Source organism: Salvelinus namaycush, chromosome 5 (genome assembly GCF_016432855.1).
Source record: "Salvelinus namaycush isolate Seneca chromosome 5, SaNama_1.0, whole genome shotgun sequence".
Taxonomy (NCBI): Eukaryota; Metazoa; Chordata; class Actinopteri; order Salmoniformes; family Salmonidae; genus Salvelinus; species Salvelinus namaycush.
The window spans coordinates 3,319,492-3,391,580 of record NC_052311.1 but is presented as its reverse complement, the minus strand read 5'-3'; positions in this window follow the sequence as shown (position 1 = coordinate 3,391,580).

The following is a 72,089-nucleotide window of genomic DNA, read 5'->3' as shown; positions in this document are numbered from 1 at the left end:
CAGCTCACGACTACTACTACATCCTGTCTCCCTCCCACAACAAGCTGGTCCACAGCTCACGACTACTACTACATCCTGTCTCCCTCCCACAACAAGCTGGTCCACAGCTCACGACTACTACTACATCCTGTCTCCCTCCCACAACAAGCTGGTCCACAGCTCACGACTACTACTACATCCTGTCTCCCTCCCACAACAAGCTGGTCCACAGCTCACGACTACTACTACATCCTGTCTCCCGACCCACAACAAGCTGGTCCACAGCTCACGACTACTACTACATCCTGTTTCCCGACCCACAACAAGCTGGTCCACAGCTTGTTGTGGACCAGCTTGATTTGTTTTGATTTGTTCCAATGTTGCAGAGCCGGTGAAGCTCCTAGCACCTCCTCACAACTGGACTCACCAAGTTCAACGACAAGCCAGAGAACTACTGGACTTGGAAGTAAGTATTCTCTACTGCCGTTGAAGGGCCAGAATCCACTGAGCATGTGAGAAGTGTAACTTTACAAACAAATGTACAATGTTCAATCACTCTATTACAGGCAAGGCCATTAAGATTAAGGGCATCATTAAATGTTCCACAAAAAAATTGATATACCCGATCAAGTGTATTTGTGGTCTACGCTATGTAGGAAAAGCAAAACGAGATCTGAAAACAAGGATAGCAGAACACAGGAGTAATATCAGGACCCTTGACCAGTGAAAGCTGTGGCTGTGCATTTCATGGAGGCTCTTCACAGCATTAGCTCTTTGAGATACAGTGGCTTGCTAAAGTATTCACCCCCTTGGCATTTTTCCTATTTTGTTGCCTTACAACCTGGAATTAAAATAGATTTTTGGGGGGGCTAGTATCATTTGATTTACACAACATGCCAACCACTTTGAAGATGCAAAATATTTTTTATTGTGAAACAAACAAGAAATAAGACAGAAAAATAGAAAACTTGAGCGTGCATAACTATTCATCCCCCCCAAAGTCAAAACTTTGTAGAGCCACCTTTTGCAGCAATTACAGCTGCAAGTCTCTTGGGGTATGTCTCTATAAGCTTGGCACATCTAGCCACTGGGATTGTTGCCCATTCTTCAAGGCAAAACTGCTCCAGCTCCTTCAAGTTGGATGGGTTCTGCTGGTGTACAGCATTCTTTAAGTCATACCACAGATTCTGTGGCCATTCCTAGGCCATTCCAAGACATTTAAATGTTTCCCATAAACATCTTGAGTGTTGCTTTAGCAGTAAGATTTGGATCATTGTCCTGCTGGAAGGTGAACCTCCATCCCGGTCTAATCTCTGGAAGCCTGAAACAGGTTTCCCTCAATTTTCCTTTATTTAGCGCCATCCATCATTCCTTCAATTCTGACCAGTTTCCCAGTCCCTGTTGATGAAAAACATCCCCACAGCATGATGCTGCTACCACCATGCTTCACTGTGGGGATGGTGTTCTCGGGGTGAAGCGGGGTGCTGGGTTTGCGCCAGACATAGTGTTTATCTTGATGGCCAAAAAGCTCAATTTTAGTCTCATCTGACCAGAGTACCTTCTTCCATATGTTTGGGGAGTCTCCCACATGCCTTTTGGTGAACAATTTAAGCAATGGCTTTTTTCTGGTCACTCTTCTGTAAAGCCCAGCTCTGTGGAGTGTACGGCTTACAGTGGTCCTATGGACAGATACTCCAATCTCCGCTGTGGAGCTTTGTAGCTCCTTCAGGGTTATCTTTGATCTCTTTGTTGCCTCTCTGATTAATGCCCACCTTGCCTGGTCCGTCAGTTTTGGTGGGCGGCCCTCTCTTGGCAGGTTTGTTGTGATGCCATATTCTTTCCAATTTTTAATAATGGATTTAATGGTGCTCTGTGGGGTGTTTAAAGTTTCTGATGTTTTTATATAACCCAACCCTGATCTGTACTTCTCCACAACTTTGCACCTGATCTGTTTGGAGAGCTCCTTGGTCTTCATGGTGCCGCTTGCTTGGTGGTGCTCCTTGCTTAGTGGTGTTGCAGACTCTGAGGCCTTTCAGAACAGGTGTAGATTATGTGACAGATCATGTGACACTTAGATTGGAAACAGGTGAACTTTCACTAATTATGTGACTTCTGAAGGTGATTGGTTGCACCAAATCTTATTTAGGGGCTTCATAGCAAAGGTGTGATTTACATATGCACCCTCCACTTTTCCGTTTAAAAAAATATATATACATTTTTTGAAACAAGTAAAAAAAAAAAAATCTTTTCACTTCACAATTTGGACTATTTTGTGTATGTGCATTACATGAAATCCAAATAAAAATCAATTTAAATTACAGGTTGTAATGCAACAAAGTACGAAAAACGCCAAGGGGGATGAATACTTTTGCAAGGCACTGTACATTGGCATTGAATACGTTAAGACTCCTAGGAGGGGTGGATATACTGATAATCTATTATTGAGAAGAGAATTGTATTCGATTCACTGTTTTGTGTACCATGTCTCTTAGAGGTCTGAACCATTTCTTACATGATTATGTTATTTGATTTGTGTTGCCTTCCAGGTCTCCTACTTGGTCATTTTGTAAATTTATTTTAAAAAAATTGGAACTACTACATGTGCCCATCTCATTGATATCACATTTTTAAAGGTACACAAATCGTTTTTGCACCCACCATTCGTCATGTCCGCAATGGTCATGTGAGGTGAAATGTGTATATTTTGTCATTAAAGCGGTGAATTGGGAGCTTTAACGGTGTGCGGCCCTTGTTCTTAACTAGTCTTCAACAGAGAAACCATACACTAGACTTGGAGTCTTATCGACGATCAACAGCCTGTTCGACCCACTGGATGATTGCAGCACGTAGCACCAGCGGTGGACTAGCCATCAGTAACCGTTGGGCTGTGCTGTTAACCGTGTATGAGGCCATCCACATTGAGTCAATGCTTCATGAATTCTTCATAAATGCTCTGCGGCGGTTCTTTTCTATCAGAGGACCAGCCAAACAAATCAAGTCTGACTGTGGCACAAACTTCATCAGAGGTTGCAGAGAGTTGAAGATGGAGGCCGTTCAGAGAGAGAAGAAGGTCCAGCAGTAAAGGATGTACCTGGGTCTTCAACCCACCGCACTGGTCTCATATAGGACGCCGCTGCAACAGAATGATCGGTCATCAAGAGTCGCATCATGGATTCCATACTGCTGATGGTGAGTCCATCCAAGCTTACGGAGTCCTGACTACATTCTTGGCAGAAGTCACAGCCATTGCGAATGTTTATCCAGAGGTTCCTGTTTCCACAGATCCACAGACTTCCCCCTCATCTCGACACTAGCGACACTCCTCTCCCAAAAGGTTGCTGCAGGTGAATTCAATGAGAAAGATCTCTTCAGCCGGCGTTGGAGGTAAGTTCAAAGCCTTGCCAACACCTTCCGGCACCGCTGGAAGAAATACTATCTTCCTACCCTGCAGAGCCGTAGGAAGTGGAAGAAAGAGTAGCCCGAGCTTCAGGAGGGAGACATTGTGACGCTGTGAGACAGTCAAGTGAAAAGAAAGGACCGGCCCATGGGCATCGTCAAGAAGACATTTCCTTGCCGAGATGGGAAAGTAAGAAAGGTTGAAGTCAAGACAGCAAGAGAGGGTCATGCAAGACCTTTCTGCACTCAGTTTCAGAGATTGTACTACTCCTCTCTCCAAAGACTGATAAGTAACTTTAAATTCTAGTGTTAATTTTGGCATCCTTACAGATACTAGGCTGGGAGTGTTCTGGCCCATGTAATTGGTTTGAATTCATTATAAGGTAAAATCCATGTTTGGTCACTAGATTCCCTGATAATGTCTGTTTGCTTAAGTTTCTATATCCTGTAAAAGAAGAATCATTCTTAGCATTACAAATGGTGAAAGTCACTGTGGAGCTGCATATATTATGAAACTCCACCATTCAATTTGTAGAAGAATTGTCTGTAGGTGAAACAATAATAACATAATTACCAATACAATTCTTGATGATATTTTGTACGGATGATTGTTTAAGTGATAGACTTACGTATTGTCTCGATAGCTGCATGGTTAGAAATATCTGCTCTATGCAATTTATAATATTTTTTTTTGCATACGGCAGGATATTTTCATGATGATATTATAACGTACGTAAAAAATACATGCTGTGATGTTAGTGAGAATTGAGCTTTTTATTCAAAATACTTTAACTTCTGCTTGTTTTTCTTTCTTCTATGTCAGTTTTACTCCGTTTCTAATACCGTACCTGTGACCTGGTGGTAATAAATCATTATTCAGTAATACAGTTGCTGGAAAGAGTTTATCTACCAGCTAAGCTTAAGAAAGGGGACTCTTTCTGCAAGGGCAGAATATCAATGCTTCCTTTGTGTTTTTTTACAAAGCTCTACTACTAAACAAGCTTCTGATTTCCCTAACTTCCCTCTTAAAATACAAAAACATGAGATAATCAAACCCGTCCACAAGGTTGTGTGACTCTTGATGTTCCTCGGGTCTCCACCCGAACTAGTGAAATCTCATTGCTGGTACCAACTACACAGTACATTACATTCCGGATGTTCTGGTGTCGATCGGGCAATTTAAAATATTGATATTTGTTTATGTTGTCTAATGAAATTGCATATGCAGGGCTCCCTTGTGAAAGAGACCCTGGTCTCAGTGGTGACTCCCTGCTTAAATAAGGTACAATAAACATAAATACATTTATGCATTGTTTAAAGTATTTATGGTAAGCAAATGGGCTGCTTGTTCCAGTGGTGATGCGTAGAGTTGTAGTTACATGTTAAGAGATATCTATCCATTATTTGCAATGCTATAAAGTGAGTAAAAATATGTAATTTATTGTACAGATCAATAAAAACAAAGAAGTCTGTAAATGTTCCTACTTTACTGCATGTCCCTCAGTTGTATATAATTGGTGTTAGTGCCTTGAAAATCACTCATTACAACGATATACAAGGACCTCGAGCATTCCCTTCAGTAGCAAACTGTTATCGGGGGAGAGATGTACAGTATATTAAATTATTAACTAATCACACCCTTTTATTATGTCATACATTTGAGAATTTCATTGATAATTTGGTTTGTCTAAATGCAAAGTGTCCCTTGGTGTTAGTCTTTTTAAATCAGGGGAAATAATATTGTGAGCAACAGTATTATTCATATCACTTCTGTAAAATACTTTTAAAGGGCTAATGACCTTAGATTTGAGCATGTGTGAGATCTATTCTAGAAAATCCTCAATGACCTACAATGTCTCATTCACGTTAGCATCGTTGATGTTACTACTCCTACTTGTGAGAATGTTATACTAAAGGTAAAACGTATTTAAAGTCATTAAGCTGCCATATTAGTTAATTTGGAATGGGAAGATGTACCTAAATACATTTAAATACAACTTATTTTTTCCCCCTAAAAGTTTCCCCCCCCTCTAAAAATCCCCCCCCAAAAGGGTTAGATCAGTCAGTGTAAGTAAAAGTGACACTTTAAAGTTACACATCAGTCAATGTTAGAAAAAAAACTGTCAAAGCTTTGAGTTGTGATCCTGGCAGGGGACCGACAGAGATCAAGAGGCAAGCCTGTGTTACTGTGTTGCTCAAGGGGGGCGGGCTGGGTTGCTCAAGAGGGGCGGGCTGGGTTGCTCAAGAGGGGCGGGCTGTGTTGCTCAAGGGGGGCGGGCTGTGTTGCTCAAGGGGGGCGGGCTGTGTTGCTCAAGGGGGGCGGGCTGTGTTGCTCAAGGGGGGCGGGCTGTGTTGCTCAAGGGGGGCGGGCTGGGTTGCTCAACGGGGGTGGGCTGGGGGTACATTTCGCCCGGGTAACGCGGCTGATTGTTCAATCCCGTCACACATTCCACTTAGAGATGCAGCAGGCAGGCAGCAGGCAGGCAGGTAATCATGTGCATGTGGAGAGAGGTACAGAGATTGATGGCTCGGCTTTGCACTTTCCCTGGGCTAGCTGAGGCCCTCTCTGGACCATATCCACTTGACAGAGAGGAAGCTGAAACTGAGGACCTCTCTGAGCCGTATCAAATTGTATTCGTCACTCGCTTCGTAAACAGCAAGTGTAGACTAACAGTGAAATTTTCAGCCAGGCCACCTCCTTCCTCCTTAATCCTCTGCTTCCGGCCCTCTCTTCTCCCTCTCTGCGGACGACGTTGTCAACCACTTTGAAAAGAAGGTTGACGACATCCGCTCCTCAATCACTCAGACTATTGAGTCTACTGGTCTCACTCACACAGAATCTACCCTACGCCTTGACCTATTTTTCCCCTCTTTCCAGATTAAATCCTGTGACTAGTGAGGTCTGGTCGCCTGACAACTTGCCCGCTCGACCCCCATCCCCTTCTCCAGTCCATCTCTGGGACGTTCTCCCATTCCCATTCCATCAACTCATCTCTGACCACTGGCTGCGTCCCCTCTGACTTCAAAATGGCCTGAGTTGCTCCGCTCCTCAGGAAACCAGGAAACCAACACTCGACTCATCTGACATCAAGAACTACAGACCTACGTCTCTTCTTTCGTTTCCTTCCATCCCGCTTTGGAAAATGTGACCTGTATATACAACATAAATATACCCATTTTACCCGAAAAGATACATATTAAAATACAAAAATACAGTCATGGGAAGCACAAGTAAAACATCATAAATCACACAGAAAAACTGTTACATTCGTCCACAAATAAGTCCCCAATCAATACATCAAGATTAAATATATTTTGAATTTTGTTCCAGGAATACAGTGCATTAAAAATAAAAGCAGATTTTCCTAGCTCTGTGGAGACTCTAGGAGCCTCAAGAGTTAACCAATCCTGGGTTAGGCAACTCAGGTGTCTATACTTCAACAGCAAAATTATATAAGACAGAAGTTTAGGAAGTAGGGCCTTGTAAACAAAAAGGGAGTAATGTAGAAATCTACAGGTCTTCAGCGATGTCCAGCCAACCTTTTGATACAGGATGCAGTGATGAGTATCACAACTGTCACCAGTAACAAAACAAAGGGCATTATGGGAGATGGCATCTAAAGGTTTAAGAGTAGTTTCTGCTGCACTTTGATAAATAATATCACCATAATCATGAACAGATTAAAAGGTTGACTGAATAATCTGCTTTTGCTTAGAGAAAGGCACGATCTGTTTCAGTAGAAAAAGCTAACTCCAAATCTTTTTAAACATCAAATCCATATCAATCCAAATGCCAAAATATTTATAGGCGGGAACATGTTTGATTGGAGAACCATTTAATGAGTGAACATGTAGTTCATCTGAAACATTCTTAACGAGAGTTTGAAAACAAAATGTATTTCGTTTTCACTGTATTAAGCACAAGTTTTCAAATCAGAAAAAGGATTCCTGCATAGCTATAAAATCTGACAGTAGTTTTGACAGCCAGATCAACAGTCTGGGCAATAGCATACATAATATTATAATCTGCATCTACAGTTGAAGTTGGAAGTTTACATACAATACATACAGTTTTTCACAATTCCTGACATTTAATCCTAGTAAAAATTCCCTGTATTAGGTCAGTTAGGATCACCACTTTATTTTAATTATGTGAAATGTCAGAATAATAGTAGAGAGAATTATTTATTTCAGCTTTTATTTCTTTCATCACATTCCCAGGGGGTCAGAAGTTTACATACACTCAATTAGTATTTGGTAGCATTGCCTTTAAATTGTTTAACTTGGGTCAAACGTGTCGGGTAGCCTTCCACAAGCTTCCCACAATAAGTTGGGTGAATTTTGGCCCATTCCTCCTGACAGAGCTGGTGTAACTGAGTCAGGTTTGTAGGCCTCCGTGCTCGCACACGCTTTTTCAGTTCTGCCCACAAATGTTCTATAGGATTGAGGTCAGGGCTTTTTGATGGCCACTCCAATACCTTGCCTTTGTTGTCCTTAAGCCATTTTGCCACAACTTTGGAAATATGTTTGGGGTCATTGTCCATTTGGAAGACCCATTTGCGACCAAACTTTGATTTCCTGACTGATGTCTTGAGATGTTTCTTCAATATATCCACATAATTTTGCTTCCTTTCTCTTTTTCCTTTCTGCGTGGTCCCATGGTGTTTATACTTGCATACTATTGTTTATACAGATGAACGTGGTACATTCAGGCATTTAGAAATTGCTCCCAAGGATGAACCAGACTTGTGGAGGTCTACAATGTTTTTACTGAGGTCTTCGGTGAGTTATTTAGATTTTCCCATGGTCAAGCAAAGAGGCACTGAGTTTGAAGGTAGGCCTTGAAATACATCCACAGGTACACCTCCAATTGACTCAAAATGTGTCAATTAGCCTATCAGAAGCTTCTAAAGCCATGACATAATTTTCTGCAATTTTCCAAGCTGTTTAAAGGCACAGTCAACTTAGTGTTTGTAAACTTCTGATCAACTGCAATTGTGGATTGAATTGATACATAGAATTATACATGAAATAATCTGTCTGTTAAAAAATTGTCGGAAAAATGTATTGTGTCATGCACAAAGTAGATGTCCTAACCGACTTGCCAAAACTATAGTTTGTTAACAAGAAATTTGTGGAGTGGTTGAAAAACGAGTTTTAATGACTCCAACCTAAGTGTATGTAAATTTCCAACTTCAACTGTATGTTAAGGCCTAAACCCTGAATGGTTTTCATTAAAAAATATATTTTTCAGATTTAAAAAAATAGTAAAGTTGTGCATTTCTCAGGGATTCAATAATCTTAGCTCGACAAGGAAGCCTTGAAATGGGGCTATAACGATTAAGATCCCTCTATCCTCGTCCTTATGGAGAGGCAGCATAAGAGATGATTTACACACTTTTTGGAATATTTCCTGATAACAATGTTTAATATAAAAATGCGGGTTATTGAGCCAACAATGATGGGCACTGCATACTTAAGCAGACCGGGATCCAATTGGTCGGTCCCTTTGGATTTCTTGTTGTCTATTGCTAGGACAGCATCCAGGACTTATTTGTCTGTAAATAGACTAAAAGAAAAGCACTGACTGTCATTTCTCTGATCATTCAGCAAGTTTCCCCTATCAGCATCCAGCCAAATATATCAGACCTCAGGAAAAGACCCAGATGCAGACAGTTCGAACAAGTTTTTTTTTTTCACGAAACAGGGGGCAGGCGGACGACAGGTCAAGGGCAGGCAGAGGTCAGTAATCCAGGGCAGTGTCAGACAGGTACAGAACGGCAGGCAGGCTCAGGGCAGGCAAAGTGGTCAAAACCGGGACCACAAGGGCTAGAGAGAAACAGGTGTACGGGAAAAACACGCTGGTAGGCTTGACGAGACAAGACAAACTGCCAACAGACAAAAAACACAGGTATAAATGCAGAGGGGATAATGGGGAAAATGAGCGACACCTGGAGTGGGGTGGAGACGAGCACAAGACGTGAAACAGATCAGGATGTGACACAATATAATTGTGAATAGGCTTAGAAGTTATTTCAAAGAGATGTGGTGATTAAATTAAGGCATGTTTTTCCCGTAATGAGGCCATTGTCTGAATTAATTTGTTGTGGCAGAGAGGAGGAAGGAGAACCTTTCAGGGATTTGACAGTTTTCCAAAATTTCGCCGTGTTCCCATTACAATCCGAAGGAGCGCTTACATAATAATCAGATTTAGCCTTTCTGATTTGTCTTACATAAAATTCTTCAGTTGCTTAAAAGCTTGCCAGTCCGGGCTAAGCCTGTGTTCCTGGTCTTGACCCAAGCATCATATATTTAATAAATGACTTCTGATAATTCCAGGGTATCACAGGCATTTGATATACCTTCAGCTCTACAATTTTTTGAAGGGAGCATCCACAATATTATTGAGGACATCTGCCAAAAGGCTGACAGCTAAATCGGGTTCAAGGATAGCTGAAAAACAACGAAGGTTACTAAAATAAACATGTAAAAAAAAGCCTGTTCGCTGAAGTTTCTCTTTATGACGTCACAAGGCTTAGATTTTTGCATTCTCACATCTCTAACACAAACAACTGGGCAATGGACACTAATGTATTAGGCGAAGACACCAGTAGATCCATATTTTTCTGGTGTATTTGTTAAGACAAGATAAATCAGAGTTGACTTTGAAGGATATTTAGGGTTGGGCCGTGTAGGCTTAGTCACCTGCTGGGTTAGGTTTAGATCATTACACACCTTTTAGATTGTCTGAAGCCTGCATTTCCAAATCATAGTTTAGGTGACCCAGGATTATTGATTGTGAGCAGCCATTGTTGCAACGGTAATTGATAAGGTGGAGTCCACCTTTGTACAATAATTTTCTTAGCAGCTGTAGTTCCTGCAAACCACACTCTCAAGTAAAGAGATTATATCCTTGACTTTCCCCCAGAATTCAACCACCCCCGGGCATTTCCACAGCACATGCTGAAAAGTACCAAGGTCCCCTGTGGTGCAGAACACACGTAATGGCGATGGACTAATACCCATGTGACGTCTTTTTTTAAATTCTTAAATTCCTGAATTGGTGATTGGGGTTCCTAGATGATCCCACACATATTTTTCCATACTGTCTCCCAATTTATTTGTCTGTCAGCAATTGTCAAATAATTTTCCCATACAGTGGATATGGTTCATGTTTTTTGTGGTGCTATAATTAATGCACTGTAGATATCAGAAACAACTCCTTTTTGAGGTGCGTCTGTCAGTTAGAAGTTTGACCAATGGGTGTACTGCTAATTCTGCTCCCCAGGGGCACCCCGTAGGCTGGATGATCCTGGGACATTAAAAACACCGGCGGATTTCATAGTAACGGAGGAATCCATTAACATTGAATATGTCTTTGAAAGTATAAATACCCTTCTTAGACCAAGAATCTGATATAAATTGTTTCCTACATGCTAAGAATTCTTTATTACGCCAAATTGGACAGTATGAATGCCATTTCAGATTAGATCTCATCTGGCATAGCCCAGATCTTGACGTAATTCCGTTTAGGAATTAAGGTCCTCATGTTCAGATGCATCAAACCAAGTCCGTTACGATTTTTAAAGTGACATGGAATCTCGAACTTAAACAACCCATGTTCAATAGGCGGTTTCAGGCCCTGTCTGATGGTTGATATTTACATACAGTAGTTGGTATTGCAATAAGATTGCATAGAACTGCACCATTTGGTCTATCCTTATTTGTAAAAGTGGAAGTAGAAGAAATTTGAATTACTTTTCCAAGGTTAGCACCATAGGGCCTGAGGCCACAGCCGATGTCAACATGGGGAACTCTCAGAGTATCGTGAAACAGCCCAAGCCCTGTACGTGATTTGAAAACTGAGGGGGTATTCAAGTCTATAGAATTCACATTTGAACTTAAAGTACTGGGTGGAGCAGACCACAGTGGGCTTCTCTTTTGATCCAAGAAGAGCAGATCTAAGAGTGGAGTTCAAGTGAATGGGTAGATTACAACTGACAACACCACTGGCACTATAAATCAAATCAAATTGTATTGGTCACACACACATATTTAGCAGATGTTATTGCGGGTGTAGCGAAAGGCTTGTAAATATACTTGGAAGCGGTGGATGGTGTGCACACCTCCTGAGTTGGACTAGATGTCTACACCGAATACTTCTTCTCCGCCAGCTGTGTTTTGGAGCAGACTATGGAATACGTTAATTTGCCTTGTGGGGCAATATAGAAACCTGTAGGACGATAATGCTTACAAAAGGATGGGAGGTATTACCTAAGAGTGGCTTGTTATGTCTCTGAGGCAATATCTGAGTCACTGTAATGTCTTAGAGTGGGACCTATCCAGGATACACTGTAATGTTTTTGAGTGGGACCTATCCAGGATACACTATAATGTCTTGGAGTGGGAACTATCCAGGATACACTGTAATGTCTTGGAGTGGGACCTATCCAGGATACACTGTAATGTCTTGGAGTGGGACCTATCCAGGATACACTGTAATGTCTTGGAGTGGGTCCTATCCAGGATACACTGTAATGTCTTAGAGTGGGACCTATCCAGGATACACTGTAATGTCTTCGAGTGGGACCTATCCAGGTTACACTGTAATGTCTTAGAGTGGGTCCTATCCAGGATACACTGTAATGTCTTAGAGTGGGACCTATCCAGGATACACTGTAATGTCTTAGAGTGGGACCTATCCAGGATACACTGTAATGTCTTGGAGTGGGACCTATCCAGGATACACTGTAATGTCTTAGAGTGGGACCTATCCAGGATACACTGTAATGTCTTGGAGTGGGACCTATCCAGGATACACTGTAATGTCTTCGAGTGGGACCTATCCAGGATACACTGTAATGTCTTCGAGTGGGACCTATCCAGGATACATTGTAATGTTTCAATTTGATTAATCTTGATGTCCAGCTCAGAAATGTATTCCTCAATAAGCTGACAGTTTCCACATTGGAAATTTTGCCGGTCAATATTGTTCCTGAAATGTGTCAAATAGGTGAAGCTCCTACATGGAATGAAACAATCACGTAGTCTCTGAAGGTGTTAGCCGCCAATCTGGAAAAGTCTGTTTCCCCGTATAGTGGAAAGTGGTATACGCCAATTAGGAAAAAGTCAGGTAAAATCCACACAAATAAAATAGGTTGGTGAGGAATCAGCTAAAAGTCAATCAATCCATACAGTATGATAGTCAGTTAGATTAGAACACCACATAGGCAGCAAGCCAGAACCCGGCGACAGACTAGAACCCAGCCAGCACTAGAACCGACGATAAACACAACCAAGGCACAAAACTCGCCGGCATAACAACAGCAAAGAATGAACGGTAACTAACTCAATGCGATTAAATGCTGGGGCCTATCAAAACAGCAATGCAACGGTGGTCATGTTACCAGTATGATAGCCAGGAGAGAAGAAATTTGGAGAGGGATGTAGTTTCCAGAACAGGCCGGTGGAAGCTGGGAGGGAGGCACTACACTGGGATGTGGAAACAGGCCACTAGGGGCAACAGAGAGCAATGTTACCTTCAAGTAGGTTTCAGTTTTGCTAGGGAGTTGTAGACGGGGGTGGCGGATTTGTGTAAGCGTCTGCGTCTGATTCCAAAGGTTGCAAGTTCAAGTCCAGTGATATAAATATTTTTGTTTTAAGCCTATCCCAAACCCTTAACCCTTACCATAATGCCTAACGTTAAGATTTCAGAGTTAATACCTAAAAATGTAACTTAAAACACTTCAAAATTTGACGTTTGAGAAACATGGATCAACATCTAATTCTGACGTGAGAGCTAGTTAGAAATGCTTACCTATCGGTCCTTTCCCAACAATCCAGAGTTAAAGATAAGATCAAAATATATAGAAATAGAAATAGTGACATGAGAAATAAATACACAGTGAATAATTAACCCTTATTTTACAAGGTCAATTGACTGAGAACACATTCTCATTTACGGCAAAACAACCTGGGGAATAGTTACACGGGAGAGGAGGGGGATGAATGAGCCAATTGGAAGCTGGGGATGATTAGGTGGCCATGATGGTATGAGGGCCAGATTGGGAATTTAGCCGGGGGGTGGGGGACAAGAGAGAAGAGAGTTAGTGCAAAAAAAAGGGTAAATGTAGGTAGCCATTTGATTAGCAATTTAGCTGTCTTGTTTATCAGTCTTATGGCTTGCGGGTAGAAGCTGTTCAGGGTCGTGTTGGTTCCAGACTTGGTGCGCTGGTACCCCTTGCCGTGGAGTAGCAGAGGGAACAGTCTATCAATCAGTCTATCAATCAATCAAACAAATTTATGAAGCCCTTTTTACATCAGCTGATGTCACAAAGTGCTCAATGTTATTAAAACAAAGGAGCTGATTGTGGACTTCTAGAGGAACCAGGCTGGACATGCCCACCATCCTCATCAACGGGGCCGCTGTGGAGACAGTCAATAACTTAAAATGTATAGGCGTACACATCTCAGAGAAGCTGAAATGGTCTAACCACATGGACACCGTAATGAAGAAAGACACGACAGCGACTCTTCAACGTCAGGATGCTGAAGAAATTCATCCTGTCCCTGAGGACCCTTACAGTGTTCTACAGGAGCACCATCGAGAGCACACTGTCTGGAAATCGAATTAGCATAACAAATCGAATTAGCATAATTAAAAATTCCCCCACAAAATCCATCAGTTTGTTTGCATTGGACGGGTCTCAATCCACCACATCAACTGCGTCTCAATCTACCACATCCATCTGCGTCTCAATCTACTACATCCATCTGCGTCTCAATCTACTACATCCATCTGCGTCTCAATCTACTACATCCATCTGCGTCTCAATCTACTACATCCATCTGCGTCTCAATCTACTACATCCATCTGCGTCTCAATCTACCACATCCATCTGCGTCTCAATCTACTACATCCATCTGCGTCTCAATCTACTACATCCATCTGCGTCTCAATCTACCACATCCATCTGCGTCTCAATCTACTACATCCATCTGCGTCTCAATCTACCACATCCATCTGCGTCTCAATCTACTACATCCATCTGCGTCTCAATCTACCACATCCATCTGCGTCTCAATCTACTACATCCATCTGCGTCTCAATCTACTACATCCATCTGCGTCTCAATCTACCACATCCATCTGCGTCTCAATCTACTACATCCATCTGCGTCTCAATCTACTACATCCATCTGCGTCTCAATCTACCACATCCATCTGCGTCTCAATCTACTACATCCATCTGCGTCTCAATCTACCACATCCATCTGCGTCTCAATCTACCACATCCATCTGCGTCTCAATCTACCACATCCATCTGCATCTCAATCTACTACATCCATCTGCGTCTCAATCTACCACATCCATCTGCGTCTCAATCTACTACATCCATCTGCGTCTCAATCTACTACATCCATCTGCGTCTCAATCTACTACATCCATCTGCGTCTCAATCTACTACATCCATCTGCGTCTCAATCTACCACATCCATCTGCGTCTCACTTTCGAATCTGTGGTGAAAGGTGACAGAGCTAGAGCGGGCATTTGTCAATTTTATGCATTGCAGATGTTTTTTTTCTTCTGATAAATATGAAGTTACTATTTTAGATTAATATTACGTATTAAATATTAATGATCATTGCAAAGCTAATGTATGGGATTGCAATTCCATGTGAGGAAGCTCAAAAAAGATAACTCCAAATATGTAAATTTTGTTAAATACATACAATCACACAAAGAAAAATGCCAAAAGACCTGCTAGAGTGGCAGCACTTGACTCTCCACTTAGATTTCCTTCCATCCCTCCAGAATTCACTTCTTTCATAGCGGGTGTACCAGTGCATAAAGTCTTCCCTGGCGCAGGCCTGACAACCTCACATGCCAAAAATCCATCTCCCAATGCAATTTAGCACAGAGGGAACTGGGAAGATGGGAAAATTATACAGGACTTCAGTCTGAGATTTAAGGTAGTGGCGGAGACCCTGCAGACGCATTTGAAATGATGACAGGTTGCAGGAATCTGACAAGTCAAAGTTAGTCAGTCCAAAATACAATTTCTGTCACTTCTGAGAACCTGGATGACAAAAGGGAGGTATTGAAACTCTGACGACTGTCCTCCTCTTTGTTGCTATCGGTTGAATATAACTAAGTTTGAAACCATCCATTCTGAAGTGTCATCTCATTTCCTCCCTCAATCAAGGGAAATGTCACTTACAGTAGTGACAAGTAGAGTCAATTGTTGTGTACGTGTACTGGGGGGTAGGATCAGGTGGAATGGAAGGCGTTGTGTACGTGTACTGGGGGGTAGGATCAGGTGGAATGGAAGGCGTTGTGTATGTGAACTGGGGGGTAGGATCAGGTGGAATGGAAGGCATTGTGTATGTGAACTGGGGGGTAGGATCAGGTGGAATGGAAGGCGTTGTGTACGTGAACTGGGGGGTAGGATCAGGTGGAATGGAAGGCGTTGTGTATGTGAACTGGGGGGTAGGATCAGGTGGAATGGAAGGCGTTGTGTGTGTGTACTGGGGGGTAGGATCAGGTGGAATGGAAGGCGTTGTGTGTGTGAACTGGGGGGTAGGATCAGGTGGAATGGAAGGTGTTGTGTACGTGAACTGGGGGGTAGGATCAGGTGGAATGGAAGGCGTTGTGTATGTGAACTGGGGGGTAGGATCAGGTGGAATGGAAGGCGTTGTGTATGTGAACTGGGGGGTAGGATCAGGTGGAATGGAAGGCGTTGTGTGTGTGAACTGGGGGGTAGGATCAGGTGGAATGGAAGGCGTTGTGTACGTGAACTGGGGGGTAGGATCAGGTGGAATGGAAGGTGTTGTGTATGTAAACTGGGGGGTAGGATCAGGTGGAATGGAAGGCGTTGTGTACGTGAACTGGGGGGTAGGATCAGGTGGAATGGAAGGCGTTGTGTACGTGAACTGGGGGGTAGGATCAGGTGGAATGGAAGGTGTTGTGTATGTGAACTGGGGGGTAGGATCAGGTGGAATGGAAGGCGTTGTGTATGTGAACTGGGGGGTAGGATCAGGTGGAATGGAAGTCGTTGTGTATGTGTACTGGGGGGTAGGATCAGGTGGAAGGGAAGGCGTTGTGTATGTGTACTGGGGGGTAGGATCAGGTGGAATGGAAGGCGTTGTGTATGTGTACTGGGGGGTAGGATCAGGTGGAATGGAAGGCGTTGTGTATGTGTACTGGGGGGTAGGATCAGGTGGAATGGAAGGCGTTGTGTGTGTGTACTGGGGGGTAGGATCAGGTGGAATGGAAGGCGTTGTGTATGTGAACTGGGGGGTAGGATCAGGTGGAATGGAAGGCGTTGTGTACGTGAACTGGGGGGTAGGATCAGGTGGAATGGAAGGAGTTGTGTATGTGAACTGGGGGGTAGGATCAGGTGGAATGGAAGGCGTTGTGTGTGTGAACTGGGGGGTAGGATCAGGTGGAATGGAAGGTGTTGTGTATGTGAACTGGGGGCTAGGATCAGGTGGAATGGAAGGCGTTGTGTGTGTGAACTGGGGGGTAGGATCAGGTGGAATGGAAGGTGTTGCGTATGTGAACTGGGGGGTAGGATCAGGTGGAATGGAAGGCGTTGTGTATGTGTACTGGGGGGTAGGATCAGGTGGAATGGAAGGCGTTGTGTATGTGAACTGGGGGGTAGGATCAGGTGGAATGGAAGGCGTTGTGTGTGTGAACTGGGGGGTAGGATCAGGTGGAATGGAAGGTGTTGTGTATGTGAACTGGGGGGTAGGATCAGGTGGAATGGAAGGCGTTGTGTATGTGCCTTCAGAAGGTATTCACAACCCTTGACTTTTTCCAAATCTTGTGTTACAGCCTGATTTTTTAAAATAGAATAAATTGAGATTTTGTTTCACTGGCCTACACACAATACCCCATAATGTCGAAGTGGAATTATGTTTCTAGAAATAATAGTGTTTAACATGATTTGTTAATGACTACCTCATCTCTGTACATATACAATTTCAAACTCAAATTAAATCACAATGGCCAGGGAGGTTTTCCAATACCTCCAAAAAAGGGCACCTATTGGTAGACATTGATTATCCCTTTGAGCACAGTGGAGTTATTAATGCAACTATAGATGGGGTATCAATACACAAAATCTGATTAAAACACAACAACAGCTTGACAACAGTGGCCAACTACTGTAGCTAAATAGCCAGCAAGCTAGCTAGCAAAGCTAAATGGATTGTAAACAGGTTAGCATAAATCTAGCCAAACAAATAACTGTTTCTCTAAATAGTCTAGCTGGCTAACATTTATGAAGCCAACAAACACGTTCCTCAAGTGCTAGGAACGTATTTCCTCCAACATTTTAATGAAAAAAGATGCCTCTCACTCCCAAAACACACGTTTTCTGCAGACTTGTGGGCAGAGTGCTGATGACATCGCCCACTGTATTCACTAGCCTTATGACATCCAGACTGAGGAGAAATTCACACACAATGCCTCCCTGACCACTTCCTGACCACTTTTTGATCCACTTCCTGATGTGGTCAGACAGATCTTAACACAATCAGACCACAATGCAATTTTTGTGCATCTAGACCGGTCTTTTAAACGTGGTCTTTGTATTCTGATACCAGAAGTTGAATTAAAGTGTCAAGTGTAGACACAATCTTAGAGATTTACCCAGAAAGACTCACAGCTGTAATTGCTGTCGAAAGTGATTCTAACATGTTATTGACTCAGGGGGTGTGAATACTTATGGAAATGAGATATTTCTGTATTTAATATTCAATAAATGTGAAAAATTTTGAAAAATGTGAAGACAAAAACAACAATTGAATACATTTTGAATTTAAGCTGTAACACAACAAAATGTGGAAGAATAATGAATAATTTCTGAAGGCACTGTATAGTTGTATTTGGACAAAGATGTTTTAAGTTAATGTTTGCGGCTGAGTTTGGAAACAAACTCTTTATTGAAAGAGTACATTACATTTCTATATGTAACTGTTATAATTAATTGGCAAGTACATTGTACTGCAGGCACAATTCAACCTCTGCCTAACAATGTACAAAGATCTCTAAAAAGACCACAAAAATGTCCTCACAGGAACCTCCATCCTAACCCTAAAGAGATCTCATCTCAACACGTATTTTATCTCCAAATGAGTGTTCGAAAATGCCACTGACTGTCTAGAATCCTCAAACTCAACTCTGGACCGCAAAGGCAGTTCCTCTGCTTGTTTTCATTGTTCCACTCTAATCAGGGACTGATTTAGACCTGGTACACCAAGTGAGGGAAATTAATGATCAGGTAGAACAGACAACCAGCAGCCTACGGACTTCGTAAGAGTTGAATACCCCTGGTCTAGAATACACTTCTCCAGCGTGCCAGTGGCCATCAAAGGTGAGCATTTGCAAACTGAAGTCGGGTTACGATGCCGAACTGCAGTAAGGTCAAGACCCTAGTGAGGATGAGAAGGACGCTGATGTGTTTCTCTGAGATGGTTTCTGACAGTTTGTGCAGAACTTCTTCAGTTGTGCAAACCCAGTTTTGTCATCTGTCCAGGTGGCTGGTCTCTGACGATCCCGCAGGTGAAAAAGCCGGATGTGGAGGTCCTGGGCTGGCGTGGTTACACATGATCTGCGGTTGTGAGGCCGGTTGGACAAACTGCCAAATTCTCTAAAACTGCTTATGGTAGAACAATTAACATTAAATTCTCTGGCAACAGCTCTGGTTGACATTCCTGTAGTCAGCATGCCATTTGTACCCTCCCTCAAAACTTGAGACATCTGTGGAACTGGGGCAGAGTCGCCTTCTATTGTTCCCAGCACAAGGTTCACCTGTGTAATGATCATGCTGATTAATCAGCTTATTGATATGCCACACCTGTCAGGTGAATGGATTATTTTAGCAAAAGGAGAAATGCTTACTAACAGGGATGTCAATAAATGTGTACACAACATTTGAGAGAATAAGCTTTTTTTGGTTTTGGAAAATTTCAGGGATCTTTTATTTCAGCTCATGAAACATGGGACCAACACTTCACCATGTTGCGTTTATATTTTTGCTTAGTGTACATTAGTGAAACAATGAATGACTCTCGATTATTCACGCTCAGCATGGCGATTGCTGAATGCAAGATACATATTTGAGCCCAGGGGATAGTGGTGGCAGCATCTGTGATAAGCAGCAGCGTAACGTGTTTAAAGTGCTCCTGTCCCTTTGAGGAAGTGATGACCTGACTGTCAGACGGTAACAATGCCAACGGCTTGATTGACAGGCGTGTGTTAAACTCCATATTTAAACCCATTAGCACATTTAGGCTGTGCTGCTTTGAGGACCCTCACTCTATATTAACTTTAGATATTTTGACTTGTCTTTGCGCTTGTCCGTCGGCAGAGAAACTTGTTTTGGTGACGGTAGATTACACTTTTCCTGATCAACTATCCTGATTTTCAGATAAAGAGTACACAAACATATAGAATAGCCTAACAGTCTTTGATCTAGCCAGTCATAATAATGAAAAATAGGCACATTTAAATCATCATACTTTTAACAAACAACATGACCGCTGTGGACAAGATCACACTGCATTCATCATTCTGAAGTATGTTTCTACTCAACGTCAGTTTGCTTGAGCCAAATTGCAGCCCAACTATCAGCCAAAACCACAAACTCTGTCTGGCCCAATTTGGATATGAGTCAGATGTCAGCACAACCTCTTCCATCACACTGGCTGTAATTCCTTACTCTATCATAACAACCACAGAGAGTCCAAGATCAGTCAAGTCCAACCGCTAAGTCGGGTACAACAAGGCAAATTGGTGCTGTGACGTCGTCGTCGCTAAATAATATTAAACAGCTTTTTAATAGATGTCATAATATCCAAATAAATGCCTATTAATAGATTATTGGACAACTGGCTCCAGTCGGGACAGTGAGAAATATAGTTAACGTTGGACTCTGTCATAGCCTACAAATATGACACAGAGGTTTACCTGACCAGGTCAAGAGAGCGGGAAAAACTCCAGGCCTCAGAAAAGACACAAACACATTTGGCCACGTCACTTTTGAACCTGTGATGCCACCTCCACTTTTACTCCGTACTTGTACTATTGCTCTATTTGAATACCCATTATGACCTCATCTTCCCATGGTTTTATTCAAGAATCCTGTGTATAATTGTTTCTTTTACATTGTGACTGTCACCGTAATATATTTGTATCTATGTGATTGACGTATGGTTATGTAATCGTCGGTGGCATTCTAAAGAGGGCTTGTGGCAGTGTCTGAGATTCACTCTTTATTCCTAACCAACAGCGACAGCACATGGCTTGAATCTGTCTCTACTTGACATTTGATACAATTAATCACAACTGACAAAAAAGACTGGGTTCATTTTGAGCAAAATTATGAAATATTTGAATCACCTGTATCTGTAGATAAGTGGCTATTTCATTCATCAATTGTGCTGAGTAACGGGAACTAAAGTCACATTGATGAGAGTGTTTTGCTAGAGATATGGACAACCTTTTCAGAATCTAGAACTTTTGGGCTATAGAGGACGCACTCAATTGTGTACTTTCAGAAATGATCACATTGCAATTACAACCCTTTTTACCTAATTCAATGCTAAAAGCAATAACCTTTAAATAATATTCAGAGTTATTGAAACACACATTGGAACAGTCCTCAGCCCCAAGAGAGGCATTGTGACAGAGGTGAAATACAACACAAGTGTTGACTATCATCCTGAGAAGTGTACATACACAATTTAGTGAAATGAATGACAGGAAAAATGCCCTTTGGGCCTAATGAGACTTTGACAATTAAATTCCAGTCTGACATACTAAGCCAGAGCAGGTTATAAATAATTAATCTAAACAAGTACGCAGGGCTGTCAAGAGAATGTCATGTCTCATTTGGTTGCACAGATCGATCCAGCAGTGACTGGTGGTGCTGCAAAATTCAGTTTTAAATTATCCTCTTTCCTGTCTTAAGTCTTCTCTGTAAATATCCTCTTTCCTATCCTGTCTTCTTTCTGAATATCCTCTTTCCTGTCCTAAGTCTTCTCTGTAAATATCCTCTTTCCTATCCTGTCTTCTTTCTGAATATCCTCTTTCCTGTCCTAAGTCTTCTCTGTAAATATCCTCTTTCCTCTCCTGTCTTCCCTCTGAATATCTTCTTTCCTATCCTGTCTTCCCTCTGAATATCTTCTTTCCTATCCTGTCTTCCCTCTGAATATCCCCTTCCCTATCCTGTCTTCTCTCTGAATATCCTCTTTCCTATCCTGTCTTCTCTCTGAATATCTTCTTTCCTATCCTGTCTTCCCTCTGAATATCCCCTTCCCTATCCTGTCTTCTCTCTAAATATCCTCTTTCCTATCCTGTCTTCTCTCTGAATATCCTCTTTCCTATCTTAAGTCCTATATCTAAATGTAATTTTTCCTAACATAGGTCTTCTCTCTAAATATCATCTTTCCTATCCTGTCTTCTCTCTGAATATCCTCTTTCCTATCTTAAGTCCTATATCTAAATGTAATTTTTCCTAACATAGGTCTTCTCTCTAAATATCATCTTTCCTATCCTGTCTTCTCTCTGAATATCCTCTTTCCTATCTTAAGTCCTATCTCTAAATGTAATTTTTCCTAACATAGGTCTTCTCTCTAAATATCCTCTTTCCTATCCTAAGTCTTCTCTCTACATACTATTTCTTTCTCGATGTACGAAGGAAAGTGTTATTCCCTCTGTCAGCAAAGGTCTTACACTTTTCTTCAGTTTCTTCAGTTCACGGAATGAACCTTTTCTTCAGAATCTTTGAGCTCATCTTAAGTATTCCTGTTGAATTATTTAAGTATGCTCTTTTCGGTTTTGGAGTCTCTGAAAGCATTTGAGGACAAGGGAGCATTTTCAATACAATCCTCCACATATGTAGTGTAGTCATTTATATCTTAGCTGGTGCTCTGGAAATCAAATCCCAGCTTTATTTGAGTGATTTGATTTAGGGCTCAATTCAATCCATAGCGCTGAATTTTTGCGGTACAGCGCGCTAGAAATTTAAAGGCAATGTTTCCTCGTTAGCGCAGACTGCATTCACGGTAAACACTGCATATGTTGGCTTAATCGGAAATTAACTTTATACTTAACTTTATAATCACACTATAATGCTGAACTTCCTTGATATGGTCCATTGAGAGCATCCTGACTGGTTGCATCACTGCCTGGTACGGCAACTGCTCTGCCCCCGACTGCAAGGCACTACAGAGGGTAGTGTGAACGGCCCAGTACATCAATGGGGCCAAGCTTCCTGCCATCCAGGACCTCTATACCAGGCGGTGTCAGAGGAAGGCCCTAAAAATTGTCAAAGACTCCAGCCACCCTAGTCATAGACTGTTCTCTCTGCTACCTCACGGCAAGCGGTACCGGAGTGCCAAGTCTAGGTCCAAGAGGCTTCTAAACAGCTTCTACCCCCAAGCCATAAGACTCCTGCACATCTAGTCAAATGGCTACCCAGACTACCTGCATTGAACCCCCCCCCCTGTCCACACCACTGCCACTCTCTGATGTCATCTATGCATAGTCACTTTAATTAACTGTACCTACATGTACATATTACCTCAACTAACCGGTGCCCCCGCACATTGACACTGTACCGGCACCCCAATGTATATATATTGTTATTTTTTACTGCTGCTCTTTAATTGCTTGTTACTTTTATCTCTTATTCTTATCCGTATTTTTCTAAACTGCATCATTGGTTAGAGGCTCGTAAGTAAGCATTTCACTGTAAGGTGAATAAACCTGTTGTATTCAGAGCATGTGACTATTACAATATAAAAAAGGAACATTTTCAGAATGTGTAGAATTGTAAGAAGTTAGCCGAAACTGTGCTACGCCACTGCATACACTATCAGTATAACTAAGATGATGATGTTGATGGATATTTAATTCTCTGTTTGATCTCTGTCTGAAGGACAATCTACAACCCAAATAATGAACACAATCTACAACCAACAAATGGCTACAATTGACTTACTCAACTCAAATATCTCTCTCTCTCTCTCTCTCTCTCTCTCTCTCTCTCTCTCTCTCTCTCTCTCTCTCTCTCTCTCTCTCTCTCTCTCTCTCTCTCTCTCTCTCTCTCTCTCTCTCTCTCTCTCTCTCTCTCTCTCTCTCTCTCTCTCTCTCTCTCTCTCTCTCTCTCTCTCTCTCTCTCTCTCTCTCTCTCTCTCTCTCTCTCTCTCTCTCTCTCTCTCTCTCTCTCTCTCTGAGTAAATGCCACTTCACTAGTTTTCATAGATACATAGAATATATTTCCCATCCCTGACAGAATGTGGTATCCTACAGGTCATGTTGCTCTTTGGATACCATCAGCCATTAATAACCATGCAGCACACTAGACGGCATAGACTTGGCCATCAGTAAATGATGGCTCTGATCCAATTACGGGGCTTGGAAGAGGAGAGATCTCCTGGTGTCCTCACGGAACATTTGGTGTGCACGGAACATTTGGTGTGCCACGCGTTCCAAACGGCACCCTATTGCCTACATAGTGCACTACATTTGACCGGGGCCCTATAGGACTCTGGTCAAAAGTAGTGCACTGTGTAGGGAATAGACTGTGGCATTTGGGATGTGCATTTGGAGGGAGCTAGGACACGCAGGCAGGCAGCACAGGCCTGTAAATAATCAGGCCTGGGGCTCTCCCACCCCCAGTACCCAGGAGATGACGGCTGTGTCAACAGCCTGGCACTGCACTGTCACCACACATCACTCCTGAGCCTTCTGAGGCCCTCGCTGCTCTGTGAACATACCACAATATACTGTATATCCACATTCCTTACCACGCCACGTAACAGGATGCTAAAATAGCCTGAACAAATATTATTCACATTTCAAATGTTTTTGTTCAAATGGTCCTGTTTAAAGTTGTATCTGTTTTAGTAGGATTTCAAGCATCTTTCTTTATGACGAGGTCAAATGAAATGCAGACAATGAAACAGATGATGGACACACTGCTGACAGATACAGTACAAAGTCTTCCCCTTGTATGTCATTTTACAACAACAACAAAAATCATTATGTCGTTTTGTTGTAAGTTTTAACTAAAAGTTCAGACAATAAAAATTGCAAAGAATAAACACCAACTCACATTATTCAACATTTTTAGCAAATTACCCACGTTCATCTCGTTTGGCGTTTTAGCTAGATGCCCTCATGGTTTGGGCTGCCCTAAAATGTTCTTCATAATGTACTGTAGGCCTACCCACTGTGTGACCCTCTTTTTACTGTAGTATGATGATGCACAGTAGAATAAGCATGAAAGGGAAGCCAGAAAAATATTAATTAGGGATGTGATTCTGCCTAGGACCAGCCAGGCCACCAGTCTATCAGTCCATCAGCCTGTGCCTTATAATGTCACATAATGACTTCCATCAAATTAAACTTGCTAACCCAGTTTAAATGAGGAATAAAAGACAAATTGTCAAAGACTCCAGTCTTCCAAGTCATAGACTGTTCTCTCTGTACCGGAACGCCAAGTCTAGGACCAAAAGCTTCTTATTAACAGCTTCTACCCTCAAGCCATAAGACTCCTGAACAATTACTCAAATGGCCACCAGGACTATTTACATTGGCCCCTCCCCTTTGTTTTTACACTGCTGCTACTCGCTTTTTATTATCTATCCATAGTCACTTCAAAAATAACCTTGACTAACCTGTGCCCCTGGACATTGACTCAGTACTGGTACCACCTGTATATAGCCTCATTAATGTTATGTTACTATTATTTAAAATGTTATACTTTAGTTTATTTCGTAAATATTTTCCTAACTCCATATCTTGAAATGCATTGTTCGTTAAAAGGGCTTGTAAGTAAGCATTTCACGGTAAGGTCTGCACCTGTTGTATTCGGCGCATGTGACAAATACAATTTGATTTGATGTGGATGTGTATGGCTGTCTGACCAATGGCCATCAAGGCTTCAAATCCAACATAGTTATATATACTGTATAAGTAGTTTGAAGTATAATGTGTTTCTCTGAGCATAATGGGGTGCCCTGACTTTGATATTACATTTAGCTGTCTGAAATATGAACACGTTTCATTATTTAGGACAGCGTTAAAATCTCAAATCTATGATTTGAACTAGGGGAGTGCTCTCACTACTCAGTCAGACATCAAAAATGACATTGCAATTTCTTTGCCACAATTGCTCAACTTTCAAATGAAATCCTCATTCCATTGTGAGGTGGTAAACATTAGATAAAGCCACCCTTAATAGCAGAAGAAAAACCAGTGTTGTGTTTAATTGTTTAATAAAAGGTACTGCCCACTAGAAACATACAGACCAAGCCACCAAGGTACCAAGACGGATGGAATTCATCTTTAGTGAATTGAATCAAGATGTTAAAAAATTTGACGTCTTTAAAGGACACCACGAACACACGTTTTAACTCCTCGTTAACGGAGCATAGAACGTGAAAGTATCTGCTGAGAAGAGATACCACATTAAAAAAGAAAATGCGTTCAGTTAAACCAATATGAGGTCTTTCATGAACGTATCATCATGTGTTTTCCACCCACTACGATGACTCTGTTGGTCACTGCTGTCAAGGTTCTCAAGACTTTAAACCAAACCTTATCCTATTTGTTCAATTTATCCCTGAAATATAATACACTGTACGTGGCTGTAAGTCTCAGGTTCAATTAGGAAACTCTTGACGACTGATGTAGCCAGTACAATAATTGACACATCTCAGAGAAATGCAAGCATAGCATTAATTCAGAAGCAAACTACACACAGAGACACATGCTGTACTTATTGAATACATAATTATCCAGCCCCAGTTCATTAGTCCCAGCTTTATGATTCCATGTTAATTATTGGTCCTGGAAGATGCAAGCTGACAGGATCTTTAATCAGCCCGGGGCGTAGGTGGGTATCTTAAGGACACCTTGCTGACAAGCTGAGAGGAGGAGGCGGAGGGATATGTCCTAGGGATGATGTGTCCGTAATGCTGATGACTACGACTCTATGACTACGTGTGTCATTCCCCTTGATACTTCACAACCAAATATGTCAATTAGGGCTAACGGAAAACAGATCAGGGATACTGGCATGCAAATTATCTTCTAAAATAGATCATTTTAATCCTTCTCGAAGGACCACGGAATAGTGGAGACCTTAATCCTTCTGGCTATATAAGGAACGGACATTTTATTGTGTGAATGTTCCCATTCTGTGTGTAGATGGGTGGGGTTTACCACAGGATCCATTGTGACCTGTATGTGAAGCATTAAGAGTTACACACAAGTTAATATGAAGGCAAAGTTTCTATGTCCTAGTCCAATATTGAACAGCTACCTTGACTTTTTCCCTCCCCTGCTGTCAGAGTCAACAAAACCCTAAAGGAGTTCAGCCTGTCACAGTGGAAGTCAATACCATCCCGTAATGATTGACACAGGCTTAGCTGTAAGGCTTTGCCTTGGGGTCAAGTAATTCAAAGGATAAATCAATGTAAAGAAACCAGATATCTTGAACACGGTAATGCTTGAAGGGACAGGGAAAACATACAATTATAGACCTTTAAATAGTGACTGTTCGCTATTACATCAGATCAGAAACATTTATCAGCATTTGTGAACAAGCAACAATAGATGAGCTCTTTAGGCGACTTCCATGCATTAGACATTGTGTCTTGGCGATACATCGACGATGTCATCTCTTTCAGCACATTATTAGGGAATGTAAATTTAGATTTTGGGGAATATTTCTCTGCATACAACTGTGAGAACAGAAGGTAGAGAGATAATGTGGTTTAATGTGCATAGTTTAATGTTCGAAGAGGGATGATAAAGTGCCTTAGATTGAAGTAACCCAGCCGTCTGGAAATGAGCTTTTTACAGCGTAACAAACCTGACTTTCCATTAGATGTGGACAGTCAGGGTCACACAAAAAAAAGCCACAAACTCTGACCAAAGCCTTGGCTGGTGTGGACCTATGTACAGTAGTGCCAGTAGAGGGAGGAAGGATAAGCCTAGCTGCCTGCCCCCTGTGGGCGACAACACTTACACTGACACGGTCCCAGATTCAAAGTGACATTTCTGACAGAATAAAAAATAATGGCCGTACTAAACAGGAGCCATGGATCTGACAGACATTTAGATGCTATCTCCCAGCTCCAGTGAATAACTGCAGTGAGTGCCACTGTGACCACGGACCGTGTCGCACAGCACCAGCTAGCAGGGCCACTGGCAACACCAGCCACACAGACACCTAATCACACCGGACAGAGGGGCTCCCGCCTCATCAAGCACAGGCCCAAATCTAAGTAATTGACAAAAAGATAATGAATAGAAGAACCACGGCAGAGAGAGTTACACACCGAGGCTTTCTGACTGGAGATGTCTTGTCTGTCGCTGAGCACTGAACTTTCTTCCTGTTGTCATTGGAGAATGAACTCTACCAAATAGAACGTTCAAACTCTTCTGAACTTGAGAAGCACGTACGTACTGCTACTCAGTTTGTACTGAATGTATCTATTTGACGATACCACCAGATCTATTTTCATTGTTAGAAAATATTATTTTGATACTGTTGCTTTACTTGGAAGAACTTCATTGAAATGTAAACTACAAAGTTGTGCATGTACTGACCTTGTAAACTTTACCACTAGCCCTGACTATAACTGTACTGGCCTTGTAAACATTACCACTACACCTGACCACAACTGTACTGGCCTTGTAAACATTACCACTACACCTGACTATAACTGTACTGGCCTTGTAAACATTACCACTACACCTGACCACAACTGTACTGGCCTTGTAAACATTACCACTACACTTGACCACAACTGTACTGGCCTTGTAAACATTACCACTAGCCCTGACCATAACTGTACTGGCCTTGTAAACATTACCACTAGCCCTGACTATAACTGTACTGGCCTTGTAAACATTACCACTACACCTGACCACAACTGTACTGGCCTTGTAAACATTACCACTACACCTGACTATAACTGTACTGGCCTTGTAAACATTACCACTAGCCCTGACTATAACTGTACTGGCCTTGTAAACATTACCACTAGCCCTGACCATAACTGTACTGGCCTTGTAAACATTACCACTAGCCCTGACTATAACTGTACTGGCCTTGTAAACATTACCACTACACCTGCCCACAACTGTACTGGCCTTGTAAACATTACCACTACACCTGACCACAACTGTACTGGCCTTGTAAACATTACCACTAGCCCTGACTATAACTGTACTGGCCTTGTAAACATTACCACTACACCTGACCACAACTGTACTGGCCTTGTAAACATTACCACTAGCCCTGACCATAACTGTACTGGCCTTGTAAACATTACCACTAGACCTGACTATAACTGTAATGGCCTTGTAAACATTACCACTACACCTGACTATAACTGTACTGGCCTTGTAAACATTACCACTAGAACTGACTATAACTGTACTGGCCTTGTAAACATTACCACTACACCTGACCACAACTGTACTGGCCTTGTAAACATTACCACTAGCCCTGACTATAACTGTACTGGCCTTGTAAACATTACCACTACACCTGACCACAACTGTACTGGCCTTGTATACATTACCACTAGACCTGACTATAACTGTACTGGCCTTGTAAACATTACCACTAGACCTGACTATAACTGTAATGGCCTTGTAAACATTACCACTACACCTGACTATAACTGTACTGGCCTTGTAAACATTACCACTAGAACTGACTATAACTGTACTGGCCTTGTAAACATTACCACTACACCTGACCACAACTGTACTGGCCTTGTAAACATTACCACTACACCTGACTATAACTGTACTGGCCTTGTAAACATTACCACTAGACCTGACTATAACTGTAATGGCCTTGTAAACATTACCACTACACCTGACTACAACTGTACTGGCCTTGTAAACATTACCACTAGACCTGACTATAACTGTACTGGCCTTGTAAACATTACCACTAGACCTGACTATAACTGTACTGGCCTTGTAAACATTACAACTACACCTGACCATCTACCAGTCCACTGTAGTGGTCTATCTACCAGTCCACTGTATCCCTGTAGTGGTCTATCCCCTTAGCAGTTGTACTATGGCCACATTTACTAATCTGTCCACAACTGCTGAGAGGGAAAACAACAAGTTGTGTACTTTGACTACGTTTTCTGAATCAGTGTTGCATGCCCCCATGTGGTGACCTAATTAACAGGGCCACCGAGACTAGGTGGTCGCAGTGAGGCAGTCTGTTGACATCTCTACCCTTTGGAGGAAAAAACGGTAAATAAAAAATAAAAATAAAACAAACCATAGAAAAATATATTTCACACAACCACACACGTGTAATGGCTGGCACCCTGTACCACTGGCTATGACTGTTGAGATGATTATCAACCAGGACAGCCCGTGCTAATGTCGGTCACACATGCTCAAAAATGCTGGTGAAATTAGTCTTCACCAAAGCCTTGAACAAACTGCATCACAGATGGAGGACAAATCTTTTCTAAACTGGATGAAGGTAAAACTGTTGGCAAATCTGCCACATTAGATGAGAAACAGCCTATATAATAATCCAAATACAAATTCCCATATAATGTTATTTCCCTATTCAATCAGCATTCCCTGTTTGTTGTTGGTTGATGATTTAGATATTATACAAAAGCAAATAAAATGACCACCAATCTCCATTCTGTGATGTGATCATTCAAAAGGGATAGTTACACCAAGACACTGATTGGCTAAGGTTTAAGCTACACCAAGAAATTGTTTGGCTAAGGTTTAATGCTCACAGAGTTTATTTGGTTTGTTAAATAATTGAGGGATGTGTTTACTGTGAACGTCTGAGTGGGTTTCATAATGAGAGTGAACAGATCTCTTAAAGACCCAGCGCAGTTAATATATTGGATTTTCCTGTCTTTTACTGTATACATATTTCCACACTATGAGGTTGGAATAATACTGTAAAATTGTGAAAATTATGATGTTGCCCTTTTAGTGTAAGAGCTGTCTGGTGGGGTGGAATTTTGGCCTTCCATGGTGACATCACCATGTGGTAAATTAGTTAATGGACCATTAAGAAAGACAGTTCCAAATCTCTCCGCCAAAAATATATATATTTTTTTTCCCTCTCCCCACTCAGACCACTCCAAGACAGCCATAGAAAAAGTATTGCTTGAGAAACAGCTAAGAAGCTTTTTTTTTTTTTTACAATTTTAAATGAACAAAATCACAGTGAGGTGCTCAATTGTTACCTAGACATTATTTGATATTGAGATGAGAAAAAGCTGCATTGGACCTTTAATAGAGGTTGAATAGAATATGGAAATGACAACCAGGTCAGGGTTTTATACATAGCCTTCTATATAGCTTGGGGGGGAAACGTCTTTCCTTAATGTTTTTGCACCGTGGAACAGCCGATGCCATCCCATAGCCACCAGAGTTAGCTGGCTGCTTGCTGCATACTGATTGTACAGCCCTGCCAACCCAACTCCAGAGGGTTAAAACTGTGGAAATAGCTGCATCCCATACTCCTGTACAACTAGAGTTGAGGGGAATTCAGATTTGTCTCTGCATGGCAATCCAACAAAGCATCTTTGATATAATTGCAGGGATGAGGGGATTCTAAATGGACATGCATTCATTATCCATTAAGAAGCTGGAGTGAGTGAAGAATGCCTGTTGGTTAATATGCTGCTGTGCATGAAGACTGTCTGTCTCGGTGAATATGCTGCTGTGCATGAAGACTGTCTGTGTCGGTGAATATGCTGCAGTGCATGAAGACTGTCTGTGTAGGTGAATATGCTGCTGTGCATGAAGACTGTCTGTGTAGGTGAATATGCTGTAGTGCATGAAGACTGTCTGTGTAGGTGAATATGCTGCAGTGCATGAAGACTGTCTGTGTAGGTGAATATGCTGCTGTGCATGAAGACTGTCTGTGTAGGTGAATATGCTGTAGTGCATGAAGACTGTCTGTGTAGGTGAATATGCTGCAGTGCATGAAGACTGTCTGTGTAGGTGAATATGCTGCAGTGCATGAAGACTGTCTGTGTCAGTTAATATGCTGCAGTGCATGAAGACTGTCTGTGTCGGTGAAAATGCTGCAGTGCATGAAGACTGTCTGTCGGTGAATATGCTGCTGTGACTGAAGACTGTCTGTGTCGGTGAATATGCTGCAGTGCATGAAGACTGTCTGTGTAGGTGAATATGCTACAGTGCATGAAGTCTCTCTGTGTAGGTGAATATGCTGTAGTGAGTGAAGTCTCTCTGTGTAGGTGAATATGCTACAGTGCATGAAGTCTCTCTGTGTAGGAGAATATGCTGCAGTGAGTGAAGTCTCTCTGTGTAGGAGAATATGCTGTAGTCAGTGAAGTCTCTCTGTGTAGGAGAATATGCTGCTGATCTATAGTAATAGTAGTAGTGGAGGTACTATCCTGTCTGTAACGTTCGTCTTGTGGTGATTGAACGGACCAAGGCGCAGCGGGTGATGAATACATACTGAATTTATTTAACAGACGAAACACTGACAAAACACTAGAACAAACTACAAAACAATAAACGAAGGCAACAGACCTGAAACAAACGAACTTACATATAGACGAAGAACGCACGAACAGGAACAGACTACCTAAAATGAACGAACAAACGAAACAGTCCCATGTGGTATACACAGACACAGGAACAATCACCCACAAACAAACAGTGAGAACAACCTACCTTAATATGGCTCTCAATCAGAGGAAACGACACACACCTGCCTCTAATTGAGAACCATACCAGGCAAACCATTAACCCAACATAGAAAACACATAACATAGACTACCCACCCCAACTCACGCCCTGACCAATTAAACACATACAAAACAACAGAAAACAGGTCAGGAACGTGACACTGTCAATGGTTTCATGTGTCATTTTGTCTGTGCAATAAACTATGATGAGTTATTTGGACAGATGGATTGATGTACATGTCTAGATCCACTGTCTGTCTCTTTAATATCCAGCAACACTTCTTTACAACTTAGTCTGTCTCTTTAAGAAGATGCAACACTTCTGTACCACAGAGTCTGTCTCTTTAAGATCCATCAACATTTCTGCATAATTTAGTCTGTCTCTTTAGGATCAATACCATTTTACATTTAGCAATTAGGAACAATATGACTTCTTCTCTCCACAAAATGGCTATTAGGGCTAGCTTAAAATGGCTATTAGGGCTAGCATAAAATGGCTACTAGGCCTAGCTTAAAATGGCTATTAGGGCTAGCATAAAATGGCTATTAGGGCTAGCATAAAATGGCTATTAGGGCTAGCTTAAAATGGCTATTAGGCCTAGCTTAAAATGGCTATTAGGGCTAGCATATAATGGCTATTAGGGCTAGCATAAAATGGATATTAGGGCTAGCTTAAAATGGCTATTAGGGCTAGCATAAAATGGCTATTAGGGCTAGCATAAATGGCTATTAGGGATAGCTAAAAATGGCTATTAGGGCTAATTTAAAATTGCTATTAGGGCTAGCTTAAAAACATCTACAAATACATAGTTTATAGCTTGACCTTGGATTTCACGTGAAGAGGAATAGCGGTGCGGCTTGGGTATGCTATTACCCTGGATTTGAGCACGGGAACAGTTGGAAGAGAGAGGCTAGAGATGTGTAGCCAAAGCAAGAAGATAAATACCAGCTATATAGTTGGCCATTCATTTGCCAAATAGTAAGGCTATAAATATTTACCTGTCAAAGTGCAAGAAAAAAAAAGTTAAAGGATTATGAAATGGCATATTTGTGCATTCCTCCAGGCTGCGCTCTGCAGTCACTAACACGCAAAGCTCCACTATTGATTAGGTCTACGTTTTAAGACAGGAACATGATTCTACCTGGGCTACAACTACACAGTACAATGAGGAATGTATTATTGTTATCAAGTGAGGACACAATCATTGTCTAGGGTTGTAAAACTGCAGTGATGTAGGCTCATTTGGATAACCACGCAAACATTCTGTTTTGAATGCTTCATGCCCGAAATAACTGCCTACAACCTAGGTTCTGATTATGTAACCGTTTGATCAGTAACGGGTCTATTCTCCACAGTTTACAAGGTGCAGAAAGGTACATTAGCAGGCTACTCATATGGTATATTTTGATCACACCATCACACATTCTCTCTCTCTCCTATTTTACATTCAGCAAGCAAGAGCAAGCTGGAATCATTCCTCGATTAGCTAGTAGTAGTAGTAGATAAAATGCTTGGATTAAGTGTAGGCTTACAACAATCTATTGTTGTCTAGCTTTTCCCGGGACTCCTAGAGCTAAGAGGAATAGCTGTAGCTTTATGGCACAAAGAGAACCGTGAAGACAGACTACAGATGTGTAGACTAAGTTAGAAGCATATGCAACCTATCATTAGGCCTGCTTCTACTAATACTTTTTAGGGACAAGACAATGATCATTCCTAGGCTATAACAACACAATGCAATAATGACTTTTTTAAGAATGTATTATTATTTTTTGCGAGTTAAGAATCCTAGTCTAGGCTGTAAACGGCAGTGAATCTTCCATTTCAATAACCGCAAAAAAAAAAAACCTGTGTATTGAATGCATGTTTCATTCCCAAATAATAATACTGTTGCCCGAGGACTGATTAATGGTTATTTTCTCAACAGTTTGCCAGGTCCAGAAAGGCACTTTAGCAAGCCAGTCACAGTGTGTATTTTGTCAGGATGTATCAGCATTAACAGATATGCCTAGCATCGGAAAATATGGCCTTCTCGTGCGCTGTTTGTCACGGATCATCACTCTCCCAAGTCGTCCTATCATTATTGTGGCCCATAATATGCTCACACATGGTCAGTTATTCAGGCAAGCTTACCGTACCCTCTGCCTTCTCTTCTCTCCGAGCATCCTCAAGCATCTAGAACCAAGAACGCTTCAATAGAATGCATTTTTGATTGGTTGTCAAAGTTTTATCTTCTGAGGGTACAACAGAAAATAGCTCTGAAAGTGATTGTAATTATACCTCTCGTTATCGTTCTCTACTCATTTTGTAGTTATGGTTGTAGTGTGAATGCCCCTGTTCACTTAAATTAGATTGCGTTTTTTTATTGTTATAGTTATAGTTCTTGGTATGGACGGCCCTTTAGTCTGTCTCTTTAAAATCCAGCGACCCTTCTTTACCACTTAGTCTGTCTCTTTAAAATCCAGCGACCCTTCTTTACCACTTAGTCTGTCTCTTTAAAATCCAGCAACACTTCTATACCACTTACAGCGCATTAGGAAACTATTCAGACCCCTTTACTTTTTCCACATTTTGTTAAGTTACAGCCTTACTCTAAAATGTATTAAATAAAATTTAAAAAATCCTCATCAACCTACACACAATACCCCATAATTTTTTAGAAATGTTTGCCAACATAAAAAAACTGAAATATGATATTTACATAAGTATTCAAACCCTTTGCGATGAGAATCGAAACTTAGCTCAGGTTCATCTTGTTCATCTCGATCATCCTTGAGATGTTTCTACAACTTGATTGGAGTTCACCTGTGGTAAATTCAATTGATTGTACATGATTTGGAAAGGCACACACCTGTCTATATAAGGTCCCACAGTTGACAGTGCATGTGAGAGCAAAAACCAAGCCATGAGGTCGAAGGAATTGTGGGGGACTGAGTGGCACAGAGGTGTAAGGCACTGCATTGCAGTGCTAGAGCCGTCAAAACAGACCCGGGTTCGATCCCGGGCTGTATCATAACCGGTCGTGATCGGGAGCCCCATAGGGCGGTGCACAATTGGCCCAGTGTTGTCCAGGTTAGGGGAGGGTTTGGCCGGGGTAGGCCGTCATTGTAAATAAGAATTTGTTCTTAACTGACTTGCCTGGTTAAATATAAATACAATTAAAATTGTCCGTATAGCTCTGAGACAGGATTGTGGCGAGGCACAGATCTGGGGAAGGACACTAAAAATGTTCTGTAGCTTTGAAGGTCCCCAAGAACACAGAGGCCTGCATCATTCTTAAATGTTTGGAACCAGAGCTGTCCGCCTGCCAAACTGAGCAATTGGTGGAGAAGGGCCTTGGTCAGGCCTTGGACCAAGAACCCAATTGTCACTCTGACAGAGCTCCAGAGTTCCTCTGTGGAGATGGGAGAACCTTCCAGAAGGACAACCATCTCTGCAGCACTCCACCAATCAGGCCTTTATGGTGGAATGGCCAGACGGAAGCCTCTACTCAGTAAAAGGCACATGACACGGGCACCTAAAGAACTCAGACCATGAGAAACAAGATTATCTGGTCTGATGAAACCAAGATTGAACTCTTTGGACTGAATGCAAAGCGTCATGTCTGGAGGAAACTATGGTGAAGCACGGTGGTGGCAGCATCATGCTGTGGGGGTGTTTTTCAGCGGCAGGGACTGGGAGACTAGTCAGAATCGAGGGAAAGATGAACGGCGCAAAGTACAGAGAGATCCTTGATGAAAACCTGCTCCAGAGCTCTGACTGGGGCGAAGGGTAACCTTCCAAAAGAACAACGACCCTAAGCACACAGCCAAGTCAATGCAGTAGTGGATTCAGGACAAGTCTCTGAATGTCCTCGAATTGGCCCAGTCAGAGCCCGGACTTGAATCCGATCTAACATCTCTGGAGAGACCTGAAAATGACTGTGCAGAGACTTTCCCCATCCAACCTGACAGAGTTTGAGAGGATCTGCAGAGAAGAATGGGAGAAACTCCCCAAATACAGGTGTACCAAGCTTGTAGCGTCATACCCAAGAAGACTCGAGGCTGTAATCGCTGCCAAAGGTGCTTCAACAGAGTACTGTGTAAAGGAGCTGAATACTTATGTAAATGTCAAATTTCTGTTTTATATTTTTAATACATTTGCTACCATTTCTAAAAACGTGTTTTTCTTTGGCATTATGGGGTGTTGTGTGTAGATTGATGAGAAAAACAATTTATTAATCAATTTCAGAATAAGGCTGTAACGTAATAAAATGTGGAAAAAGTCAAGAGGTCTGAATATTTTCTGAATGCACTGTAGACTGTCTCTTTAAGATCCAGCAACACTTCCATACCACTTAGACTGTCTCTTTAAGATCCAGCAACACTTCCATACCACTTAGACTGTCTCTTTAAGATCCAGCAACACTTCCATACCACTGTAGTCTGTCTCTTTAAGATCCAGCAACACTTCCATACCACTTAGACTGTCTCTTTAAGATCCAGCAACACTTCCATACCACTTAGACTGTCTCTTTAAGATCCAGCAACACTTCCATACCACTGTTGTCTGTCTCTTTAAGATCCAGCAACACTTCCATACCACTTAGACTGTCTCTTTAAGATCCAGCAACACTTCCATACCAATTAGACTGTCTCTTTAAGATCCAGCAACACTTCCATACCAATTAGACTGTCTTTTTAAGATCCAGCAACACTTCCATACCACTTAGACTTTCTCTTTAAGATCCAGCAACCCTTCCATACCACTTAGACTGTCTCTTTAAGATCCAGCAACACTTCCATACCACTTAGACTGTCTCTTTAAGATCCAGCAACACTTCCATACCACTTATACTGTCTCTTTAAGATCAAGCAACACTTCCATACCACTTAGACTGTCTCTTTAAGATCCAGCAACACTTCCATACCACTTATACTGTCTCTTTAAGATCCAGCAACACTTCCATACCACTGTAGACTGTTTCTTTAAGATCCAGCAACACTTCCATACCACTTATACTGTCTCTTTAAGATCCAGCAACACTTCCATACCACTGTAGACTGTTTCTTTAAGATCCAACAACACTTCCATACCACTTAGACTGTCTCTCTTCAGAAGGTCACCCATTAAGATATGCAAAGTGTTTAAAAGCATTTTCATGTATTATTAAATTAATTTTAAAAGGCTTGAACAACGAGGCTCATCCATCCTTCAAGCAAAAGTGTGATGTTCAGAAACCTAACTTGACGAATAGTTAAACGTTACATTGGTATATTAAAGTATTTCAAATGTTAAATTTGTTTTTTTATTTAGACATGCAAAACAAACTTGTAATAGAGTCTTAATACTAACAGAACTTTGCTTTATCCTACGTCATTCTGTTTTATTTCCGTATATGCAGCTCCAGGTAGGTAACCCAACTCTGTTTTATTTCCGTATATGCAGTACGTACCTGTAGCTCCAGGTAGGTAACCCAACTCTGTTTTATTTCCGTATATGCAGTACGTACCTGTAGCTCCAGGTAGGTAACCCAACTCTGTTTTATTTCCGTATATGCAGTATGTACCTGTAGCTCCAGGTAGGTAACCCAACTCTGTTTTATTTCCGTATATGCAGTACGTACCTGTAGCTCCAGGTAGGTAACCCAACTCTTTGGAGAGTAGAGGAAAAGGCCTTAAGCCTGATGACGTTATTGAAAGTAAAATGTTTTGGGGGATCATCCACAGCTCTCATTTAATGATCCATAGTGAAATCTTATGAGAGTCACTTATGTCCCATAAAAATCTCTGGACAAAGCTGTTAAATCAATGACCTGTTTTGTTACTTAATGAGTTGCTCAGCTGTGGAAAATTTTATATTTTATCTTTTTTAATTCTCATGCTCCTCCCATTAATGTATAAACTTTGCTGTGTCAACTTGAATATATATATATTTATTTTGTTTTGAAAATGAATGTGACCTACCTATGGTACGTGTGGTAGCTATGTCCATGTGGTATTTGCTCTACTGGTGTTGTCCATTTTTACAATTTTAAGAATAAGGTTAACAGCAACATATACTCTACAAATATCCACATTATAATCTATATCTATCCACCTCTGGATCATCTGATGACTACATCTTATGACCTGTGTCTACGGTTCAACAGTAGACACAGCCTACATGTTCATCTCCAAGGGAGATATTACACATGTAATGATTGGTATGCAACCTTAATGTTCGAGAGGTAGAGAGAGCTGCAGAGTAAAAGGAACATAAAAAGCAACCAGGGGAAAAATTAATACGAGTCAAGGTGGTGGAACTGATAGTATTTTATAATTAATGTCTTAAACACCACCCAGCTTCAAATTGGCATAAAAGACAAAAAACTTCAAAGTCCGGCAATTGTTTAGGACATTTTGTTCACATGCCAACACATTTAACATTGAGAAGTTCCCTGTAGTGAAAAAGTGAAGAACCCCCTTCTGGTGACAAGAAAAAATATTCTTTGAACAACCACTGGCTTTCACTGAATAAGGGGGGGTTACATGTGTCCCAGTTGTGAGTGTTGAAAGCACTTCATTAGGTGTGCAGGTAGCCTAGTGGTTAGAGCGTTGGGCCAGTAACCGAATCCCTGAGCTGACAAGGTAAAAATCTATCGTTCTGCCCCTGAACAAGGCAGTTAACCCACTGTTCTCTGGTAGGCCGTCATTGTAGTTAAGAATTTGTTATTTAACTGACTTGCCTAGTTAAATAAAGATTAAATGTAAATAAAATAAAAGTGACAAAACAACTGTGTGTCACATGGACATTTTCACGGAATGTAATTGTTTTGGGCTGATGTTCCATTGAGGAGGTTCCATAGGAATCAGTGGGCTGCCATTGTTGTCTCTAACTTATTGACCCTTGTGCTGTTGACTTTGCCCAATATTTGTTTGTACCATGTTTTTGTGCTGCTGCCATGTTGTGTTTGTTACCATGTTGTTGTCATGTTGTGTTTGTTACCATGTTGTTGTCATGTTGTGTTTGTTACCATGTTGTTGTCATGTTGTGTTTGTTACCATGTTGTTGTCATGTTGTGTTTGTTACCATGTTGTTGTCATGTTGTGTTTTTTACCATGTTGTTGTCATGTTGTGTTTGTTACCATGTTGTTGTCATGTTGTGTTTGTTACCATGTTGTTGTCATGTTGTGTTTGTTACCATGTTGTTGTCATGTTGTGGTGCTACCATGCTGTGTTGTCATGTTTTGCTGCCTTGTTATGTTGTTGTCTTACGTCTCTCTTTTTGTAGTGTTGTGTTGTCTCTCTTGTTGTGATGTGTGTTTTGTCTTATATTTATATTGTATTTAAAAAAAAAAATGTAATCACAGGCCCCCGTCCACGAAGGAAACCTTTTGCCTTCTGGTAGACCGTCATTGTAAACAAGAATTTGTTCTTAACTGACTTGCCTAGTCAAATAAAGGTAAAAAAATAAATAAAATTGTTCCTTTAATCTAGTCCATCTAATACATCTATCTATGTATTCACCATATTCAGGTCATGTGTCTCTCATTCTCATCATCATTGTCTTGTTTCAGGAGCATGACAGTCCAGTTCCAGTGACTCGTGTGACCGGAAATGTACCCTGCATTTACCCTTAACCTTTCATTGGGCCCTAACCCTTAGGGCCAAAGACTGACCGTATCACTCTATGGTAGCATCCCAAATGGCACCCCATATCATTGATGGAGCACTACTTTTGACCAGGGCCCATAGGGTTAGGGCCCATAGGGTTAGGGTCCATAGGGTTAGGGTCCATAGGGTTAGGGTGCATAGGGTTAGGGCCCATAGGGTTAGGGTCCATGGGGTTAGGGTGTATAGGGTTAGGGTCCATGGGGTTAGGGCCCATAGGGTTAGGGCCCATAGGGTTAGGGCCCATGGGTCCATAGGGTTAGGGTCCATGGGTCCATAGGGTTAGGGTCCATGGGTCCATAGGGTTAGGGTCCATAGGGTTAGGGTGCATAGGGTTAGGGCCCATAGGGTTAGGGCCCATGGGTCCATAGGGTTAGGGTCCATGGGGTCCATAGGGTTAGGGCCCATAGGGTTAGGGTCCATAGAGTTAGGGCCCATAGGGTTAGGGCCCATAGGGTTAGGGTCCATGGGGCCCATAGGGTTAGGGCCCATAGGGTTAGGGCCCATGGGTCCATAGGGTTAGGGTCCATGGGGTTAGGGCCCATAGGGTTAGGGTCCATAGAGTTAGGGTCCATGGGGCCCATAGGGTTAGGGCCCATAGGGTTAGGGTCCATGGGGCCCATAGGGTTAGGGCCTATAGGGTTAGGGTCCATGGGGTTAGGGTCCATGGGTCCATAGGGTTAGGGCCTATAGGGTTAGGGTCCATGGGGTTAGGGTCCATGGGGTTAGGGCCCATATGGTTAGGGCCCATAGGGTTAGGGTCCATAGGGTTAGGGTCCATAGGGTTAGGGTCCATAGGGTTAGGGTCCATAGGGTTAGGGCCCATAGGGTTAGGGTCCATAGAGTTAGGGTCCATAGGGTTAGGGTCCATAGGGTTAGGGTCCATAGAGTTAGGGTCCATAGAGTTAGGGTCCATAGGGTTAGGGTCCATGGGTCCATAGGGTTAGGGTCCATAGGGTTAGGGCCCATGGGGTTAGGGCCCATGGGGTTAGGGCCCATGGGGTTAGGGCCCATGGGGTTAGGGCCCATGGGGTTAGGGGCCATAGGGTTAGGGCCCATAGGGTTAGGGTCCATGGGGTTAGGGTCCATGGGTCCATAGGGTTAGGGTCCATAGGGTTAGGGTCCATGGGTCCATAGGGTTAGGGTCCATGGGTCCATAGGGTTAGGGTCCATAGGGTTAGGGTCCATAGGGTTAGGGCCCATGGGTCCATAGGGTTAGGGTCCATAGGGTTAGGGTCCATAGGGTTAGGGTCCATGGGTCCATAGGGTTAGGGTCCATAGGGTTAGGGTCCATAGGGTTAGGGTCCATAGGGTTAGTGTCCATGGGTCCATAGGGTTAGGGTCCATAGGGTTAGGGTCCATAGAGTTAGGGTCCATAGGGTTAGGGCCCATAGGGTTAGGGCCCATAGGGTTAGGGCCCATAGGGTTAGGGTCCATAGGGTTAGGGCCCATGGGTCCATAGGGTTAGGGTCCATGGGTCCATGGGGTTAGGGTCCATGGGGTTAGGGTCCATAGGGTTAGGGTCCATAGAGTTAGGGTCCATAGGGTTAGGGTCCATAGGGTTAGGGCCCATGGGTCCATAGGGTTAGGGTCCATGGGTCCATAGGGTTAGGGTCCATAGGGTTAGGGTCCATAGGGTTAGGGTCCATAGGGTTAGGGTCCATAGGGTTAGGGTCCATAGAGTTAGGGTCCATAGGGTTAGGGTCCATAGGGTTAGGGTCCATAGGGTTAGGGTCCATGGGTCCATAGGGTTAGGGTCCATAGGGTTAGGGCCCATGGGTCCATAGGGTTAGGGTCCATAGGGTTAGGGTCCATAGAGTTAGGGTCCATAGGGTTAGGGTCCATAGGGTTAGGGTCCATGGGTCCATAGGGTTAGGGTCCATAGGGTTAGGGCCCATGGGTCCATAGGGTTAGGGTCCATAGGGTTAGGGTCCATAGAGTTAGGGTCCATAGGGTTAGGGTCCATAGGGTTAGGGTCCATGGGTCCATAGGGTTAGGGTCCATAGGGTTAGGGTCCATGGGGTTAGGGTCCATGGGGTTAGGGTCCATAGGGTTAGGGTCCATAGGGTTAGGGCCCATGGGGTTAGTGTCCATGGGGTTAGGGTCCATAGGGTTAGTGTCCATGGGGTTAGGGTCCATAGGGTTAGGGTCCATAGGGTTAGGGCCCATGGGGTTAGGGTCCATAGGGTTAGGGCCCATGGGGTTAGGGTCCATAGGGTTAGGGCCCATGGGGTTAGGGTCCATAGGGTTAGGGCCCATGGGGTTAGGGTCCATAGGGTTAGGGCCCATGGGGTTAGTGTCCATAGGGTTAGGGCCCATGGGGTTAGGGTCCATGGGGTTAGGGTCCATAGGGTTAGGGCCCATGGGGTTAGGGTCCATAGGGTTAGGGCCCATGGGGTTAGTGTCCATGGCAAATGTTGTGAACTATATGGGGAATAGAGAGCTATTTGGGACTTAACTTATATATATACACAGTGGGCGTGTGTGCGTGCGTGTGTGCGTGCGTGTGCATGCGTGTGTGCGTGCGTGTGTGTGTGTGCGTGTGTGTGTGTGCGTGTGGGTGTGTGCGTAGGTGTGGGCCAGCTGTTAGTCATCATGACTGGGAAGGATGTTCAATAGAAAATAGTTACATCTATGCAAATGCTCAATTCTAGGGTTTAAATTTCTTACAGGTCCCTGAGTGAAGTTGTACACTGTTCAGGTACAAGTAATGATGCATTCCACGCCATCCCTGCTAATCCATAATCATTAACATCTGGTCCAGCTTTCTTTATTGAACTCTGCTGAACCTGTGTGGTCCCCGTGTCCTAGTTAACTCCACTTCAGCTAGTTCAGCTCATAGACAGAGACACCGTGCTTCAGAAAATACTCCATCCTAGAAAACATCTTTTACAAGTACATTTTTCACTCGGGTTCAGAACTGACTCGTTGTTGGTGTTTTCTGATTGGTGTTTTTTATTTTCTGTAAATATTTCATTAGCCTATTGTGACAGAGAAGCGTGTCTTTAGAGTATTGATTCAGATGAGTGTCAAAATAAGAAGGAAATAAACAGTAAAATGACAATATGTTGATTGCAGAAATTGAAAACTCATTAATTATCTCATTGACCTTGGTTCTCATTTTAAACTTATGACATCTTTTTGGAGTTGCATCGGAGATTCATTAATTAATCTATTGATTATCTCATTTCCCATAAGCCTCTTCTCAAAGCAATAATTGGATGGCAACTTGCAAGTTTTGTCAAATCACACAAGTCTCCTTGAGTGATTCATTGATATTAAACTGTCAATATGTTCAGTCATTTTTTCGGCCCTTATCGTGATGTATATTACAAAGTGTGGTTTAGTTAACAAATTATTGAGTTACTGCAGATTATGGTCCCAAAATGGTGCTATTATCACTCTATTTAATGTAACTTTACAATTGTTACTTTTCAAATGTAACATTTTCTGGTTATTTTCTGATTATTTTCACCAAATCTCAGTCAAATCTCATAAAGGATGGATGGTGTCACATGATACAATTCTGAGCATGTAATTTAACCATCAGTGCGCTTTCATTTACAAAGCCCTTAATTTAGCACCTCGATTCTCGAAACCCAGTCTTTGAGGAAAATGCCATTAAGTTCTTAAGTGTGGTTTTTTTGTAAGGCGATCAAGGCTGTAACTAGAGTATTATTTACTGAATTGGCAGTGTTAAATTTAATGTTGCAAAAATCCCTTTCTACAGTTGGATTCCAGCTCTAATGACCCCTTACTGATATGAGTCTGTTGATGGCTCTGCAGAGGAGAAAGCTTCCTGGAGGAAAGTCAAAAGTGTACCTCTGCATCCTCCCTCTACCCTGCTGTAGCCAGGCTGTACTCATCAGGGTCTGTGTCCCAAATGACCCCCTCGTTCCCATTATAGTGCACTACTTTTGACCAGAGCCCCATGGGTGTACCTTGTGGGCCCTGGTCAAAAGTAGTGCACTATATAGGGAATACAGTGCAATTTGTGACGCAGTCATTCATTTGTTTCATTACATTACAGCCCCTGTGTCTGATATGGCATGCAAAGTCCATGAGAAATCACCTCACACGTCGAGAAACACAGTTGTTGAACTTCATGGGACCCAAAGTGTATTTGCATGTTCCCGTGGAAACAAGAAGATGTATCTTGCCTTCCAAGGCTCTTAGTGCTCATTAATGTATTGATTTTAAGGTCATTTTAGCTATTACAGACACTTTTAGACACACATTTAACACCATGGAATATCCTATTTTAAGACAATCTTAAAAACCACCACATCAATAAATAACATAGAACTTTTTGATGTTGATGTTTTTTTTCTTTGAACAACTTCATTGTGAAAATGACAATGATTTTATTCATAAAGGATTACAATACCCATTCAATTGTCTCAACCCCCCCCCCCCCCCCACAAAGAAATATATATATATTTTAATATTTTTAAGGCTGACTGATAATTCTAACATGTGTTTGTGTGGAGGTATTGAACAGCTCTCCACTGTGTAGTTTAGACATGTGTTTGTGTGGCAGTATTGTACAGCTCTCCACTGTGTAGTTTAGACATAATGCATTTGTGTGGCAGTATTGAACAGCTCTCCCCTGTGTAGTTTAGACATCATGCGTTTGTGTGGCAGTATTGAACAGCTCTCCACTGTGTAGTTTAGACATCATGTGTTTGTGTGGCAGCATTGTACAGCTCCGAGTTTCAGGTGAGATCTCAGGTGTCAGGGATTAGATATGGCATTTCCTGAGAAGTAAAGAAAACTTACTGGCATTAAAATAGGATCTGGAGATGGAGCAACATCTCTTGGTAAAAAGTCAAGTTGCCACTAGAATATTACACTAAGACATGAGGAGGGCTTGTGTTACATTCCCTGTCCATCCTTCATTTTGTTTTATTGTTATCAAGGTTTCTATGTTATTTTTTATGCTTTAGAATAAATCCAACTGGGGGGGTCAGTGCTGTTGAACATCACCAAGTGATACTTTCCCTTCGGTATGCCCCTTTTTACCTCAGGTTCAAGAGAGACCAGGCATACGGTGTCCATGTTAGTGTAACAGTTTAACTTTAGTCCGTCCCCTTGCGCAAACCAGGGACCCTCTGCACACATCAACAACAGTCACCCACGAAGCATCGTTACCCATCGCTCCACAAAAGCCACGGCCCTTGCAGAGCAACGGGAACCACTACTTCAAGGTCTCAGAGCGAGTGACGTCACCGATTGAAAGGCCATTAGCGCGCACCACCGCTAACTAGCTAGCCATTTCACATCCGTTACGTTAGGACATCCTCAAAGTCACAAGGAGTTGGTGTCAGAGTCAAGGGTGAGAACTACGCTTGAAGGGTGTTTGAACTCCGCTTGAAACTTTATGACAGGCTGTGTTTATATTTACCCTGCCATTCAGTCAGGTAAAGTGTCCTTAGTGCATGAATAAAACACAAAAACCATTGCTCGTCATGACGTCCGATACATAAACAGACATCATCATAATAACATGGTATTAATATAATGGCAGTGGACGCTGACCCACACTGCTTAGCGACACATGCATTTGTCCCAAATGACAACCTATTCCCTATATGGTGCACTACTTTTGACATTGGCTAAAAGGGTTCTGAACAGAAGTAGAGCACTATGTAAGCAAAAGGGCGCCGATTGGGATACAGTTGAAAACTTTGCATTCGCCCAAGCATGATGCGGATATGAACGGAGCGTTGATACAGAATAACCTGTTCTGCTAAATCAGTGGTGCTACTATGATATACAATACATTGGGAAAGTATTCAGAACACTTGACATTTCCCACATTTTTGTTACGTTACAGACTTATTCTAAAATTAATTCAATTGTCCTCATCAATCTATACACATATACCACATAATGGCAAAGCAAAAACAGGTTTTTATACATTTTTGCAAATGTATTACAAACAAAAATCTTAAATATCACATTTACATAAGTATTCAGCCCCTTTACTCTGTATTTTGTTGAAGCACCTTTGGCAGCGTTTACAGCATTGCGATTTATTAGGTATGAGGCTACAAGTTTGGCACACCTGTGTTTGGAGAGTTTCTCCCATTCTTCTCTGCAGATCCACTCAGGCTCTGTCAGGTTGGACGGGGAGCGTTACTGCACAGCTATTTTCAGGTCTCTCTAGAGATGTTCGATTGGGTTGAAGTCCGGGCTCTTGCTGGGCCTCTCAAGAACTTTCAGAGTCTTCTCCCGAACGCACTAATGCGTTGACTTGGCTGTGTGTTTAGGGTTGTTGTCCTGTTGGAAGGTGAACCGTCGCCCCAGTCTGAGGTCCTGAGCGCTTTGAGGTCCTGAGCGCTCAGGTTATCATCAAGGATCTCTCTGTACTTTGCTGCGTTCATCTTTGCCTCAATCCTGACTAGTTTCCCAGTCCCTGACGCTGAAAAACATCCCCACAGAATGACACTACCACTGTGCTTCACCATAGGGATGGTGCCAGGTTTCCTCCAGACGCGATGCTTGGCATTCAGGCCAAAGAGTTCAATATTTGTTTCATCAGACCAGAGAATCTTGTTTCTCATAGTCTGAGAGCCTTTTGACAAACTCCCAGCTATCTGTCACGTGCCTTTTACTGAGAAGTGGCTTCCGTCTGGCCAATCTACCATAAAGACCTGATTGGTGCAGTGCTGCAGAGATGGTTGTCCTTCTGGAAGTTTCTCCCATCTCCACAGAGGAACTCTAGAGCTCTGTCAGAGTCGTCACCCTGACCCAGGCCCTTCTCCCCCGATTGCTCAGTTTGGCCGGGCGGCCAGCTCTAGGAAAAGTCTTGGTGGTTTCAAACTTCTTCCTCGACACAATCCTGTCTTGGAGCTCTACAAACAATTCCTTCACCTCATGGCTTGGTATTTGCTCTGACACACACTACCAACTGTGGGATCTTATATAGACAGGTGTGTGCCTTTCCGAATTATGTCCAATCAATTGAATTTACCACAGGTGGACTCCAATCAGTTGTTGAAACATCTCAAGGATGATCAATGGAAACAGGATGCACCTGAGGTCAATTTCGAGTCTCAAAGCAAAGGGTCTGAATACTTATGTAAATGCATATATATATATTTTTTGCTAAAATATAAAAAAAAAACTGTTTTAGCTTTGTCATTATGGGGTATTGTGTGTAGATTGGTGAGGAATTATTTTTATTTAATACATTTTAGAATGTAATGCTTTAATGTAACAAAATGTGGAAAAAGTCAAGCGGTCTGAACATTTTCCGAATGTACTGTAAAGGTCAATTATAATTGTCAGTTGCGAGACCTGCCATTATGGAGAGTCTAATTGTTAAATGTTTGATAATGTTATACGCTATTAAGACGATGTGTCCTATCACGATCAGAGACAGAGGGAATGGAATTATAGTTGTTTTATGTTCGCTTTTCTTTTTCTTTTTGACTTCCTTTTAAATTCCTCTGATTTCAGGAGGCCTGTTGCCTAAGTGACAGTTCAGCAGTCTGTTCTAGTGTACAGACTCCGCCCACCACACAACCTGTAGTTAGTGTATGCAGTATCTGGAAAAACTGCGTACGATCTGAACTGGACTCCTCGTCCTGCTAGCGCTTGATCTTAAACATGAAGTAGGTTAGTCTCCATGGGAAAAAAAAAACAACTCTGGATCTCGTATTTCAATTATGATAGTTAATTATAGAATATATTCAGGATGGACAAATTTGCATTTTAATGTAAGGCCTTGGAAATGTGCCATCTTAGTGTTTTAATGTACTGAACAAAAATAAAAACACGACATGTAAAGTGATGGTTCCATGTCACATGAGGTGAAATTAAAGATACCAGAAATGTTCCATACGCACAAAAAGCTTATTTCTCTCAAATGTTGTGCACAAATTTGTTTAAATCTCTGTTAGTGAGCATTTATCCTTTGTCAAGAGTAATCCATCCTTTTGACAGGTGTGGCATATCAAGAAACTGATTAAACAGCATGATTGTTACATAGGTGGACCTTGTGCTGGGGACAATAAAAGGCTACTCTAAAATGTGCAGTTATATCACACAACTCAATGCCATAGATGTCTCAAGTTTTGAGGGAGAGTGCAACAGGTTTCAACTGTACCGGGCACATGGCAGACATGGTGTCTTGTGGGCGAGCAGTTTGCTGACGTCAACATTATAAACAGAGAGCCCCATGGTGGCGGTGGGGTTATGGTATGGGGCAGGCATAAATACGGACTATGAACATTATTGCATTTTATCAATGGCAATTTTAATGTACAGAGATTCTGTGATGAGATCCCGAGGCCCATTGCTGTGCCATTCATTCGCTGCCATCACCTCATGTTTCAACATGATAATGCACTGCCCCGTCTCAAGGATCTGTACACAATTCCTGGAAGCTGAAAATGTACCGGTACTTCCATGCCCTGCGTATTCACCAGACATGTCACATTTTGAGTCTCTATCAACGTTTGTTTGGGCTCTGGATCGATGTGTACGACACTGTGTTCCATTTCCCGTCAATATCCAGCAACTTCGTACAGCCATTAAAGACGTGTAGGACAACATTCCACAGGCCACAATCAACAGCCTGATCAACTCTATGCGAAGAAGCTTCTTGAGTCAAATGGTGGTCACAGCAAATACTGACTGGTTACCCTACCTATTTTTTAAGGTATCTGTGGCCAACAGATGCATATCTGTATTCCCATTCATGTGAAATCCATAGATTAGTGCATAATTCATTGATTTCATTTGACTTATTTCCTTGTATGAACTGTGAGTTAGTAAAATCTTTGAAATTGTTGCATGTTGTGTTTATATTTTTGTTCAGTGTAATTATTATTTTGTAACTGGTTCCACAGCCGCTTTCTGTCCAAGTTTAACCTGAAAATAAAATAAAAAATGGCCCAAATTTAGCTCCAACTTGAAAAGACAGTCAAAAATCCTGTAAATGTAAAATTATTTGTTTCCTCAACTTGCCTCATATGTTCCTTTAACTATAAATTAATATTTAGGCATCCTAACATAAAAAATGGCTGTGCAATTGGTTACAAACATACACACTGCATATGACATACATTTTTATCAACTTGCATATTTGACATACATTATGACTGCTAATTTATACAGCAAATAATATTCAACATGTCCTCAACTGGGATTTGAACTCACAATCTCTTGGAGGATGGCCTTCCGGTCTTCCTGCTACTCCACCACGTCAACGTGACAATTATCAGTTAATCTGACGTTTCTCTCATCATTGATTTCATTCACTTATTTCCGCAAATGTTAGTTATTTTCTGTATAATTGTCTAATGTTGGTGGGGCATGTCACTCTGTTTAATGTTACTCCTTATTAAATCATAAATGCAACTTTTTTGTGAGTGTACTTTTAACAGAGCTGAGATTTACCTTGAAGTACAATAATAATTAGTTGAAACAACTACATTGTTTTTTACAGTGTTTATCCCTATCACACATACATGTTGTAGACATGAACATGATGGAATTTGTTTGCATAACTTGTCATTGAAAAAGCACCTGATCATCTAAGGATTCATTTCACATCCGCATGCGTCGGTAGAACGAGAGCTGTAGTGTGTGTGTGTGTCCATTTTGGAATGTTCTCAGCCAATTGAAACCCTTCTTTGCGTTTTATCCATCAGAAAGCTGTTTGCTTACACAGAAAAAACATTTGGATTCTGATAGGATTTAGACTTATTTCTGGAACCTTCTCCTTTAATTGGACCTTGAATTCTGATTTCACAGATTCCTTTATTTGCAAATTGAACGAGAAAAAATACAAAATCGTTTAGGATATGAAAAAGGAATGTAAGTACGCATTTCACCTTCAGAGGTGAATTTATCAAACCTATCGCGGTGAAAAAAAGTGTTTTGTTGTTAGGAGCTCTCCTCAAACAATAGCATGGAATTTTTTCGTAGTCATAGCTACTGTAAATAGGACAGTGCAGTTATATTAACAAGAATTTAAGCTTTCAGCCGATATATGACACTTATACGTACCGACATTTGCTGTTTCTCTAAAAATCTGCGATCGTGACACATGATTTACAATCACGCAGATCCCTAAAAATTCTGCTTCATTCACTAAAGAGTTACAGCACTGGTACAAACAAACAAACCCACTGGTCGTCCCAAAGATACTCCAAATACAATAAAAACATCTAAACTAATACGAGAACTTCAAACAACCTCTGATTAATCCCAAAGGAGGTTTGGATTGGAGATTCCTCATTCTATCAAGGCAACATCCAACATCCAACTATTTTGGACATTGGCTACTAAATAGTGTAAAAGAAACAGAGTTGCTGCCCTCGACAGGATTATTTTTGTATGTGCTCCATTAGTAGATTTACAAGCCACAAAGGTTTGTCATAACATCATACTTGTGTGTGTGTGTGTGTGTGTGTGTGTGTGTGTGTGTGTGTGTGTGTGTGTGTGTGTGTGTGTGTGTGTGTGTGTGTGTGTGTGTGTGTGTGTGTGTGTGCGTGCGTGCGTGCGTGCGTGCGTGTGTGTGTGTGCATGTGTCATGCAATAATATAAACAAAAAATATCATATGCCCACAAGCTATCATCAAACTTTGTGTGTATTCTACTGTCCCAGTCGTTAGTCATACAACTTCTATAAATATTCAATCCTCCAGACTACCAGGCTAACACTACTGAGTCCCTATAACAATCTCACCAGCCTTTTACATTATTCATCTCTTTACTTTCTTCTGAATTACTTTACTTGTTCAACTATCGGAATATCATATATCATGTCGTACCAATACTAAATATTCTAAACATAGAGAAAAACATAGTTAAACATCCACAGCATGACTTTACGTTGGAAAACATGAATGATTTGTGGGTGTGGCTGACTACTTTACCTTGTATTGTTCATTGATGAGTTGTAGTTTCAGGTAAAAAAAAAAAAAAATACAACTATTTCCAAAGTGTAGCTTCCCTAAAATGGGCACCACACTTCAGCTTTCCTAAAATGGGCACCATACTGCAGGACTAAGTGAGAGTTCTGCTCCGTCTTGGCAGTATTAGTCCATGTCTGTCCCTAGTCCCTAGCTGGCTCAGGAAAACGCACATCTATGTTCGTGTCACCCTTCTATTTAAGCTCAATTACTTTTCTCCTCCAGGATTGGCCCTAACGGCGGGCACTTCAATCAGGGCCTGATTTTCTATACCAAATTATAAATGAGAGGGAAAATGATATGGAAATAAATCCCATTTTGGTACTTGATCAGAACACAGTGTGAACTGTTCTGCCTTGAGTCAATCACTCATTACACTCAGCAATTGACCTTTTTCCCAACAGGAAGTGCTGTGACTATCTCCGCCAGGATTGAAATTGACAAGATGTCTCTTCTAATAGAAAAATGCCCACATTTCCTCACAAGTTAATTATAATTTCAATGGCGGACCCGAGGGATGCGGCCGCTCAGAAAGGTTAGTATAGATATTTGTACCTGCCAGGGCCAACCATACACAGACGCTATTCCTGACAGAGACCAGTTAACATATGGACTTCTGTGGGTGTCACACAGTGCTTCAGGATGTCACAGTATCAACATTCCCTTAATGTTTTGGGACAAATACAGTATAGCCACTGTGTGGAGAATATACACTGAGTGTACAAAAACATGACATGTGCTCTTTCCATGACATAGACTGACCAGGTGAATCCAGGTGAAAGCTATGATCCCTTATTAAATCCACTTCAGTCAGTGTAGATGTAGATGAAGGGGAGGAGCCAGGTTAAAGAAGGATTTTTAAGCCTTGAGACAATTGAGACATGGATTGTGTATGTGTGACATTCCGAGGGTGAATGGGCAAGACAAAATATGTAAGTGCCTTTTGAACGGGGAATGGTAGTAGGTGCCAGGATTGTGTCAAGAACTGCAAAGCATTGGAGTCAAAATGGGCCAGTTTTGACACCTTGTAGAGTCCACGCCCTGATGAATCGAGGCTGTTCTGAAAGCGGGGGGGGGGGGTTGCAACTCAATATCAGGAAGGAGTTCCTAATGTTTAGTACACTCAGTGTATACTGTATGTAAGTAATGATGTAATCATTGTAAAACAGCAGACACAACGTGTCACAATGGATGGATGTTAACTTTCAGACATTTTGATTTTACTTAAAAAAAATATATATATATCATTTTGATCCCAATCACATCTACAAATAGAGCCTTCAGAAGTCACCTGCTCACTTCACTATAGTACAGAGGTATGTAAAAGTACAGTCCAACGGACAGATTATTACATGTAATATTAGATGTAAGGTACAGTCCAACGGACAGATTATTACATGTAATATTAGATGTAAGGTACAGTCCAACGGACAGATTATTACATGTAATATTAGATGTAAGGTACAGTACAATGGACATATTATTTTATGTAATATTAGATGTAAGGTACAGTACAACGGACAGATAATTACATGTAATATTAGATGTAAGGTACAGTCCAACGGACAGATTATTACATGTAATATTAGATGTAAGGTACAGTATACGGGACATCATATCAGTTGTAATATTAGATGTAAGGTACAGTACAATGGACAGATTATTACATGTAATAGTAGATGTAAGGTACAGTACAACGGACAATTTATTACATGTAATATTAGATGTAAGTTACAGTACAACGGACATCATATCAGTTGTAATATTAGATGTAAGGTTCAGTATACGGGACATCATATCAGTTGTAATATTAGATGTAAGGTTCAGTAGGAAATGATAGGTGTTGCAAGTCCTTTACCGAGGGTTTGCAACTGTCAATAGGACGTTTCATCATAACGTTGAAAAGACTGCAAGTCAAGTATGAATACAAGATGTTAATGCATGTACTTACATTAAACTATAATGGTTGCATTGATGGATTCACAATGTACTAGATATCATCTCGCTGCTGTCAAGGTTTTTTTTGTAGTATTTACCTCAGCTGTTGCTATTGCCTCCTTCCAAATAAACGTCGACCCACTTGGGAGTAAGTGACGGGGATGTTTAAAATGGATGGGATGGACAACATAATGATACAATTGGCTAATCATAAAGGGGGACTGTAGGAGTTGATGTGAGGGATTACAGCCGGAATCAACCCAGTACTCCGAGTGACAGCTGGGATTTCTAGTGTGTGAAGACCAGTAATTGTAAAAAGCTGAAGAGTTTAGGAAATACATTTTTTTTCATCATCTTTCCAAATGGCACTTAGTTAGAATAATAGTTCAAACTCTTCCCCTCCATGATTGGTTGACAAAGCTTGGGTGAAATGGATGGATACGGTTGTTTCAATGTTTTGTATGATACTCTGTATGAACTTCTAATATGTTTTTTACATTTATTTTTATCAAGCAATAGTGTAAAATATGTAAACAAAATGTAAGGGAAAGCCACTTAACATTTATTTTGTATAGGCTACAAGTACTGCCCTACTTTCAAAGGGATTTAACCATTACTAGCTAATGATGCATCACCATTCATCTATTTTTTCCCTTTTCAATCATAGTCACATTCTCAATAATACTGTACATCTGGTGGGAAGTTGAGTGAACCTAGTGACATGCTGTTCACTGTTCATTACCCAACCAGCTGTTCTGTCTAATGAGCCTGAAGCCAATCTCTCCTTCTGATGACTTACAGACAAATGGTAACATCTACACTGAGAGCTCCACCTCTACCTCACGGTAACATATTATCACTCCGCCCACACAGTGAACAAATGCCTAGAAATGAGAAGACGAAGTACCGTCACCTCAACTGAACTCAAAATCACAATAAACAATGTAATATCTTAGTTATTCACAGAGCTCCACCGCTATGGGTCTCATGTTATTCATCTGCACACGGACTGGGACACCAGGTTCCTTGTCATCACGACTGAACTCAAATAAAACTAATTAAAACTAACGAAGAAGAATAAAAAGAACAGTAAACAATGTGAGTGTGAATCAGACTTTCAAAACCATTTGCATAAAATCTGTTAACCCTTTTCCTTGACTCATGTTCTTATGAAGTGTGATATGGTCTAGTACCTTATAAATGCAAGCACGGGACATTATGAAACAGTTAGTCTATAAGAGTGAATATGTGGCAATATGGCTTTATGTGTGCTCATGGTAGCTTTTTGAAGTTGCACAGTTCATTTTAAATCTGTTTTTTTAAAACCCAAAACATTCAAATGAACACTTTTTCATGAATTCTCCCTCTTCTAAAAAAAAAAAATACGTTTTTCAGTTAAACCATTTGTTCTTTAGCATTCGTAATTGGGAATACGTGGTGTGGCGACAAGGTGTCTGTGGGACAGAATGATCACAGCCCCTGTGATTGAGCCCCGAAGCAGTCAGATTAACATCCTGTGACTGCAGCTCCATGAATCCTGGCAGATACTACATGTTGCCTGCTACAGACGGAGAGAAACGGCTCCCTGATGTAGCACATTAATATATGATAAACAACCGCAGCATTGCCAGATTATAATAAATAATTCACCGACCGTCAGAGAATATGATATGTCCCAGTGCAGATTATTTACTGCTTTGAAATTATTCTTTTAATCTCACAAAGGAAAACGTCCAAGGTGAACATTAAAGTAAATAATACAGTAATATAAATATATATTTTTTTTTTTGCAAGTCATAATTCTAAACTAAACCATGTCTCTTAAAGGGAAGATTCACCCAATAGCAATGTGATAGTGTTTTTCAACTCTGGGTGATTTTGTATGGTTCCAGAAGACAGTTAAAGGATCTTGTCTAGAACCTATGCCAGGAGTCAAAGCTGATAACAGCCAGTACTGTATGTCACAGTGTGATATTGGCTCCGTACCCATTGTACGGGATATCAGACACTGTTGAATGTTCACTCGTTAAGAATGGGATCCCGAGTGGCGCAGCAGTCTCAAGCACTGCATCTTAGTGCTAGAGGCGTCACTGCAGTACCTGGTTTGAATCCAGGCTGCGTCACATCTGGATGTGATTGAGAGCCCCATAGGGCGGCGCACAATTGGCCCAGCATCGTCTGGGTTTGGCCGGGGTAGGCCGTCATTGTAAATAAGAATGTGTTCTTAACTAACTTGCCTAGTTGAATAAATATATTTTTTTTTTAAATCAAGAAGTAGATGATTTATTACATTTTACTAATCGCAGAACCAATGATGAATGAGTCTTGCCTCCATCTGAGTAGCATATTATAATTTGAAGGGCTTTCAACTGGTATCTCACAACAATTTCAAACACACAGCCTTGAAAGGGCTAGTCTAGTGCATTTCCAATCTATTACATTATATAAAAAACTGCTTCTCTTTCTAAACCGTTCTGCTCTGCCAAATGTATTGATTTAATTAAAGAATGTGGAATGCTATGAAAGCATTTGAATCTTTGTTAGGTTCCAGTCGAGAATTCCTATTTTATTATTATGCCTTTTCACCTGGCCTTAGAGCCACAGCCAGGGTTTAATTTCACCAGGAAAGGAGAGGTGATATGGTCAAGAGTAAGTAAATATGAATAAACCTCACAACATACGTGGCTTACCCACGTCACTGAACCTTTAGCTTGACAATAAATCAACAGCTTTAAATGACTTGACCACTTGCTTGATATCCTGGGAAGGGAAATCTGCAAATGCTTCCTTCTGATGATCTTGTGTCAGCATGTTAGCTCAAGGCTCACAGCATAGGTGATACTGTAGTCAACACCCTCATCACTAACTGTCTCTCTGATCATTATGCATACCTGTTGTCATAAAAAAAATAGATTTCGTTGTTCAGTAGTAATTAGTTATCTGAATTAAAGTATGTTACTGTGGCTTGCTCCTCCTCCTCATTATTTACACCCAATTGAGGTTTTCACAATTTCAGCATAAAAATCGTGAGCAGAAAGCTTTTACCTTCTGACAATCCACCGGGGCGGAATAAAATGAAATTCCATAATGTCAAAAAAAGCATTCATCGTACTAACATAAAATTGTGCACAATATGCAAATATATATATATTTTTTAATTGCATCAATACCCTTCATATTAATGTCAACACTCAACATCAACATTTGGAAGCAGCAAAACTTTGACAGAATATATTTATTTTAACTGGGGTGTACTGTATTATCCTTCTCAATGCATGTTGATACCTGTCTGTTCTTTACAGGTTATGCAGTTAAACACAGTGCAAATTATTGTAATCATCAGGGTTGTGTTGGGAAAAATACTACAGATAGATCAATACTGTGTGTGAGAGGACAATACTGCAAATATATCAATACTGTGTGGGAGGATAATACTGCAGATAGATCAATACTGTGTGTGAGAGGACAATACTGCAAATATATCAATACTGTGTGGGAGGATAATACTGCAGATAGATCAATACTGTGTGTGAGAGGACAATACTGCAGATAGATCAATACTGTGTGGGAGGATAATACTGCAGATAGATCAATACTGTGTGTGAGAGGACAATACTGCAAATATATCAATACTGTGTGGGAGGATAATACTGCAGATAGATCAATACTGTGTGTGATGGGACAATACTGTAAATATATCAATACTGTGTGGGAGGATAATACTGCAGATAGATCAATACTGTGTGTGATGGGACAATACTGCAAATATATCAATACTGTGTGTGAGAGGACAATACTGCAAATAGATCAATACTGTGTGTGAGAGGACAATACTGCAGATAGATCAATACTGTGTGTGATGGGACAATACTGCAGATAGATCAATACTGTGTGTGAGAGGACAATACTGCAAATATATCAATACTGTGTGGGAGGATAATACTGCAGATAGATCAATACTGTGTGTGATGGGACAATACTGTAAATATATCAATACTGTGTGGGAGGATAATACTGCAGATAGATCAATACTGTGTGTGATGGGACAATACTGCAAATATATCAATACTGTGTGTGAGAGGACAATACTGCAAATAGATCAATACTGTGTGTGATGGGACAATACTGCAAATATATCAATACTGTGTGTGAGAGGACAATACTGCAAATAGATCAATACTGTGTGTGATGGGACAATACTGCAAATATATCAATACTGTGTGTGAGAGGACAATACTGCAAATAGATCAATACTGTGTGTGAGAGGACAATACTGCAGATATATCAATACTGTGTGTGATGGGACAATACTGCAGATAGATCAATACTGTGTGTGAGAGGACAATACTGCAAATAGATCAATACTGTGTGTGAGAGGACAATACTGCAGATATATCAATACTGTGTGTGAGAGGACAATATGGCAGATAGATCAATACTGTGTGTGATGGGACAATACTGCAAATAGATCAATACTGTGTGTGAGAGGACAATACTGCAGATAGATCAATACTGTGTGTGGGAGGATCATACTGGAGATAGATCAATACTGTGTGTGGTAGGATCATACTGCAAATATATCACTACTGTGTGCGAGGACAATACTGCAGATAGATCAATACTGTGTGTGATGGGACAATACTGCAAATATATCAATACTGTGTGGGAGGATAATACTGCAGATAGATCAATACTGTGTGTGATGGGACAATACTGCAAATATATCAATACTGTGTGTGAGAGGACAATACTGCAAAATATATCAATACTGTGTGTGAGAGGACAATACTGCAAATAGATCAATACTGTGTGTGATGGGACAATACTGCAAATATATCAATACTGTGTGTGAGAGGACAATACTGCAAATAGATCAATACTGTGTGTGATGGGACAATACTGTAGATAGATCAATACTGTGTGTGAGAGGACAATACTGCAGATAGATCAATAATGTGTGTGATGGGACAATACTGCAAATAGATCAATCCTGTGTGTGATGGGACAATACTGCAAATATATCAATAATGTGTGTGAGAGGACAATACTGCAAATAGATCAATCCTGTGTGTGATGGGACAATACTGCAAATAGATCAATAATGTGTGTGATGGGACAATACTGAAGATAGATCAATACTGTGTGTGGGAGGATCATACTGCAGATAGATCAATACTGTGTGTGAGAGGACAATACTGCAGATAGATCAATACTGTGTGTGATGGGACAATACTGCAAATAGATCAATAATGTGTGTGATGGGACAATACTGCAGATATATCAATACTGTGTGGGAGGATAATACTGCAGATAGATCAATACTGTGTGGGAGGATAATACTGCAAACAGATCAATACTGTGTGTGATGGGACAATACTGCAGATAGACCAATATTGTGCGTGGGAGGATAATACTGCAAATACTGTATATCAATACTGTGTGTGAGAGGATCATACTGCAGATAGATCAATACTGTGTGTGGGAGGATAATACTACAAACAGATCAATACTGTGTGTGATGGGACAATACTGCAGATAGATCAATACTGTGTCCATACCAGACCAAAAGTTTTCCACTTTCCCTCACAGCCCCTGCCAGGATAAGAAGCAGACGCCACCATCCATACAATCTTCAAGTACAAATAGGGCTAAGCCGTTAAGATGATGATTGGTGTGGGAACACAGTGTGTAAGCCAACGACTTTGAGGAGTAGGAAGGGCCCCTGCTGATTTCTCAATTATATATTTCCTCCTCAGGGCCTTGGAGAAACAAAAAAGCTAAACTGCATCACTGACAGTCAACGGGGCCAGAGAAACCTCTTGGCCCCCCAAGTATTGTGGTCCAACAAAGTGGAGTACTAGAGCTTGCACCATGCGAGAGAGAATCACGCTGCTCAGAGACCAAGGAAAGGTTACATTGGTGAGCAATGTGACACTCTGGCTCTCTGTTTAAGATCAATCTTTAACATCTATATCTGTGGAAGTGGAAAGGGGAAGAAATCCTTAAATCTATGTGTGATACCGCAATGAAAATATTTGATATATTTAATACAGCCATGTGAAGAGGACGTGAACGTTTTTTTTTAAATCTAAGACTACTGCACAAGCTTGTAGCTACAACACTGTGCTGCTTCTCCAGGACTAGTAAGTGAAAATATTTCTAAAATTGAACATTACCAAGATGATCCCTGTTAGCAATAGAGATAACATATATGTCACGTTCCTGACCTGTTTTCTGTTGTTTTGTATGTGTTTAGTTGGTCAGGGCGTGAGTTGGGGTGGGTAGTCTATGTTATGTGTTTTCTATGTTGGGTTAATGTGTGGCCTGGTATGGTTCTCAATTAGAGGCAGGTGTTTGACGTTTCCTCTGATTGAGAACCATATTAAGGTAGGAGGTTCTCACTGTTTGTTGGTGGGTGATTGTTCCTGTGTCAGTGTATACCACATGGGACTGTTTCGTTTGTTCGTTCGTTTTAGGTAGTCTGTTCCTGTTCGATGTAAGTTCATTTGTTTCAGGTCTGTTGCCTTCGTTTATTGTTTTGTATTTTCCTAGTGTTTTGTCAGTGTTTCGTCTGTTAAATAAATTCAGTATGTATTCATCACCCGCTGCGCCTTGGTCCGTTCATGCACCACAAGACGAACGTTACAATATATGAATTTCTAGCCATATTCAAAAACAAAATGTACGTTCAATATTCAAAATAAACAACGGCGACATACACACAGTAACAATAAATACATATTGAAATTAGCATGCAGGGAATAAAGTAGGTTAGCCTAGAATATATTATCCTGTAAACACCATTGTTGTTAAATACTTAATGGCACTGTCAGTATCTACCAGGGAAACCTGTCCCAATTGTTATAGGTCTGATTAGTGTGTGTGAGTGGGTGGGGAGGGGGGCAGGGGGGGGGGGGTTCCTTGTTAGGTTAAAGCCATAGCATGTTTGTTCTTCCAGGGAAAGAACAGTTCATGGCAATAATAAGGTTCCGGGTAAAGATTATCTCATCAGGCATTAAAGGGATACATCAGGATTTTGGATGATCTTCTTCCCCAGGATTATCTACTTCCCCAAAGTCAGATGAACTCGTGGATACCATTTTTATGTTGTTTATGCGTGCAGTTTGAAGGAAGTTGCAAAATGACTGGGAAGTCTATGGTAACTGGTAGCATGCTAGTAGATACCATAGACCTCCATTCGTTGCACTAACACTAGTTAGCATTGGCTCGCAAAACTGACTCCGGGGAAGTAAAAAAAGGGCTTCATTGACAAAATCCCGAAGCATCCCTTTAATAATAAGATTCCAGGTATTAATCAACGTTATCATCCCAAACAACGGTAGTACTTTTTAATAAGTCCAATAAATATAGCATTTACAGAGAGTTGTATTCATAGTTGACTTAATATTACTCCATTCATTAAGATGTTTAATATAGGTCCTTATAAACCATTTAGTAATCATTAGTTAAGTCTTTTATACTTTATATGTCCGAACTCAGAATAACGTGGTGGTAGAATGTTTCTTTTAATTGGTGATTTTTCTGCATTTATCAGAGTGCCATCAGATTTCTGATGTGTCCGTGTAAACAGGATTAAGGAAATAATCATTTGTGCAAGCATGTAAAAGTTTGAATCAAACTATTATATTAATCTGACTATCCGCAATAATCACATTATTGTGTGCATGTAATATATGAGAGAGAGAGAGAGAGAGCGAGAGAGAGAGCGAGAGAGCGAGAGAGCGAGAGAGAGAGAGCGAGAGAGCGAGAGAGCGAGAGAGCGAGAGAGCGAGAGAGCGAGAGAGAGAGAGAGAGAGAGAGAGGGAGAGAGAGCGAGAGAGATGGGGCCTAAACCACCCAAAAACAGCGCTAGACACTATGGAACACACCAATTTGACTATCTCATTCTGGAATACACAAGGTCTGAGGTCCTTTGGCCTAAAGAGAGAGAGAATGAAGACTCCAATGAAGAGTACAGGGACATGCAGTAGTATCATAGCAACGGCCTGAAACTCTCCTCTCCACAGTAGGAGTGTAGGAGTACAAAACAGTAAACGTCTTTAATGTTCACGCTGTCTATTTTAAGTCATATTGTTTCTAAGCTAGCAATCAGGTAATTAAAACCTGTTACTGCAGTGGGCTAAATCAGGGTCACACAGAGTGTTTCTGGGTAGTCTTAAACAAATCTACTTTGAAACAAAAGTGTACACCTCACACACGTGGTTATGGGCTTAAAAAAAGAAGACACCTGTACCATGTCAGATATAGAGATGAGATGGATTCAATTTTGAGTTTGCATCCCAATATTACACTTTATATACTGTACATCACAGAGGACTGAAATATAACAAAAACAGTTTGACATAGAAACACCAGATGTTTTGTGTTTAAAATAAATAAATACCGTTTATTAATTAGGAAATTATGATAAATATGAATAACATTCCACCCACGAGGACAATAGAGGGCGCTTCTGGTCAGTCGACTGCAGGAAAGGGCTACACCTCTCTATCAAACGTATTGTCTTTGACAACCTACAACTGTTTCACCACCCACTGTTAACAACGCTTTCTACTAATTTTCAAACTTCTAAGAGAGCATGCCATTGATAGGGTGGCAGGTAGTGATTAGAGCGTTGGGCCAGTAACTGTAAAAGTATGTCGTTCTGCCCCTGAACAAGGCAGTTAACCCGCTGTTCCTAGGCTCTCATTGTAAACAACAATTTGTTCTTAACTGACTGGCCTAGTAAAATAAAAAATTGTTGGAGGAACTGTGGTCCTTAAGTAAGTTGGTTGGTATGTGAGTGAGATCAGAAAGACCATAACTAGCTGTGATGTTTAATAACGTATTACATTCTGATGTTGTGTTGCGTACATGTTAGTGGCTGACGTTCTGCCCGTTGTTTTGATGTCATTTTAATCAGGTGGATGTCATGTGCCTGTTTGTTTGACGATGTTATGTTGAAGCTGCTGTCTTGGTCCAGGTCTCTATTGAAATATATGTGTTTTTTATCTCAAAGAGACTAACCTGGTTAAATAAATAAACCTGCAGGCTTGAACATTTAATCAAGGGAAATAATACACTTTAAAGTAGCCAGATGTGAATTATTCCCACTGAAGTAATTTAGCCACTGAATAGTCTCAATATTAAAAGCTGAATATGAAATGACTCTGCGCATAAAGACCATTCTGTTACGGACCGTTTAAAAGCAACAGACTCTATCCACTGCACAATGTAATGACACTGTGACCCTTTAGAAAGCTGAAAGAAACAAGAGGGTTCTATTTTTTAAGTGGACTTAATTTGTAGCTTTTCTGGCCTTCCTTGTCAAAAAGCCTTGAAACTACTCTGAAAATTCATTGAGGAAATGAGTATGGCTTAATACATCAATCCACGGCATCGCATTAAAGTAATATCCTCTCACCAGATTAAATGTTTATAAGTGAGGTTATCAGTTGTCTCAGACTACCTTAAGAGCTTTTATTAAGGCTAGCCGCTAGAGAATAATATAAAGTCATACTGACTGAGTCCTGAGCTTCATCACAAATAGTGATACGGTGCTTATGTGACAGTATTCATCCTGATGTAAAATATTGAGGAAAGAGAACACTATACAGAAAGTCTCCAGCAACACCCCACGGAAATCGTTGCAACTTTTATGTCTAGTTGAGTGCCTGTGAAGCCAAAGAGATATTGCTCAGAATGTCTCAGTTCCTATCTCAGTTTTAGGTCAATTTGAGGTAGAAATGAAGACGTTTCTCGGAAAGAAAATGGAGACTAGCAGTCTGACATGGTTTCCCAGCAACCCAGTGGACAAAACTGGTTCAAATGACATCATTTACATCAATCAGTTTTGCCTACTGGGAAAGATGCAATCAGAGCAGCCAGCTTTGGTTGGTTTTGTTTATATGTGCAAATCAGCCACCTTAAAGGATTGTAAAAATTAATTGATGAAGTTCCCCATTCAAATGTGCTACATTTAAGACTATTCCCTTCCTGGTTGGAATTTAATTGTAAGTGATTACTCATGAATGTTGTTAGGGGCCACACTGCTAAAAACCAATATGCCCTATGAATGAATTCCATCTACAGTCAGGTTGCATTCCATATGTTCCAGGAGCACAAATAAACACGATGATTAAACGATCTGATCATCTGCGATGTAGGCTGCCTGGAACGTGTCCTCAGCGTTCTGAAATGTTTTTTTTGTTTTTTTCTTTCTTTCACATCTCTATTGGTTTAGGACAGGGGTGTCAAACATATGGCCCGCGGGCCACATCCTGACCACGGGAGCGTCCAATGTGGCCCGTGGGTGGTTTGTTTTAAAATAATAATAACTGTGTAGAAATGATAATGGGCCAACATTCATACAGTTTCTTGACTAATGATCACCGAAATGAAAGTTAGACAGTCAGGAAGCATATCAAATTCCCAAAACGATGGATACAGGACACATTTTTGCTCATTGTAACGGCAAGGAAATATAACCAATTTTCTATGTGGCCCTCCAGGCCTTGTTAAAGACTGAATGCAGCTCCTGGGGCAAAATGAGTTTGAAACCCCTGGTCTAGGACCTACAGAGGATTATGAAACAGCCAACATGAGTCTAATCAAAGCACAATTAACACCCCAGTTGGGGGTGGTAGACATTTGGAAACATCATCAAATTTAACTTGAATGCGTTATTTCAATCGTCATTCAATACCTACTTCTATCATTTGGAAAACCATTTGAGAAAAGGCCTCATGTCATCTATTGTGAGCAAATTAAATACACAGAGCCGGGTTTCAACCAATTAAGGGGAATAGATCACAGAGCAATAGGCGTAATTCTAATGACTGCTGGGTAAATGAGTAAATACACACATTTAAAATAAGATTGGGTTCACTTCCAGCTTTCTCTCTGTACCACCACAGTTCCAGGGGCTAGGCAGGCTGCCAACGAGCACTCACGAGGCTGTTGTGTCGTTAACAAACAAGCCCCACACACAGCTCCATTCTCTGCCTCCTACAATTTAAAACACAAGATGTGAGAGAGTGTGCCAACGACAGAATGGGGAGCTTTGCCAGCTAGCTAGAATCCCATAGCCAAAAACATACTGAAGTGTTAATGATCACAAACAACTCTTCCTGAAAACAGTAGTAGCAGTCAGTAGTAGCAGGAACGAGACAACAATAAGCTCTGACATCTCTTATTCTGATCTATGAATTATTAACACCATTTTGAAAATACAGTACCGGGATTACATGTCTCACCTGTGTCATGTTTAAATGCTGTGATATGGAGTTTTTCCTTCTGTCATAGAAAACCTTGCTTTTGGATACAAAAATACCTTGCTTCCATTATTGATATGCAATCAATGAATGGGGAGACAGATGTTTACCTGTAACATAAATGTGCTACTATTCTGCCTTAAATATATAAGGAAATCTAAGTTGAGGTAAACAGACAACTCTGACTGTTATATGATGATAACATTAAAATCTAAAATGTATTTGCCTTGAACGACCAATGTGCTATTACTTATATAACATGTCTCCAGTTAGAAAACACTGTTGTATACTTGACTTGACTTGTCTAGTCATGCACACTGTGGCTAATCATATTAGCCTTCTATTAGCCATGTAGCCTAGTGGTTAGAGCATTGGACTAGTAACCGCAAGGTTGCAAGATCGAATCCCCAAGCTGACAAGGTAAAAATCTGTCGTTCTGCCCCTGAACAAGGCAGTTAACCCGCTGTTCCTAGGCCGTCATTGAAAATAAGAATTTGTTCTTAACTGACTTGCCTAGTTAAATAAAAAAGCAGTCCCGTTAGTTACGACACTATTAGAGTTACACTATAGCACTATCTTTTCATATAAGCTATTTACCTGCGGTGCTTTCTCTATAAATCTCTACAAAGTGCTGTGCAACAATAGTTTTGCTCTCACAGCAATTTTTGAAATAGGCAACAAGATTTTCTTTTCAATAAAATGTGTTATACTGATATTAGACAATGTTTAAAAAGGAAACAGGAAATAAACTACTTATTGCATGTTGATGGATTTCAGCAGAATTGTCACAGCAAAGTGCAGCAGATACAGCGTCACACGTCAAAAGCCTTGTGCGCTAGACATACATTAAGACTAGCACACCACTGGATGCTACAAGTCATTTACCAAGGCTTAGTTATCTTACCTGAAGTGATATGCACAACACGCCAATATTTACAACACGTGTTTACATACTACACCAATTGTATGTGCTATGTACACACATGCACAGCATAACAATGTAAGTGATTGTTGTCTCATTGTTGTCACAGTTCAGTTGAATTGCGGGTATATTTGAAAGTAATAGTATGTGGTCTTTGTTTGGCGTTGTTTGACACAATGTTGTCCCTCTGCTACTTTCTCTCTATCCACTAACCAGGACACTCAAACTATGAATATAGAAATCCACACGATAAACTGATTTCACATCCCATGACTAAACTCATTGTCTTATCTTGTTTTAACTGAAAAGAAATGTGACATTACCAAGGTAATGGGAATTAGTGTGGAAGCCTGGATTCCAAATGTAGATGAGTTGTGTCTGGTTGAATGTATTACCTTGATAAAGGTCTTAAGTTACAGATAAAAAGATCTAGCAGAATCTATGTGGTGTTTTAGCGAATCAATTCTGTGTCATTAAAAATCACTCTGCTTGTTACTTTGAAATACCTCCTTCTTTTTGCATTTACAAGTCATTTACTCAATCAATAAAGGGAAGATTTATTTAACAGGATATTAAGAAAGATAAGATCTCTCTGTCTGTTGATATCATTATCATGGCAATGTCAGCAGTGTCCCCATGGACTCAATGTTAAATACATTGAGTAATACAGTAAGTCTGCAAGGCTGAACCAAAACACAGCCAGCTGAGAACTCTTACACCTACAACTCTATACATATACCACTTAACGAAGTAAGAATAAAGCACACCTAATTACGACTGCAATGCTATTTTTCTTTACTCAAGCGTTGCCAAGAAAGATTCTGTTCTTATGTTTAATTAGTTGGCTAGAAGTAGAGAATGAATTTGTGTTTAAGTGTGTCACGCTCCCTGACCTCTGGTAATGACCTCAGCCAGGCCCTTTCTAAGACACCGAAGGAGAGAGTGTTAAGTGATTGCCCTCCAGAGGATCATAGGCTCTCTCACCTTGGAGACCTGGACATCTTGTTAAGGATTCTGACTCACAGTGAAAACGAATGGCCCACACTTGAGACGGAATATCCAGGATGGGGCCTGTGCTATCTAACAAGACAATCACAAAAGCCAATTAGGATAGAGGAAGAGCTTTGGTAACATAAAGATTCCAGCTAAGGCTTGTGGAAGGGATTCTGGCCTGGGTAGGTGTGGGCCATCCTATAGCAGGAGATTTCTGAGTGTCTGTCGGTAGGAGAGAAAAGCAAACTCTAACATGGATCAATCTTACGGGTGGACGGAATCAGATTTCCCTTGGTTCAGTGTACATGGACTGAATGCCACATTACTTGACCAAACTTTGTATTTTGACAACTTTCCAGGATATTTTCATTTCCAGTATGCCGATAATGCAGTATGATAATGCAGAACTATGCGGATAATAGTCAAAAAGTTTACAGCCAATGGACAATTGTGTGTGGATAATGTCTTCATAATTGAAGGATATGCTCAAAGCAATTTAAAGATGTTAACAACTAGAAGAGTTACTGAGCTGTTTGTGTCAGATGAAGCTTTAAATATACTCTTTCCAACCAGACAACCAGAGTGAATCAAATGTCTGCGCTAACCAACTAGACAACCAGATCTCTCAGAGGTTTCCTTCCTGCTGATGGCACACCAGATTACCATAACTCTCCGACTGGATTATCACAAAACTCTCTTGTTGAACATGAAAGCAACTCAATCTTGTTATCACTTACGCACCAACATCTACTCAACAAAAGAGATTCCTCAAAGCCTTTAACACGGTTCAATTCTAATGGATTTAGCTGTATTAGACTAAGAACAACTACAAAAGGAGGATAACCGCACCCACCCCCACAATTAAAACAAGATTAGGCAAACACGACACAGCAGCAAATCCACTGCTTCATGTTTACAACAGGTGATGTCGCAGAATGTGCTTCCCTTCCCTAACTAATTGAAGGGATTTCCCTGAAAAACAACGAGGACAAAAGTTGACTTTTCTTTTTTCTCAACTAGAGACTGCTGGATACAAACGCACACACACACACACACACACACACACACACACACACACACACACACACACACACACACACACACACACACACACACACACACACACACACACACACACACACACACACACACATGCACAAATAAACACAAGCACACTTGCAACATCAGAAGCAGATTTTCAAAAGCAGAATTGATCAAATGTATTGATCCAATCTTCTCTCTGACCATGGTGCCAATTTATTTCACTCCAAATTGCAGTATGAAGGATTACAAACACTAGATGTGATTATCTGCCTCTGAGTCATGGGGGTCAAATCTGACTCTGTTGCTCTCTGATGATATCTGTAAACCATTGTGAAAAACTTTACTTTAAATTAAATCATCTCATTCCAATTTTCTATGGTTGAAAACACACACACATACATATATATACAGTACCAGTCAAAATTTTGGACACACCTTCTCATTCATGGGTTTTTCTTTATTTTCACTATTTTCTACATTGTAGAATAATAGTGAAGACATCAAAACTATGAAATAACACATATGGAATCATTTAGCAACAAAAAAAGTGTTAAACCAAAATATATTTTAGATTTGAGACTCTTCAAATAGGCACCCTTTGCCTTGATGACAGCTTTGCACACTCTTGGCATTCTCTCAACCAGCTTCATGAGGTAGTCACCTGGAACGTATTTCAATTTACAGGCGTGCCTTCTAAAAATATAATTTGTGGAATTTCTTTCCTTATTAATGCATTTGAGCCAATCAGTTGTGTTGTGACAAGGTAAAGGGGGTATACAAAAGATAGCCCTATTTGGTGAAAGAGCAAGTTCATATTATGGCAAGAACAGCTCAAATAAGCAAAGAGAAACAACAGTCCATCATTACATTAAGACATGAAGGTCAGTCAATATGGACAATTGTGCAGTCACAAAAACCATCAAGCGCTATGATGAAACTGGCTCTAAAGAGGACTGCCACAGGAATTGCATTCCAAATAAATGCTTCACAGAGTTCAAGTAGCAGACAAATCTCAACATCAACTGTTCAGAGGAGACGTGTGAATCAGGTCTTCATGGTCGAATTGCTGCAAAGGACACCAATAATAAGAAGAGACTTGCTTGGGCCAAGAAACACAAGCAATGGACATTAGACCGGTGGAAAAATGTCCTTTGTTCTGGAGTCTAAATTTGACATTTTTGGTTCCAACCGCCGTGTCTTTCCGAGATGTGGTGTGTGTGAACGGATGATCTCCGCATATGTTTTTTCCACCGTGAAGCATGGAGGAGGAGGTGTTAGGCTGTTGAGGTGCTTTGCTGGTGACACACTCTGTGATTTACATAGAATTCAAGCACACTTAACCAGCATGGCTACCACAGCCTTCTTCAGCGATACACCATCCCATCTGGTTTAGGCTTAGTGGGACTATCATTTGTTTTTCAACAGGACAATGACCCAACACACCTCCAGGCTGTGTAAGGGCTATTCTACCAAGAAGGATAGTGGTGGAGTGCTGCATCAGATGACCTGGCCTCCACAATCCCCCAAACTCTTAAGATGTTTGGGATGAATCAGACTGCAGAGTGAAGGAAAAGCAGCCAACAATTGCTAAGAATATGTGGGAACTTCTTCAAAACTATTGGAAAAAAAACTATAGGTGAAGCGGGTTGAGAGAATACCAAGAGTGTGCAAAGCTGTCATCAAGGTAAAGGGTGGCTATATGAAGAATATCAAAATTCAAATATATTTGATTTGTTTAACACTTTTTTGCTTGCTACATGATTCCATATGTGCTATTTCATAGTTTTGATATCTTCACTATTATTCTACAATGTAGAAAATAGTAAAAATAAAGAAAAACCCTTGAATGAGTAGGTGTTCTAAAACTTTTGACTGGTAGTATGTATATTTATTTGTCTTTATTAATGTTGAATGGAGTTGGTGAGTAAAGGCATATAAATATAAATGGCTGCCTTTATTATATATATATATATATATATTTGTTTTTATTGAATAATAAAACATACAATCTACTTGGGCCTCTCGAGTGGCGCAGTGGTCTAGGGCTGTGCCACTAGAGATCCTGGTTTGATTCCAGGCTCTGTCGAAGCCGGCTACAACCGGGAGACCAATGGGGCGGCGCACAATTGTCCCAGTGTCATCCGGGTTACGGGAGGGTTTGGCCGGCCGGGAGGTCCTTGTCCAATTGCGCTCTAGCGACACCTGTGGCGGGCAGAGCGCATGCACGCTGACACGGTCACCAGGTGTACAGCGTTTCCTCCGACACATTGGTGCGGCTTCCGGGTTAAGCGGGCATTGGGTCAAGAAGCAGTGTAGCTTGGTTGGGTCGTGCTTCAGAGGACGCACGGCTCTCGACCTTCGCCTCTCCCAAGTCCGTACAGGAGTTGCAGCGATGGGGCAAGACTGTAACTACCAATTGGATACAACAAAATTGGGGAGAAAAAAGGGGTAAAAAACCCGCAAAAAAACATGCAATCTATTTGCAGTGAAGCCGCTCAACGTCTATATCACATTAGTCATCTAACAGACTCCCATCCAGAGAGACCCACCAGGCTCAAAGCCTTGCTCAAGGAGACGTCGACAGATCTCCCACAAGGTCAAAAACGGGGATCCGAACCAGCGATCCATCAGCCACCGGTGCAGGCTCCCATCCGCCAGGTCTTGGTTCCTTCCCAGATCCCCCCCACCCCACAGTTCCCCAAGAGGTGACCCTCAAACAGATACTTGGTTTTCTCTGACATCTTATACGTGGTGGATCAAACTTCGAGTTCTCTGCAACATAACCAGTACTTTAAAGCATTTAAAGAAATAGTATTATAACGTTTTAATCTTTCTCATAAATATTTTAAACAAGCCATCTGTTATAGACCGTATGCTCAAATGCAATTTGAAATCATATAATTTGACTTCTGTTACTTATTATTAACATTAAACTGTAGCATTCACAACATGTACAGATGTCATTTTTCATCACTTTGACAGTCTTATTAAAGGTCTGGCCCCAGAGTGAAGAGGCAGCTTCATAGAAGTACTCTAGCTAACAACGTTCTGATGTGTACTGACTTTGTTGAACATACAATCAGGCTCCTCAGAAGAGACATCAACAGGCTGTGTGTTATAGTCAGTCGCTATTGTCAGCTGGTTAAAATCTGTCTGTGGCTTTGTCCAAGAGGATCCATCAGTGCTGCCTCATGAAACTGACGCAGACTGTGCCAGCCAGAGGAAATATGCCTCAAGACCTCTACCTCTCCCTTTAAACAATGGGGCAGCAGATAGCCTAGTGTTTAGAGCGTTGGGCCAGTAACCGAAAGGTTGCTGGATCGAATCCCTGAGCTGACAAGGTAAAGAGATCTGTCGTTCTACCTCTGAACAAGGCAGTTAATCAACTGTTTCCTGGTAGGCTGTAAATAAGAATTTGTTCTTAACTGACTTGCCTAGTTAAATAAAGGTAAAATAAAAAAAACTCCCTCCTTTGTTTGTGATGCCAGCCAACACAGGGATGGATGGAGATTCTCCCTTGATAATCACAGTGTATGGCACAGCACCGTGTTATCATTAGATTGAAGGAAATGTTGCTTGGCTCATTATGATGGAACAGACTGCGTGACTCTTTACGATGCTACAGGCTGCATGGCTCTTTACGATGGTACAGACTGCGTGGCTCTTTACGATGGTACAGACTGCGTGGGAGCTACCAGAGGAAGGTCATTCTGATTAATTTTATGGTGAGTGCAGGTCATAGTTGAATTGCACCATTTGGCTTTCAATGCTGATGTTCATACATGCTCTGGTTGGCTAAACGAAGACAGAGGATTATATTAATGGTCTCAGCCCAAAGCATCCTATTTGCTTAAAACTGCACTACTTTTGACCAGGGCCCATAGGCCTCTAGTGCACTTTATAGGGATTAGGGTGTTATTTGAAACACATACCTGGAGGATCCATGGAGAGATAATTTATGACAATCATAAATCTACAGCAGATCATCATTCCCCTACAGAACTATTTCCACCATCAGATCATCATTACCCTACAACAATTGTACCACCATTATTACCCTACAACACTATTACTAAAAGCAGAAGATAATAGCCTTCAACACAATTTTTATTTATTTTATTTTACTAGGCGAGTCAGTTAAGAACAAATTCTTATTTTCAATAACGGCATAGGAACAGTGGGTTAACTGCCTTGTTCAGGGGAAGAACGACAGATTTTGACTTTGTCAGCTCAGGGATTCAATCTCGCAACCTTTCAGTTACTAGTCCAATGCTCTCTCTAACCACTAGGCTACCTACAGGCCCTACACTCTAACCACTAGGCTACTTCCCGCCCCTGGTAGCCAACTATAACCTGTTTTGGAGACTGGTTTTTGTTCAGAATTTTGGATGACTGATGTGCCCAAAGTAAACTGCCTGTTACTCAGGCCCTGAAGCTAGGATATGCAAATACTTGATATTATTGGATAGAAAACACTCTGAAGTTTCTAAAACTGTTAAAATAATGTCTGTGAGTATAACAGAAGTGATATGGCAGGTGAAAAGCCGAGGAAAATCCATCCGTACCTTTTTCTTTTTGAGGTCACAGGTCATTTCAGTAATAGCTTATGGGAAATACAAATAGATAGGACCCAGATTGCAGTTCCTAGGTCTTCCACTAGATGTCAACAGTCTTTAGAAAGGGTTTCAGGCTTGTTTTTTGAACAATGAGCAAGTAGTTGGAAGAACTACAAGGTGTCTCTCATTAGAAAAGTAGTCTTGTTGGTGCGTGAATGAGGTGCGCGCTCTTCGTTATTTACCTTCCCTATTGAACATACTATTCTCCGTCTTAAATATTATCGTTTATTTAGATATTACAGTACCTGAGGATTAATTAGAAACATCGTTTGACTTGTTTGGACGAACTTTACCGGTAACTTTTTGGATTTGTTTGTATGCATGTAGAACGAGTGGATTACTGAGATCATTGGCGAAAACTAAACAGACTTTTTTGGATATAAAGAAGGACTTTATCGAACAAAACTACCATTAATTGTGTAGCTGGGACCCTTGGGATTGCAAACAGAGGAAGATCTTCAGAAGTAAGTGATTTATTTAATCGCTATTTGTAATTTTTGTGACACCTGTGCTGGTTGAAAAAGTATTTTGGTGTGGGGAGCTGTCCTCAAATAATCGCATGGTATGCTTTTTCCGTGAAGCCTTTTTGAAATCTGACAATGCAGTTGA